The 72,089-nt window shown below is 37.6% G+C and overlaps 1 protein-coding gene across 1 annotated transcript; it reads left to right on the top strand.

Moving 5' to 3' along the window:
- Nucleotides 1–43,590: 43,590 nt before the first annotated feature.
- Nucleotides 43,591–48,389, top strand: LOC134329410 (uncharacterized). Its single transcript, XM_063010667.1, has 2 exons — nt 43,591–44,479; nt 46,973–48,389. Exon 1 carries the CDS (start codon nt 43,596–43,598, stop codon nt 44,412–44,414), a length of 819 nt encoding a protein of 272 aa, XP_062866737.1. The 5' UTR covers nt 43,591–43,595; the 3' UTR covers nt 44,415–44,479; nt 46,973–48,389.
- Nucleotides 48,390–72,089: the final 23,700 nt, after the last annotated feature.

Raw genomic sequence — 72,089 nt, 5'->3', positions numbered from 1 at the left:
CATTCCTTTCAATTTGTTGATTGTGACAATTTACAACGCACTTTCAGCCACAGACAAGCTCAATGAAGCGCTTTGACACATTTCTGAAGTGTATTAGGGTTTTTCTACATTTTTGTAACATCGTTCATATTGAACCTGCGATGTATTCTCGGCGTCAGAGGATCTCAAAAAAGTTCTTTAAGCACAGTTCTGAGGTGTATTAGTTTTTTTTATATCACACAAGCGTCAGACAAGCGCAAATAGGTGCTTCAAGCAAAGTTCTGAAGTTTTTTTTTAGTGTTTTTGGACATTCCTTTCATTTTGTTGATTGTGACGATTTACAATGCATTTTCAGTGTCAGACAAGCTCAACGCATAATATATGTGGTGTGTTATATAGTATAAAATGTGTATTTTAATCATCAGAGTAGTTAAAAATATCACTTCATGTTCAGAGTCAGACAAGCTCAAAGAAGCGTTTTAATCACATTTCTCAAATGTTTAATTGTTTTGAATATTAAAGTTACTTTCTTGACAGTGACATTGCTCAATACATCCTCAGCGTCAGACAAGCTCAATGCAGCGCTCTTTGCACAGTTCGGAAATATTTTTGTACTTTCCAGTACAAAGCTCAAAGAAGCACATTAAGCACATATCTGTGCTTGTTTATTTAGTAAACTAGTTTAGTTTAATTATCAAAGAAGTTTAAAAAATTCACTTCATGAACCGGTCTGAAGAGATTTAGTGTTTTTATACTTTCCTAAAAATTACATTGCACAATGCATTTTCAGCGAGACAAGACTATATAAGCGTTTTTAGAACAATTCTGAAACGTTTTATTGTTTTGGACATTCCTTTTATTTTGTTGATATTGCATAATGCATTCTCAGCGTCAGACAAGCTCAAAGAAGCGTTTTAGGCACGTTTCTACAGTGTTTTATTGTTTTTGAACATTCCTGTTACCTTTTTTGGTAGTTACAATTTACAATGCATTTTCAGTGTCAGAAAATCTCAGCGAAGCTCTTTAAGAACCACTTTGTTTACAGTGTATTTTAGTCATCAGATTAGCTCAAATAAATCACTTCATGCACAGTTCTAAAACGATTAAAATTTTTTCCTGATAATGACATTGCACATTGACATTGTACAATGCAGTTTCAGCGTCAGACAAGCTTAATGAAGTGATATATGTACAGTTTTGAAGTGTTTTGATAATTTTGTACTTTCCTGTTACTTTTTAATAGTGACATAGCACAATGCACTTTTAGCCACAGACAAGCTCAGTGAAACGCTTTTGACACAATTCTGAAGTTTGTTAGTGTTTTTTTACATTTCACAATATTACTTTGTTAACAGTGACATTGCACAATGCAGTTTCAGCGTCAGAAAGGCTCAAATAGGCGCTTTAAGCACAGTTCTGAGGTGTATTAGTGTTTTTTATATCACACAAACGTCAGACAAGCGCAAATAGGTGCTTCAAGCCCAGTTCTGAAGTTTTTTTTTTAGTGTTTTTTGACATTCCTTTCATTTTGTTGATTGTGACGATTTACAATGCATTTTCAGTGTCAGCCAAGCTCAACGCATAATATATATGTGGTGTGTTATTTAGTATAAAAGTGTATTTTAATCATCAGAGTAGTTAAAAATATCACTTCATGTTCAGAGTCAGACAAGCTCAAAGAAGCGTTTTAAGCACATTTCTCAAATGTTTAATTGTTTTGAATATTAAAGTTACTTTCTTGACAGTGACATTGCTCAATACATCCTCAGCGTCAGACAAGCTCAATGCAGCGCTCTTTGCACAGTTCGGAAATGTTTTTGTACTTTCCAGTACAAAGCTCAAAGAAGCACTTTAAGCACATATCTGTGCTTGTTTATTTAGTAAACTAGTGTAGTTTAATTATCAAAGAAGTTTTAAAAAATCCCTTCATCGGTCAGAAGAGATTTAGTGTTTTTATACTTTCCTAAAAATTACATTGCACAATGTATTTTCAGCGAGACAAGACTATATAAGCGTTTTTAGAACAATTCTGAAACGTTTTATTGTTTTGGACATTCCTTTTATTTTGTTGATATTGCATAATGCATTCTCAGCGTCAGACAAGCTCAAAGAAGCGTTTTAAGCACGTTTCTAAAGTGTTTTATTGTTTTTGAACATTCCTGTTACAATTTACAATGCATTTTCAGTGTCAGAAAATCTCAGCGAAGCTCTTTAAGAACAACTTTGTTTAAAGTGTATTTTAGTCATCAGATTAGCTCAAATAAATCACTTCATGCACAGTTCTAAAACGATGTAAATTTTTTCCTGATAATGACATTGCACATTGACATTGTACAATGCAGTTTCAGCGTCAGACAAGCTTAATGAAGTGATATATGTACAGTTTTGAAGTGTTTTGATAATTTTTTACTTTCCTGTTACTTTTTAATGGTGACATAGCACAATGCACTTTCAGCCACAGACAAGCTCAGTGAAAGGCCTTTGACACAATTCTGAAGTTTGTTAGTGTTTTTTTACATTTCACAATCTTACTTTACATTACACAATATTACTTTGTTAACTGTGACATTGCACAATGCAGTTTCAGCGTCAGAAAGGCTCAAATAGGCGCTTTAAGCACAGTTCTGAAAGTTTTTTAGTGTTTTTGGACATTCCTTTCAATTTGTTGATTGTGACAATTTACAATTCACTTTCAGCCTCAGACAAGCTTAATGAAGCGCTTTGACACATTTCTGAAGTGTATTAGGGTTTTTCTACATTTTTGTAACATCGTTCATATTGAACCTGCGATGTATTCTCGGCGTCAGAGGATATCAAAAAAGTTCTTTAAGCACAGTTCTGAGGTGTATTAGTTTTTTTTATATCACACAAGCGTCAGACAAGCGCAAATAGGTGCTTCAAGCACAGTTCTGAAGTTTTTTTTTAGTGTTTTTGGACATTCCTTTCATTTTGTTGATTGTGACCATTTACAATGCATTTTCAGTGTCAGCCAAGCTCAACGCATAATATATATGTGGTGTGTTATTTAGTATAAAAGTGTATTTTAATCATCAGAGTAGTTAAAAATATCACTTCATGTTCAGAGTCAGACAAGCTCAAAGAAGCGTTTTAATCACATTTCTCAAATGTTTAATTGTTTTGAATATTAAAGTTACTTTCTTGACAGTGACATTGCTCAATACATCCTCAGCGTCAGACAAGCTCAATGCAGCGCTCTTTGCACAGTTCGGAAATGTTTTTGTACTTTCCAGTACAAAGCTCAAAGAAGCACTTTAAGCACATATCTGTGCTTGTTTATTTAGTAAACTAGTGTAGTTTAATTATCAAAGAAGTTTAAAAAAATCACTTCATCGGTCAGAAGAGATTTAGTGTTTTTATACTTTCCTAAAAATTACATTGCACAATGCATTTTCAGCGAGACAAGACTATATAAGCGTTTTTAGAACAATTCTGAAACGTTTTATTGTTTTGGACATTCCTTTTATTTTGTTGATATTGCATAATGCATTCTCAGCGTCAGACAAGCTCAAAGAAGCGTTTTAAGCACGTTTCTAAAGTGTTTTATTGTTTTTGAACATTCCTGTTACAATTTACAATGCATTTTCAGTGTCAGAAAATCTCAGCGAAGCTCTTTAAGAACAACTTTGTTTACAGTGTATTTTAGTCATCAGATTAGCTCAAATAAATCACTTCATGCACAGTTCTAAAACGATGTAAATTTTTTCCTGATAATGACATTGCACATTGACATTGTACAATGCAGTTTCAGCGTCAGACAAGCTTAATGAAGTGATATATGTACAGTTTTGAAGTGTTTTGATAATTTTGTACTTTCCTGTTACTTTTTAATGGTGACATAGCACAATGCACTTTCAGCCACAGACAAGCTCAGTGAAAGGCCTTTGACACAATTCTGAAGTTTGTTAGTGTTTTTTTACATTTCACAATCTTACTTTACATTACACAATATTACTTTGTTAACTGTGACATTGCACAATGCAGTTTCAGCGTCAGAAAGGCTCAAATAGGCGCTTTAAGCACAGTTCTGAAAGTTTTTTAGTGTTTTTGGACATTCCTTTCAATTTGTTGATTGTGACAATTTACAATTCACTTTCAGCCACAGACAAGCTCAATGAAGCGCTTTGACACATTTCTGAAGTGTATTAGGGTTTTTCTACATTTTTGTAACATCGTTCATATTGAACCTGCGATGTATTCTCGGCGTCAGAGGATCTCAAAAAAGTTCTTTAAGCACAGTTCTGAGGTGTATTAGTTTTTTTTATATCACACAAGCGTCAGACAAGCGCAAATAGGTGCTTCAAGCAAAGTTCTGAAGTTTTTTTTTAGTGTTTTTGGACATTCCTTTCATTTTGTTGATTGTGACGATTTACAATGCAATTTCAGTGTCAGACAAACTCAACGCATAATATATATGTGGTGTGTTATACAGTATAAAATGTGTATTTTAATCATCAGAGTAGTTAAAAATATCACTTCATGTTCAGAGTCAGACAAGCTCAAAGAAGCGTTTTAAGCACATTTCTCAAATGTTTAATTGTTTTGAATATTAAAGTTACTTTCTTGACAGTGACATTGCTCAATACATCCTCAGCGTCAGACAAGCTCAATGCAGCGCTCTTTGCACAGTTCGGAAATGTTTTTGTACTTTCCAGTACAAAGCTCAAAGAAGCACTTTAAGCATATATCTGTGCTTGTTCATTTAGTAAACTAGTGTAGTTTAATTATTAAAGAAGTTTTAAAAAATCCCTTCATCGGTCAGAAGAGATTTAGTGTTTTTATACTTTCCTAAAAATTACATTGCACAATGCATTTTCAGCGAGACAAGACTATATAAGCGTTTTTAGAACAATTCTGAAACGTTTTATTGTTTTGGACATTCCTTTTATTTTGTTGATATTGCATAATGCATTCTCAGCGTCAGACAAGCTCAAAGAAGCGTTTTAAGCACGTTTCTAAAGTGTTTTATTGTTTTTGAACATTCCTGTTACCTTTTTTGGTAGTTACAATTTACAATGCATTTTCAGTGTCAGAAAATCTCAGCGAAGCTCTTTAAGAACAACTTTGTTTACAGTGTATTTTAGTCATCAGATTAGCTCAAATAAATCACTTCATGCACAGTTCTAAAACGATTTAAATTTTTTCCTGATAATGACATTGCCCATTGACATTGTACAATGCAGTTTCAGCGTCAGACAAGCTTAATGAAGTGATATATGTACAGTTTTGAAGTGTTTTGATAATTTTTTACTTTCCTGTTACTTTTTAATGGTGACATAGCACAATGCACTTTCAGCCACAGACAAGCTCAGCGAAACGCTTTTGACACAATTCTGAAGTTTGTTAGTGTTTTTTACATTTCACAATATTACTTTACATTACACAATATTACTTTGTTAACAGTGACATTGCACAATGCAGTTTCAGCGTCAGAAAGGCTTAAATAGGCGCTTTAAGCACAGTTCTGAAAGTTTTTTAGTGTTTTTGGACATTCCTTTCAATTTGTTGATTGTGACAATTTACAATGCACTTTCAGCCACAGACAAGCTCAATGAAGCGCTTTTTACACATTTCTGAAGTGTATTAGGGTTTTTCTACATTTTTGTAACATCGTTCATATTGAACCTGCGATGTATTCTCGGCATCAGAGGATCTCAAAAAGTTCTTTAAGCACAGTTCTGAGGTGTATTAGTGTTTTTTATATCACACATGCGTCAGACAAGCGCAAATAAGTTCTTCAAGCACAGTTCTGAAGTTTTTTTTTTGTGTTTTTGGACATTCCTGTCATTTTGTTGATTGTGACGATTTACAATGCATTTTCAGTGTCAGCCAAGCTCAACGCATAATATATATGTGGTGTGTTATTTAGTATAAAAGTGTATTTTAATCATCAGAGTAGTTAAAAATATACCTTCATGTTCAGAGTCAGACAAGCTCAAAGAAGCGTTTTAAGCACATTTCTCAAATGTTTAATTGTTTTGAATATTAAAGTTACTTTCTTGACAGTGACATTGCTCAATACATCCTCAGCGTCAGACAAGCTCAATGCAGCGCTCTTTGCAAAGTTCGGAAATGTTTTTGTACTTTCCAGTACAAAGCTCAAAGAAGCACTATAAGCACATATCTGTGCTTGTTTATTTAGTAAACTAGTGTAGTTTAATTATCAAAGAAGTTTAAAAAATTCACTTCATGAACCGGTCTGAAGAGATTTAGTGTTTTTATACTTTCCTAAAAATTACATTGCACAATGTATTTTCAGCGAGACAAGACTATATAAGCGTTTTTAGAACAATTCTGAAACGTTTTATTGCATTGGACATTCCTTTTATTTTGTTGATATTGCATAATGCATTCTCAGCGTCAGACAAGCTCAAAGAAGCGTTTAAAGCACGTTTCTAAAGTGTTTTATTGTTTTTGAACATTCCTGTTACCTTTTTTGGTAGTTACAATTTACAATGCATTTTCAGTGTCAGAAAATCTCAGCGAAGCTCTTTAAGAACAACTTTGTTTTACAGTGTATTTAAGTCATCAGATTAGCTAAAATAAATCACTTCATGCACAGTTCTAAAACGATTTAAAAAATTTTCCTGATAATGACATTGCGCATTGACATTATACAATGCACTTTCAGCCACAGACAAGCTCAATGAAGCGCTTTTGACACAATTCTGAAGCGTATTAGTGTTTTTCTACATTTTTGTAACATCGTTCATATTGAACCTGCGATGTATTCTCGGCGTCAGAGGATCTCAAAAAAGTTCTTTAAGCACAGTTCTGAGGTGTATTAGTGTTTTTTATATCACACAAACGTCAGACAAGCGCAAATAGGTGCTTCAAGCCCAGTTCTGAAGTTTTTTTTTAGTGTTTTTGGACATTCCTTTCATTTTGTTGATTGTGACGATTTACAATGCATTTTCAGTGTCAGACAAGCTCAACGCATAATATATATGTGGTGTGTTATTTAGTATAAAAGAGTATTTTAATCATCAGAGTAGTTAAAAATATCACTTCATGTTCAGAGTCAGACAAGCTCAAAGAAGCGTTTTAAGCACATTTCTCAAATGTTTAATTGTTTTGAATATTAAAGTTACTTTCTTGACAGTGACATTGCTCAATACATCCTCAGCGTCAGACAAGCTCAATGCAGCGCTCTTTGCACAGTTCGGAAATGTTTTTGTACTTTCCAGTACAAAGCTCAAAGAAGCACTTTAAGCACATATCTGTGCTTGTTTATTTAGTAAACTAGTGTAGTTTAATTATCAAAGAAGCTTAAAAAAATCACTTCATGCACCGGTCAGAAGAGATTTAGTGTTTTTATACTTTCCTAAAAATTACATTGCACAATGCATTTTCAGCGAGACAAGACTATATAAACGTTTTTAGAACAATTCTGAAACGTTTCATTGTTTTGGACATTCCTTTTATTTTGTTGATATTGCATAATGCATTCTCAGCGTCAGACAAGCTCAAAGAAGCTCTTTAAGAACAACTTTGTTTACAGTGTATTTTAGTCATCAGATTAGCTCAAATAAATCACTTCATGCACAGTTCTAATAGGATTTAAATTTTTTCCTGATAATGACATTGCACATTGACATTGTACAATGCAGTTTCAGCGTCAGACAAGCTTAATGAAGTGATATATGTACAGTTTTGAAGTGTTTTGATAATTTTGTACTTTCCTGTTACTTTTTAATGGTGACAAAGCACAATGCACTTTCAGCCACAGACAAGCTCAGTGAAACGCTTTTGACACAATTCTGAAGTTTGTTAGTGTTTTTTTTACATTTCACAATATTACTTTACATTACACAATATTACTTTGTTAACAGTGACATTGCACAATGCAGTTTCAGCGTCAGAAAGGCTCAAATAGGCGCTTTAAGCACAGTTCTGAGGGTTTTTTAGTGTTTTTGGACATTCCTGTCAATTTGTTGATTGTGACAATTTACAATGCACTTTCAGCCACAGACAAGCTCAATGAAGCGCTTTTGACACATTTCTGAAGTGTATTAGGGTTTTTCTACATTTTTGTAACATCGTTCATATTGAACCTGCGATGTATTCTCGGCGTCAGAGGATCTCAAAAAGTTCTTTAAACACAGTTCTGAGGTGTATTAGTGTTTTTTATATCACACAAGCGTCAGACAAGCGCAAATAGGTTCTTCAAGCACAGTTCTGAAGTTTTTCTTTAGTGTTTTTGGACATTCCTGTCATTTTGTTGATTGTGACGATTTACAATGCATTTTCAGTGTCAGACAAGCTCAACGCATAATATATATGTGGTGTGTTATTTAGTATAAAAGTGTATTTTAATCATCAGAGTAGTTAAAAATATCACTTCATGTTCAGAGTCAGACAAGCTCAAAGAAACGCTTGAAGCACATTTCTCAAATGTTTAATTGTTTTGAATATTAAAGTTACTTTCTTGACAGTGACATTGCTCAATACATCCTCAGCGTCAGACAAGCTCAATGCAGCGCTCTTTGCAAAGTTCGGAAATGTTTTTGTACTTTCCAGTACAAAGCTCAAAGAAGCACTTTAAGCACATATCTGTGCTTGTTTATTTAGTAAACTAGTGTAGTTTAATTATCAAAGAAGTTTAAAAAATTCACTTCATGAACCGGTCTGAAGAGATTTAGTGTTTTTATACTTTCCTAAAAATTACATTGCACAATGTATTTTCAGCGAGACAAGACTATATAAGCGTTTTTAGAACAATTCTGAAACGTTTTATTGCATTGGACATTCCTTTTATTTTGTTGATATTGCATAATGCATTCTCAGCGTCAGACAAGCTCAAAGAAGCGTTTAAAGCACGTTTCTAAAGTGTTTTATTGTTTTTGAACATTCCTGTTACCTTTTTTGGTAGTTACAATTTACAATGCATTTTCAGTGTCAGAAAATCTCAGCGAAGCTCTTTAAGAACAACTTTGTTTTACAGTGTATTTAAGTCATCAGATTAGCTAAAATAAATCACTTCATGCACAGTTCTAAAACGATTTAAAAATTTTTCCTGATAATGACATTGCGCATTGACATTATACAATGCACTTTCAGCCACAGACAAGCTCAATGAAGCGCTTTTGACACAATTCTGAAGCGTATTAGTGTTTTTCTACATTTTTGTAACATCGTTCATATTGAACCTGCGATGTATTCTCGGCGTCAGAGGATCTCAAAAAAGTTCTTTAAGCACAGTTCTGAGGTGTATTAGTGTTTTTTATATCACACAAACGTCAGACAAGCGCAAATAGGTGCTTCAAGCCCAGTTCTGAAGTTTTTTTTTAGTGTTTTTGGACATTCCTTTCATTTTGTTGATTGTGACGATTTACAATGCATTTTCAGTGTCAGACAAGCTCAACGCATAATATATATGTGGTGTGTTATTTAGTATAAAAGAGTATTTTAATCATCAGAGTAGTTAAAAATATCACTTCATGTTCAGAGTCAGACAAGCTCAAAGAAGCGTTTTAAGCACATTTCTCAAATGTTTAATTGTTTTGAATATTAAAGTTACTTTCTTGACAGTGACATTGCTCAATACATCCTCAGCGTCAGACAAGCTCAATGCAGCGCTCTTTGCACAGTTCGGAAATGTTTTTGTACTTTCCAGTACAAAGCTCAAAGAAGCACTTTAAGCACATATCTGTGCTTGTTTATTTAGTAAACTAGTGTAGTTTAATTATCAAAGAAGCTTAAAAAAATCACTTCATGCACCGGTCAGAAGAGATTTAGTGTTTTTATACTTTCCTAAAAATTACATTGCACAATGCATTTTCAGCGAGACAAGACTATATAAACGTTTTTAGAACAATTCTGAAACGTTTCATTGTTTTGGACATTCCTTTTATTTTGTTGATATTGCATAATGCATTCTCAGCGTCAGACAAGCTCAAAGAAGCTCTTTAAGAACAACTTTGTTTACAGTGTATTTTAGTCATCAGATTAGCTCAAATAAATCACTTCATGCACAGTTCTAATAGGATTTAAATTTTTTCCTGATAATGACATTGCACATTGACATTGTACAATGCAGTTTCAGCGTCAGACAAGCTTAATGAAGTGATATATGTACAGTTTTGAAGTGTTTTGATAATTTTGTACTTTCCTGTTACTTTTTAATGGTGACAAAGCACAATGCACTTTCAGCCACAGACAAGCTCAGTGAAACGCTTTTGACACAATTCTGAAGTTTGTTAGTGTTTTTTTTACATTTCACAATATTACTTTACATTACACAATATTACTTTGTTAACAGTGACATTGCACAATGCAGTTTCAGCGTCAGAAAGGCTCAAATAGGCGCTTTAAGCACAGTTCTGAGGGTTTTTTAGTGTTTTTGGACATTCCTGTCAATTTGTTGATTGTGACAATTTACAATGCACTTTCAGCCACAGACAAGCTCAATGAAGCGCTTTTGACACATTTCTGAAGTGTATTAGGGTTTTTCTACATTTTTGTAACATCGTTCATATTGAACCTGCGATGTATTCTCGGCGTTAGAGGATCTCAAAAAGTTCTTTAAGCACAGTTCTGAGGTGTATTAGTGTTTTTTATATCACACAAGCGTCAGACAAGCGCAAATAGGTTCTTCAAGCACAGTTCTGAAGTTTTTTTTTAGTGTTTTTGGACATTCCTGTCATTTTGTTGATTGTGACGATTTACAATGCATTTTCAGTGTCAGACAAGCTCAACGCATAATATATATGTGGTGTGTTATTTAGTATAAAAGTGTATTTTAATCATCAGAGTAGTTAAAAATATCACTTCATGTTCAGAGTCAGACAAGCTCAAAGAAACGCTTGAAGCACATTTCTCAAATGTTTAATTGTTTTGAATATTAAAGTTACTTTCTTGACAGTGACATTGCTCAATACATCCTCAGCGTCAGACAAGCTCAATGCAGCGCTCTTTGCACAGTTCGGAAATGTTTTTGTACTTTCCAGTACAAAGCTCAAAGAAGCACTTTAAGCACATATCTGTGCTTGTTTATTTAGTAAACTAGTGTAGTTTAATTATCAAAGAAGCTTAAAAAAATCACTTCATGCACCGGTCAGAAGAGTTTTAGTGTTTTTATACTTTCCTAAAAATTACATTGCACAATGCATTTTCAGCGAGACAAGACTATATAAACGTTTTTAGAACAATTCTGAAACGTTTCATTGTTTTGGACATTCCTTTTATTTTGTTGATATTGCATAATGCATTCTCAGCGTCAGACAAGCTCAAAGAAGCTCTTTAAGAACAACTTTGTTTACAGTGTATTTTAGTCATCAGATTAGCTCAAATAAATCACTTCATGCACAGTTCTAATAGGATTTAAATTTTTTCCTGATAATGACATTGCACATTGACATTGTACAATGCAGTTTCAGCGTCAGACAAGCTTAATGAAGTGATATATGTACAGTTTTGAAGTGTTTTGATAATTTTGTACTTTCCTGTTACTTTTTAATGGTGACAAAGCACAATGCACTTTCAGCCACAGACAAGCTCAGTGAAACGCTTTTGACACAATTCTGAAGTTTGTTAGTGTTTTTTTTACATTTCACAATATTACTTTACATTACACAATATTACTTTGTTAACAGTGACATTGCACAATGCAGTTTCAGCGTCAGAAAGGCTCAAATAGGCGCTTTAAGCACAGTTCTGAGGGTTTTTTAGTGTTTTTGGACATTCCTGTCAATTTGTTGATTGTGACAATTTACAATGCACTTTCAGCCACAGACAAGCTCAATGAAGCGCTTTTGACACATTTCTGAAGTGTATTAGGGTTTTTCTACATTTTTGTAACATCGTTCATATTGAACCTGCGATGTATTCTCGGCGTCAGAGGATCTCAAAAAGTTCTTTAAGCACAGTTCTGAGGTGTATTAGTGTTTTTTATATCACACAAGCGTCAGACAAGCGCAAATAGGTTCTTCAAGCACAGTTCTGAAGTTTTTTTTTAGTGTTTTTGGACATTCCTGTCATTTTGTTGATTGTGACGATTTACAATGCATTTTCAGTGTCAGCCAAGCTCAACGCATAATATATATGTGGTGTGTTATTTAGTATAAAAGTGTATTTTAATCATCAGAGTAGTTAAAAATATCACTTCATGTTCAGAGTCAGACAAGCTCAAAGAAGCGTTTTAAGCACATTTCTCAAATGTTTAATTGTTTTGAATATTAAAGTTACTTTCTTGACAGTGACATTGCTCAATACATCCTCAGCGTCAGACAAGCTCAATGCAGCGCTCTTTGCACAGTTCGGAAATGTTTTTGTACTTTCCAGTACAAAGCTCAAAGAAGCACTTTAAGCACATATCTGTGCTTGTTTATTTATTAAACTAGTGTAGTTTAATTATCAAAGAAGTTAAAAAAATGAAGAGATTTAGTGTTTTTATACTTTCCTAAAAATTACATTGCACAATGTATTTTCAGCGAGACAAGACTATATAAGCGTTTTTAGAACAATTCTGAAACGTTTTATTGCTTTGGACATTCCTTTTATTTTGTTGATATTGCATAATGCATTCTCAGCGTCAGACAAGCTCAAAGAAGCGTTTTAAGCACGTTTCTAAAGTGTTTTATTGTTTTTGAACATTCCTGTTACCTTTTTTGGTAGTTACAATTTACAATGCATTTTCAGTGTCAGAAAATCTCAGCGAAGCTCTTTAAGAACAACTTTGTTTACAGTGTATTTAAGTCATCAGATTAGCTCAAATAAATCACTTCATGCACAGTTCTAAAACGATTTAAAAAATTTTCCTGATAATGACATTGCGCATTGACATTATACAATGCACTTTCAGCCACAGACAAGCTCAATGAAGCGCTTTTGACACAATTCTGAAGCGTATTAGTGTTTTTCTACATTTTTGTAACATCGTTCATATTGAACCTGCGATGTATTCTCTGCGTCAGAGGATCTCAAAAAAGTTCTTTAAGCACAGTTCTGAGGTGTATTAGTGTTTTTTATATCACACAAACGTCAGACAAGCGCAAATAGGTGCTTCAAGCCCAGTTCTGAAGTTTTTTTTTAGTGTTTTTGGACATTCCTTTCATTTTGTTGATTGTGACCATTTACAATGCATTTTCAGTGTCAGACAAGCTCAACGCATAATATATATGTGGTGTGTTATTTAGTATAAAAGAGTATTTTAATCATCAGAGTAGTTAAAAATATCACTTCATGTTCAGAGTCAGACAAGCTCAAAGAAGCGTTTTAAGCACATTTCTCAAATGTTTAATTGTTTTGAATATTAAAATTACTTTCTTGACAGTGACATTGCTCAATACATCCTCAGCGTCAGACAAGCTCTTTGCACAGTTTGGAAATGTTTTTGTACTTTGCAGTACAAAGCTCAAAGAAGCACTTTAAGCACATATCTGTGCTTGTTTATTTAGTAAACTAGTGTAGTTTAATTATCAAAGAAGCTTAAAAAAATCACTTCATCACATCAGAAGAGATTTAGTGTTTTTATACTTTCCTAAAAAGTACATTGGACAATGCATTTTCAGCGAGACAAGACTATAAAGCGTTTTTAGAACAATTCTGAAACGTTTTATTGTTTTGGACATTCCTTTTATTTTGTTGATATTGCATAATGCATTCTCAGCGTCAGACAAGCTCAAAGAAGCGTTTTAAGCACGTTTCTAAAGTGTTTTATTGTTGTTGAACATTCCTGTTACCTTTTTTGGTAGTTACAATTTACAATGCATTTTCAGTGTCAGAAAATCTCAGCGAAGCTCTTTAAGAACAACTTTGTTTACAGTGTATTTTAGTCATCAGATTAGCTCAAATAAATCACTTCATGCACAGTTCTAAAACGATTTAAATTTTTTCCTGATAATGACATTGCACATTGACATTGTACAATGCAGTTTTAGCGTCAGACAAGCTTAATGAAGTGATATATGTACAGTTTTGAAGTGTTTTGATAATTTTGTACTTTCCTGTTACTTTTTAATGGTGACATAGCACAATGCACTTTCAGCCACAGACAAGCTCAGTGAAAGGCTTTTGACACAATTCTGAAGTTTGTTAGTGTTTTTTTACATTTCACAATATTACTTTACATTACACAATATTACTTTGTTAACAGTGACATTGCACAATGCAGTTTCAGCGTCAGAAAGGCTCAAATAGGCGCTTTAAGCACAGTTCTGAAAGTTTTTTAGTGTTTTTGGACATTCCTTTCAATTTGTTGATTGTGACAATTTACAATGCACTTTCAGCCACAGACAAGCTCAATGAAGCGCTTTGACACATTTCTGAAGTGTATTAGGGTTTTTCTACATTTTTGTAACATCGTTCATATTGAACCTGCGATGTATTCTCGGCGTCAGAGGATCTCAAAAAAGTTCTTTAAGCACAGTTCTGAGGTGTATTAGTTTTTTTTATATCACACAAGCGTCAGACAAGCGCAAATAGGTGCTTCAAGCACAGTTCTGAAAGTTTTTTAGTGTTTTTGGACATTCCTTTCATTTTGTTGATTGTGACGATTTCAATGCATTTTCAGTGTCAGACAAGCTCAACGCATAATATATATGTGGTGTGTTATATAGTATAAAAGTGTATTTTAATCATCAGAGTAGTTAAAAATATCACTTCATGTTCAGAGTCAGACAAGCTCAAAGAAGCGTTTTAAGCACATTTCTCAAATGTTTAATTGTTTTGAATATTAAAGTTACTTTCTTGACAGTGACATTGCTCAATACATCCTCAGCGTCAGACAAGCTCAATGCAGCGCTCTTTGCACAGTTCGGAAATGTTTTTGTACTTTCCAGTACAAAGCTCAAAGAAGCACATTAAGCACATATCTGTGCTTGTTTATTTAGTAAACTAGTTTAGTTTAATTATCAAAGAAGTTAAAAAAATTCACTTCATGAACCGGTCTGAAGAGATTTAGTGTTTTTATACTTTCCTAAAAATTACATTGCACAATGCATTTTCAGCGAGACAAGACTATATAAGCGTTTTTAGAACAATTCTGAAATGTTTTATTGTTTTGGACATTCCTTTTATTTTGTTGATATTGCATAATGCATTCTCAGCGTCAGACAAGCTCAAAGAAGCGTTTTAAGCACGTTTCTAAAGTGTTTTATTGTTTTTGAACATTCCTGTTACCTTTTTTGGTAGTTACAATTTACAATGCATTTTCAGTGTCAGAAAATCTCAGCGAAGCTCTTTAAGAACAACTTTGTTTACAGTGTATTTTAGTCATCAGATTAGCTCAAATAAATCACTTCATGCACAGTTCTAAAACGATGTAAATTTTTTCCTGATAATGACATTGCACATTGACATTGTACAATGCAGTTTCAGCAACAGACAAGCTTAATGAAGTGATATATGTACAGTTTTGAAGTGTTTTGAAATTTTTTTACTTTTCTGTTACTTTTTAATGGTGACATAGCATAATGCACTTTCAGCCACAGACAAGCTCAGTGAAACGCTTTTGACACAATTCTGAAGTTTGTTAGTGTTTTTTTACATTTCACAATATTACTTTACATTACACAATATTACTTTGTTAACAGTGACATTGCACAATGCAGTTTCAGCGTCAGAAAGGCTCAAATAGGCGCTTTAAGCACAGTTCTGAGGGTTTTTTAGTGTTTTTGGACATTCCTGTCAATTTGTTGATTGTGAAAATTTACAATGCACTTTCAGCCACAGACAAGCTTAATGAAGCGCTTTTGACACATTTCTGAAGTGTATTAGGGTTTTTCTACATTTTTGTAACATCGTTCATATTGAACCTGCGATGTATTCTCGGCGTCAGAGGATCTCAAAAAAGTTCTTTAAGCACAGTTCTGAGGTGTATTAGTCTTTTTTATATCACACAAGCGTCAGACAAGCACAAATAGGTGCTTCAAGCACAGTTCTGAAGATTTTTTTAGTGTTTTTGGACATTCCTTTCACTTTGTTGATTGTGACGATTTACAATGCATTTTCAGTGTCAGACAAGCTCAACGCATAATATATATGTGGTGTGTTATATAGTATAAAAGTGTATTTTAATCATCAGAGTAGTTAAAAATATCACTTCATGTTCAGAGTCAGACAAGCTCAAAGAAGCGTTTTAATCACATTTCTCAAATGTTTAATTGTTTTGAATATTAAAGTTAATTTCTTGACAGTGACATTGCTCAATACATCCTCAGCGTCAGACAAGCTCAATGCAGCGCTCTTTGCACAGTTCGGAAATGTTTTTGTACTTTCCAGTACAAAGCTCAAAGAAGCACTTTAAGCATATATCTGTGCTTGTTTATTTAGTAAACTAGTGTAGTTTAATTATCAAAGAAGTTTAAAAAATTCACTTCATGAACCGGTGTGAAGAGATTTAGTGTTTTTATACTTTCCTAAAAATTACATTGCACAATGCATTTTCAGCGAGACAAGACTATATAAGCGTTCTTAGAACAATTCTGAAACGTTTTATTGTTTTGGACATTCCTTTTATTTTGTTGATTGTGACGATTTACAATGTATTTTCAGTGTCAGACAAGCTCAAAGAAGCGTTTTAAGCACGTTTCTAAAGTGTTTTATTGTTTTTGAACATTCCTGTTACCTTTTTTGGTAGTTACAATTTACAATGCATTTTCAGTGTCAGAAAATCTCAGCGAAGCTCTTTAAGAACAACTTTGTTTACAGTGTATTTTAGTCATCAGATTAGCTAAAATAAATCACTTCATGCACAGTTCTAAAACGATTTTAAAAAATTTCCTGATAATGACATTGCGCATTGACATTATACAATGCACTTTCAGCCACAGACAAGCTCAATGAAGCGCTTTTGACACAATTCTGAAGCGTATTAGTGTTTTTCTTTATTTTTGTAACATCGTTCATATTGAACCTGCGATGTATTCTCGGCGTCAGAGGATCTCAAAAAAGTTCTTTAAGCACAGTTCTGAGGTGTATTAGTGTTTTTTATATCACACAAACGTCAGACAAGCGCAAATAGGTGCTTCAAGCCCAGTTCTGAAGTTTTTTTTTAGTGTTTTTGGACATTCCTTTCATTTTGTTGATTGTGACGATTTACAATGCATTTTCAGTGTCAGACAAGCTCAACGCATAATATATATGTGGTGTGTTATTTAGTATAAAAGTGTATTTTAATAGTTAAAAATATCACTTCATGTTCAGAGTCAGACAAGCTCAAAGAAGCGTTTGAAGCACATTTCTCAAATGTTTAATTGTTTTGAATATTAAAGTTACTTTCTTGACAGTGACATTGCTCAATACATCCTCAGCGTCAGACAAGCTCAATGCAGCGCTCTTTGCACAGTTCGGAAATGTTTTTGTACTTTCCAGTACAAAGCTCAAAGAAGCACTTTAAGCACATATCTGTGCTTGTTTATTTAGTAAACTAGTGTAGTTTAATTATCAAAGAAGTTTAAAAAAATCACTTCATCGGTCAGAAGAGATTTAGTGTTTTTATACTTTCCTAAAAATTACATTGCACAATGCATTTTCGGCGAGACAAGACTATATAAGCGTTTTTAGAACAATTCTGAAACGTTTTATTGTTTTGGACATTCCTTTTATTTTGTTGATATTGCATAATGCATTCTCAGCGTCAGACAAGCTCAAAGAAGCGTTTTAAGCACGTTTCTAAAGTGTTTTATTGTTGTTGAACATTCCTGTTACCTTTTTTGGTAGTTACAATTTACAATGCATTTTCAGTGTCAGAAAATCTCAGCGAAGCTCTTTAAGAACAACTTTGTTTACAGTGTATTTTAGTCATCAGATTAGCTCAAATAAATCACTTCATGCACAGTTCTAAAACGATTTAAATTTTTTCCTGATAATGACATTGCACATTGACATTGCACAATGCAGTTTCAGCGTCAGACAAGCTTAATGAAGTGATATATGTACAGTTTTGAAGTGTTTTGAAAATTTTGTACTTTCCTGTTACTTTTTAATGGTGACATAGCACAATGCACTTTCAGCCACAGACAAGCTCAGTGAAACGCTTTTGACACAATTCTGAAGTTTGTTAGTGTTTTTTTACATTTCACAATATTACTTTACATTACACAATATTACTTTGTTAACAGTGACATTGCACAATGCAGTTTCAGCGTCAGAAAGGCTCAAATAGGCGCTTTAAGCACAGTTCTGAGGGTTTTTTAGTGTTTTTGGACATTCCTGTCAATTTGTTGATTGTGACAATTTACAATGCACTTTCAGCCACAGACAAGCTCAATGAAGCGCTTTTGACACAATTCTGAAGTGTATTAGTGTTTTTCTACATTTTTGTAACATCGTTCATATTGAACCTGAGATGTATTCTCGGCGTCAGAGGATCTTAAAAAAGTTCTTTAAGCACAGTTCTAAGGTGTTTTAGTGTTTTTTATATCACACAAGCGTCAGACAAGCGCAAATAGGTGCTTTAAGCACAGTTCTGAGGTGTTTTAGTATTTTTTATATCACACAAGCGTCAGACAAGCGCAAATAGGTGCTTCAAGCATAGTTCTGAAGTTTCTTTTAATGTTTTTGGACATTCCTTTTATTTTGTTTATTGTGACGATTTACAAAGCATTTTCAATGTCAAACAAGCTCAACGCATATTATATATGTGGTGTGTTATTTAGTATAAAAGTGTATTTTAATCATCAGAGTAGTTAAAAATATCACTTCATGTTCAGAGTCAGACAAGCTCAAAGAAGCGTTTTAAGCACATTTCTCAAGTGTTTAATTGTTTTGAATATTAAAGTTACTTTCTTGACAGTGACATTGCTCAATACATCCTCAGCGTCAGACAAGCTCAATGCAGCGCTCTTTGCACAGTTCGGAAATGTTTTTGTACTTTCCAGTACAAAGCTCAAAGAAGCACTTTAAGCATATATCTGTGCTTGTTTATTTAGTTAACCAGTGTAGTTTAATTATTAAGGAAGTTTAAAAAAATAACTTCATGCACCGGTCTGAAGAGATTTAGTGTTTTTATACTTTCCTAAAAATTACATTTGCTCAATGTATTTTCAGCGAGACAAGACTATATAAGCATTTTTAGAACAATTCTGAAACGTTTTATTGTTTTGGACATTTCTTTTATTTTGTTGATATTGCATAATGCATTCTCAGCGTCAAAGTTACTTTCTTGACAGTGACATTGCTCAATACATTATTGTGGTAGAAAAAGAACCCTTTTAATAAATACCTTGAAGACTGGATTATAAGTAGAAAAAGAGGTTTAATCTTGTCTGCAGAGAAGGAACACACTGACAAGTCTCACATAGTAAACTGGGCAGTGTGCTCCTGAACAAAGGAACAGTCTTTCTTATATACATGATGACAATGCCCTCATGGCTGTGTGGGAAAGTTCACACCTTAACAGATGTTTCTTAGGTGGGGAGTAGTAACTGTTTGAAGTCAGCGGGAACAGGATTCGTAAACCTCTTGATTGCAGGCGACAGTCTTTTGCTATGTATAACTTAACATTTCTTTGTTCTTTCACATTCCCTCCTCTTTGTCATTTTATGGCAACCAAATTAACTCAACAAGTTAGCATAACTAAAAAGTATAAAAGCATATAAAACAAAATTTTAAGGTAACAAAATAAAAGGGAAAAGAGAAAGAGGAAAAAAAAGACATAGAATACATCCACAATAACACTCCATTTCGGGTTTAAGTCATTGCTTCATTAATATGCCATGTAACATCACAAACAGTCCACGTCCATATAAAACATATCATCATATGTTTCTGGTTTGCAGTCCTGATTTCTGTCCAGATGTTGTTGATGCAGTCGTGCATATGCTGGAGCAGCAAGATTTTGCATGGATCTAGAAATTAAGGACTGTAAACAGTGTATTAGGCAAGGTCCAAGTAAAAAAAATATTATAATCACAACTAAAACTGGAATTAGCATTGATAGATGTGGAGCCAGCCATCCAAACATTCCATACCACATGCCCCAAGTGTCTTTCAGTGTTTCTTCCTTGGTTAAACTATTGGTTAACTGCTTAATGTTATTCAAGGCTTTAGCTATGTTTCCATCTGTGGCATCGTTTGGGGGAACATAAGTACAACATTTATCTCCTACAACCTGACATACCCCTCCTTCCTTAGCCAAAAGCATGTCTAAAGCCATTCTATTTTGCATAGCAGTCATCCTCAAAGCTGTAAGCTCTACTTTTACTCCATCTAATGCTTGCAAAGTGAAATTAGTAAACAACACTAGCTTATAATGTATGTCCTCAATAGCGTGCCACTGTTCAACTGTCCCAAACGGAGACAGTACAGATGTCCAAAACCTATGCCATTTGCTAGTTGTTTGATGCTCTATTGGTACTTCGTCATATGATCGTCTGCGTCTAATATTGGTTACGTGTACTTGAGCTGCTCGAATAATTGTCATTTGTGCCCTAAGGGGTGAGAAAGCACAGAGTCCACTCCACTCAGCCGGCAGATATATTTGTACAGTGTTTCCACAAATCCAAAACCAATCTACCAAGCCATTAGTACCCCGGTGGCTAGGAGTGGTATAGGAACCGTTAGCATTGGAGCAGTTACTATCTGTACATTCAACATAGATGACTGAGCAAGTTGACCTTGGCAGTTGCCCTACGTGTACCCTGCCTTTTCTAAGGAAACATACTGGGAACTTTAGTTCGTCAGGTAATATTACAGGTTGTTTAAAATCTACTTGAGGTATAGCCGTCACCTCACCATAGCTCTGGCAGGCATCTATACTTTGTGTGCTGTTTGGTAGGTGATCTACTCTTAGATTGTTATGAAGATATGGTTGTCGAACAAACCCAGTTATAGTTTCATGGCCCTCTAATGGTGATTGATTAGAAATTTTACTAAAAGAGGCGGCACAGATCGTCTGATTTATAGATACCATAGCTGGCTTATAGCTTCCTACTTGCTCAGTACTGTGAGGGAAAGCCGAACAAACATAACATCCGAATGGTGTGTGCAATTTAAGGCCTACCGCAGTGAAATTAGCAAACTGCCAATACGCATTCAAAGAATAGGGAATTGTGTTAGCTATCGATTTTCTAACACGTGTAGCGTTGTGGGTGTCATTGGATACTGGAACAGGAGCAGAGCACTTTACTTTAACCTGTGATCGGGTAAACTGCACAATTGGAAGCACTGTTAGACATACTAACATTAAGACACAAAAATATCTTTTCAGTCCACCCCAGCCTGGGTCGCAGAACAAATGCCATGGTCTTTCCATATAGAACTGGAGTGTATTTAATGTCTCACTATGTGAAGGTCAGTGTCTACTCATTCCCTTCCACTATTTGTCAGCTAAGGGAAACAAAAAAAACAACTAAAAGCTGTCAAACATGGGGTTATCAGGCTATTTTTTGAGTTGTTTAAATTATCATTCAAGTGCGGACAACAATGCAATGCAGTTGATTTGTATCTGGAATCAGCTACGAGTCTACTGGCTGTGACTGTTGTTCTTCTGGCTCCGGAATTCTTCTGCAGTGGCTAGCGTGTACCCAGGTGGCTCTGCCTGTCACTTTCACAGCCGTGTAGGTTGTCAGTTGTACAAAACGGTCCAGTCCACCTCTGTTTATTCCATTTCGTCCTTCTGAAGTCTTTGATCACTACCCAATTCCCTGGTTTTAAGTCATGTAGTGGCCCCGTCGCTGGTGTTGGAAGGGCTTCTTTTACTTGCCTATGGATCACATTCAGAGCAGAGGACAGGTTTACACAATAATCAAGCATTTCGTCATCACATTGGTTTGCGTCTAATGGTGTGGGTTTATTTGGCCCAATTCCTGTATTTGGAGGTCTCCCGAACAGAATCTCAAATGGACTTAATCCATGTTTTGACCTTTCCCTCATTCTCATTTGCATGAGAACCAGAGGTAGCGCTTTAGTCCAGGACAATTTTGTTTCGGCACAGCACTTGGTGAGCTTGTTTTTTAGTGTGCCATTTTCCCTTTCCACAGCTCCACCGCTGGCTGGGTGATAAGCACAGTGCTGTCTTAGATCAACACCCAAGTATCGGCTGATCTGTTTCAATGCTACACTTATGAACGGAGTACCATTATCGCTAGAGATTTTACCTGGAATTCCCCATCGAGGGATGATTTCTTTAATCAGTGCCTTCGCTACAGCCTCTGAATCTTGTTTGGCTGTTGGAAATGCTTCAATCCATTTGGAGAACATGTCCACGATTACCAAACAGTATTTTTTTCCTTCACTGGGAGATAATTCAATAAAATCCATCTGTAGGTGATCAAAAGGTTTGTTTGGAACAGGGTGTGCGGCTTGTGTCATTACTCGGCCTCTGCCAGTGTTGTTGGTAACGCACACTAGACACTTTTGACAAAATTGCTGTGCATAAGATGTAAAGTTTTTTGTAAACCAATGTTTTGTAAGTGATGCAATCATCCCTGTTTTTGACACATGGTCTTTACCATGGGTCAATTTAGCGAAATACGGGAATAGATATTTTGGGAGACACGGTCTACCATCAGGGCTCAACCACGCACCATCAGAGACAATACAACCTGCTTTTTTCCACTCCTTTTTCTCTTCAGGAGTAGCTCGTTGCTGGATTTCAAAAACCTGCAGAAATGGTATGGCCTCAGAATCCTGTAAAAGGGACAAAACAGGTTTATATGGCAGTTTAGCGGCAGCTTTGGCAGCAGCGTCCGCTTTGGCATTCCCTAGTGAAACAGGATCAGATTTGTTGGTATGAGCCTCACACTTGCAAACTGCCACCTGTTTTGGAAGAAGGATAGCATCAAGCAACTGAGAAACCAAAGAGTGGTGAGCAATGTGAGTACCAGAGCTAGTTAGAAATCTCCTGTGCTTCCAAATTGTGCCAAAGTCATGGACCACTCCAAATGCATATCTACTATCTGTGTAAATAGTTACGGTTTTGCCTTCTGCTAATTTACATGCTTCAATTAAGGCCTGAAGTTCAGCTGCTTGTGCAGAGTAGTGTGAAGGTAAAGGACCTGATGTGACAACATCATAAGCGTTTACCACTGCAAAGCCCACTTGACTCTTGCCGGTTTCAGGGTTGCGAGAAGCTGATCCATCAACAAACAATTCCAGGTTAGAATTAGGAATTGGAACTTCCTGCAGGTCTAGCCTGGGAGAACAAAGTTCATTAGTAACCGCTACACAATCATGTGGATCGCCATCTTCCTCTGTGGGCAACAAAGTGGCAGGGTTTAAAACTGTACATCTTTTGACCGTGATATTAGGCATTTCAAGTATAACATTGTTGTACCGCAGCCATCGCTGGGTTGATGTGAAGTTTTGTGTTCTAGCAGGAGCATGGAGACAGCATGTGGGACCAGCAAGGTTAATTGGGAATATCCAACCAGATCTCTGGAAGCAAGGACAGCCTTCTCAGCTGCAGCTACTGCCCGTAGACAGATAGGAAGTCCTGCTGCTACAGGATCCAATTTAGCAGAAAAATAAGCAACTGGTCTCAATCTGTCGCCATGCTCCTGGAGTAGTACAGAAACCATACAACCTTGTTTCTCGTCCACTGTCTGTGTAAAAGGTCTAGATGGGTCAGGTAGTCCTAATGTAGGTGTGGTTTGCAAAGTCAATTTCAAGTCAACAAAGGCTTTTTCAGCGTTTTTAGTCCATGCCACTTTGCTGTGTGCATTGAGGCCTTGTCCATGAGCAATTTCTCTCAATGGTGCCTCCATTACTGAGTAGTTAAGGATAAAAGTCCGGCAGTAAGAACACATACCTAAAAAGGAAAGTATTTGTTTTTTGGTAATGGGCTTGGGAATTTTCTGAATAGCAGCAATTTTGGTCATGTCCATTCTTAATGGAAAACTCTCCTTTAGTCTAGTCAACAGCTGGATAATGTATCCACGATATGTATTATTCACGTCTCTGTCCCATTCTGAGTGCTCCATTCTAACATCCGTTTCTGGAAATCCTGCTGCTGCACGTGACCAATCATTGCCCATTTTGGCCATTAGGAGGCGTCTGAGCTCAGTAGTAGTTGGTCTGAATTCTTTGCAGAAGATCAACAGTTCATCAGCAAACTTGTTACCTCCCACCTCTCTGACGTTTGGTAGGTGTGTCATGGCTTCTTTGATGTCAGCTATGGTCCATGGGCGGTGTACCAGCAATATGCCTTCGGCTCCGGCGACCTCCACCATTGGCATTTGTGTCACAGCATGTGCTTGCCTTTCTTTGTCTGGTCGAACTGGTGACGATTGTTCTTGATTTGCATCATGTCTGTAGAGTCTGCCTGTTCTGGTGTGATGTGGAGACACCTCGTCCACATGGGCAAGGGTTGTTGGTTCGTGGTATGGGGGAGGAGCTGTTGGTTGAGGAGTCAAGTTTGGATAGAGATGTGATGTACTGGAGGTGATTGCTCTTCTTCCTCCTTCTGATCCTCCTCTCTCTGTCTGGCTGTCTTGCACGTCCTGTTGCTGCTGAAGCTGTTCAGAAGGGTTCCTTTGCTGGCTGCGTATGGGGGCGGAGTCCAGGTCAGGGGTAGCCTGCATTTTAACACACTGAGAGACAGATGAATTTTTTCCTGCCTGCTCTACATTTTTTCTTGCCCTTATGTAGGCTTCTCTTTCCCACTCTGCAAATGCTTTCCAATTTACTACAAGTTTTTTCTTTTCCTTCTTGCTACTCTTGTATTCTCTTTCTTTTTGTTCAAGCTTTTCTTTCAATATTTCTAATTGTCTTTCACTAAAACTTCCCTTCTCTGGAAATCCACATTCTGTTATCCAATAACTTATTTGACTTACACTATCTAGTCCATAATTGACACGCATAAATTGTATATTAGGACTATCATAAGTGTTATCACATGCAGAATGTTTTTTGCTCTTGGTCTGGCCCATTTTTATTTATTTATTTTTTATTTTTTATTTTATTTTTTTATTTTTTTATTTTTTTATTTTTTTATTTTATGTAAAGAGTTAAAATTTTGAATTACTCAGTTATTACGTTACACGATATATGACCATTTAACAGGTTTTAGTGGTCTCCAACCAAAAGATAATATTTTCCAAAAATAATACCTTAGAATGGCAAATGGCAAGTCACCAAAAGTTACAAAAACACACACGGCAATTGCTACATACACACAACACACACATACAACGATTAATACGAACATATAACACACATTCTCAAATCTACTAAGAATCCAGTCTTTTAGTTTGTGCAAGTGCTGTCTATACGCCCCGAGCTAAAGCGCGCGCCTCACAGCCACAACACGTCACGAATACTACTTGCCAACCCGTTCACAAGTTGCAGGTCCCAGACCATGCATTCAATTAAACACCCAGTGTTTAACTTATTCGTCGTTGCCCTGCTAAGTTACATTCGTCAACGTAAATCCAAGTTTTATCGAGAAACTTTGGTCAAAAATCCCATTTAGTCGAGAGACGGGAAGTCTCGACCCCGAAAACCCAGTTTTCGGTAAGCTTCTAGGGGACAACGTATACACACAGTTCCACAAAACTACTTAAATCACTATTCCATTACAGAATTACTACTAAAACAAAGAAGGGTTCTCTCTCACCTGTATGAGTATGGACAGTAGCGCAGGGCAGACCATTGACGATCAGAAAATACTTCCTTTTGTCTCTAAAAAACGAGGTAAAAAGGATGAAGTGTAAGGTCTCCACGAGCGTCCTCAAGTATGTCTGTCCGTCAGGTCAAACCCAAACGAACCGGCCATCTGGGGTGCCAAATTGTGGTAGAAAAAGAACCCTTTTAATAAATACCTTGAAGACTGGATTAGAAGTAGAAAAAGAGGTTTAATCTTGTCTGCAGAGAAGGAACACACTGACAAGTCTCACATAGTAAACTGGGCAGTGTGCTCCTGAACAAAGGAACAGTCTTTCTTATATACATGGGAAAGTTCACACCTTAACAGATGTTTCTTAGGTGGGGAGTAGTAACTGTTTGAAGTCAGCGGGAACAGGATTCGTAAACCTCTTGATTGCAGGCGAGTCTTTTGCTATGTATAACTTAACATTTCTTTGTTCTTTCACAATATGTGGTGTGTTATTTAGTATAAAAGTGTATTTTAATCATCAGAGTAGTTAAAAATATCACTTCATGTTCAGAGTCAGACAAGCTCAAAGAAGCGTTTGAAGCACATTTCTCAAATGTTTAATTGTTTTGAATATTAAAGTTACTTTCTTGACAGTGACATTGCTCAATACATCCTCAGCGTCAGACAAGCTCAATGCAGCGCTCTTTGCACAGTTCGGAAATGTTTTTGTACTTTCCAGTACAAAGCTCAAAGAAGCACTTTAAGCATATATCTGTGCTTGTTTATTTAGTAAACTAGTGTAGTTTAATTATCAAAGAAGTTTAAAAAAATCCCTTCATGCACCGGTCTGAAGAGATTTAGTGTTTTTATACTTTCCTAAAAATTACATTGCACAATGCATTTTCAGCGAGACAAGACTATATAAGCGTTTTTAGAACAATTCTGAAACGTTTTATTGTTTTGGACATTCCTTTTATTTTGTTGATATTGCATAATGCATTCTCAGCGTCAGACAAGCTCAAAGAAGCGTTTTAAGCACGTTTCTAAAGTGTTTTATTGTTTTTGAACATTCCTGTTACCTTTTTTGGTAGTTACAATTTACAATGCATTTTCAGTGTCAGAAAATCTCAGCGAAGCTCTTTAAGAACAACTTTGTTTACAGTGTATTTTAGTCATCAGATTAGCTCAAATAAATCACTTCATGCACAGTTCTAAAACGATTAAAATATTTTCCTGATAATGACATTGCACATTGACATTGTACAATGCAGTTTTAGCCTCAGACAAGCTTAATGAAGTGATATATGTACAGTTTTGAAGTGTTTTGATAATTTTGTACTTTCCTGTTACTTTTTAATGGTGACATAGCACAATGCACTTTCAGCCACAGACAAGCTCAGTGAAACGCTCTTGACACAATTCTGAAGTTTGTTAGTGTTTTTTTACATTTCACAATATTACTTTACATTACACAATATTACTTTGTTAACAGTGACATTGCACAATGCAGTTTCAGCGTCAGAAAGGCTCAAATAGGCGCTTCAAGCACAGTTCTGAGGGGTTTTTAGTGTTTTTGGACATTCCTGTCAATTTGTTGATTGTGACAATTTACAATGCACTTTCAGCCACAGACAAGCTCAATGAAGCGCTTTTGACACATTTCTGAAGTGTATTAGGGTTTTTCTACATTGTTTTGACACAATTTGTTGATTGTGACGATTTACAATGCATTTTCAGTGTCAGCCAAGCTCAACGCATAATATATATGTGGTGTGTTATTTAGTATAAAAGTGTATTTTAATCATCAGAGTAGTTAAAAATATCACTTCATGTTCAGAGTCAGACAAGCTCAAAGAAGCGTTTGAAGCACATTTCTCAAATGTTTAATTGTTTTGAATATTAAAGTTACTTTCTTGACAGTGACATTGCTCAATACATCCTCAGCGTCAGACAAGCTCAATGCAGCGCTCTTTGAACAGTTCGGAAATGTTTTTGTACTTTCCAGTACAAAGCTCAAAGAAGCACTTTAAGCATATATCTGTGCTTGTTTATTTAGTAAACCAGTGTAGTTTAATTATCAAGGAAGTTTAAAAAAATCACTTCATGCACAGGTCTGAAGAGATTTAGTGTTTTTATACTTTCCTAAAAATTACATTGCACAATGTATTTTCAGCGAGACAAGACTATATAAGCGTTTTTAGAACAATTCTGAAACGTTTTATTGTTTTGGACATTCCTTTTATTTTGTTGATATTGCATAATGCATTCTCAGCGTCAGACAAGCTCAAAGAAGCGTTTTAAGCACGTTTCTAAAGTGTTTTATTGTTTTTGAACATTCCTGTTACCTTTTTTGGTAGTTACAATTTACAATGCATTTTCAGTGTCAGAAAATCTCAGCGAAGCTCTTTAAGAACAACTTTGTTTACAGTGTATTTAAGTCATCAGATTAGCTCAAATAAATCACTTCATGCACAGTTCTAAAACGATTTAAAAAAAATTCCTGATAATGACATTGCGCATTGAAATTATACAATGCACTTTCAGCCACAGACAAGCTCAATGAAGCGCTTTTGACACAATTCTGAAGCGTATTAGTGTTTTTTTACATTTCACAATATTACTTTACATTACACAATATTACTTTGTTAACAGTGACATTGCACAATGCAGTTTCAGCGTCAGACAAGCTTAATGAAGTGATATATGTACAGTTTTGAAGTGTTTTGATAATTTTTTACTTTCCTGTTACTTTTTAATGGTGACATAGCACAATGCACTTTCAGCGTCAGAAAGGCTCAAATAGGCGCTTTAAGCACAGTTCTGAAAGTTTTTTAGTGTTTTTGGACATTCCTTTCAATTTGTTGATTGTGACAATTTACAATGCACTTTCAGCCACAGACAAGCTCAATGAAGCGCTTTGACACATTTCTGAAGTGTATTAGGGTTTTTCTACATTTTTGTAACATCGTTCATATTGAACCTGCGATGTATTCTCGGCGTCAGAGGATCTCAAAAAAGTTCTTTAAGCACAGTTCTGAGGTGTATTAGTTTTTTTTATATCACACAAGCGTCAGACAAGCGCAAATAGGTGCTTCAAGCACAGTTCTGAAGTTTTTTTTTAGTGTTTTTGGACATTCCTTTCATTTTGTTGATTGTGACCATTTACAATGCATTTTCAGTGTCAGACAAGCTCAACGCATAATATATATGTGGTGTGTTATATACTACCCCTGGCAAAAATTATGGAATCACCACTCTTGGAAGATGTTCTTTCAATTGTTTAATTTTGTAGAAAAAAAATAAATCACAGACATGCCACAAAACTATCATTTCTCAAACTGTCAACCCTCTGGCATTAAGAAACAATAAAAAAAGAAACAAATATAATAGTTGTGGTCAGTCACAATTGCTTTTTTTTTAGATCAAGTAGAGGAAAAAAATATGGAATCACTCAAATCTGAGGAAAAAATTATGGAATCATTAGAAAACACTGCACCATTATTACTTTGTTGCACCACCTCTGGCTTTTATAATGGTTTAAACTCTCTGAGGCATGAAGTTAACTAATGACAAACAGTATTCTTCATCAATCTGCCTTCAACTGTCTCTTGCTGTTGCCAGATCAGCTTCGCAGGTTGGAACCTTGTCATTGACCATTTTCTTCAATTTCCACCAGAGATTTTCAAATGGATTGAGATCCGGACTATTTGCAGGCCATGCCATTGACATTATATGTTTTCTTGAAGGAAAGTTTTCACGTCCTTTGCCCTATGGCAAGATGCATTATCATCTTGAAAAATGAAGTCATCACCACCAAACATCCTTTCAACTGATGGAATAAGAAAAGCGTCCAAAATTTCAATGTGGACTTTGGCATTTATTGAAGACCATCTCCCCTGTGCCTTTACCCGACATGCAGGCCCATATCATCAACAACTGTGGAAATTAACATGTTTTCTTTAGGCAGTTATCTTCATAAATTTCATTGGACAGACACCAAACAAAAGTTCCAGCATCATCACCTTGCCCAATGCAGATTCGCGATTCATCACTGAAGATCACTTTTATCCAGTCACCCACAGTCCACGATTGCTTTTCTTTAGCCTACTTTAACCTTGTTCTTTTCTTTTTAGGTGTTAATGGTGGCTTTTGTTTGGCTTTTCTGTATGTAAATCCCATTTCTTTTAGGTGATTTCTTACAGTTCAGTCACAGACATTGACTCCACTTTCCGGCCACTTGTTTCTCATTTGTTTTGTTGTGCATTTTCTGTTTTCAAGACATATTGCTTTAAGTTTTCTATCTTGATGCTTTGATGTCTTACTTGGTCTACCAGTATGCTTCCCTTTTACAACCTTCCCATTTTTTTTTTCCAGATTTTAAACACAGCTTACTGGGAACAACCAACATCTTTTGCAACATTCCACAATGATTTATCTTCTTGAAGGAGTTTTATAATCCTCTCATTTGTTTCAACTGACATATCTTGTGTTGGAACCATGATTCATGACAATCTGCTTTGTGCAACAGCTCTCCGAGGTGTAAGCACTGTTTTTAAACTGAAGAATAATTAGCAAATCTAATCTGCTGCAGATGTTTTGTTTTTAAACTGCAAATTACAGAGTGATTCCATAATTTTTTCCTCAGATTTGAGTGATTCCATAATTTTTTCCTCTACTTGATCTAAAAAAAGCAATTGTGACTGACCACAACTATTATATTTGTTTCTTTTTTTTATTGTTTCTTAATGCCAGAAGGTTGACATTTTGAAAAATGATAGTTTTGTGGCATGTCTGTGATTTATTTTTTTTCTACAAAATTAAACAATTGACAGAACATCTTCCAAGAGTGGTGATTCCATAATTTTTGCCAGGGGTTGTAGTATAAAAGTGTATTTTAATCATCAGAGTAGTTAAAAATATCACTTCATGTTCAGAGTCAGACAAGCTCAAAGAAGCGTTTTAAGCACATTTTTCAAGTGTTTAATTGTTTTGAATATTAAAGTTACTTTCTTGACAGTGACATTGCTCAATACATCCTCAGCGTCAGACAAGCTCAATGCAGCGCTCTTTGCACAGTTCGGAAATGTTTTTGTACTTTCCAGTACAAAGCTCAAAGAAGCACTTTAAGCACATATCTGTGCTTGTTTATTTAGTAAACTAGTGTAGTTTAATTATCAAAGAAGTTAAAAAAATTCACTTCATGAACCGGTCTGAAGAGATTTAGTGTTTTAATACTTTCCTAAAAATTACATTGCACAATGCATTTTCAGCGAGACAAGACTATATAAGCGTTTTTAGAACAATTCTGAAACGTTTTATTGTTTTGGACATTCCTTTTATTTTGTTGATATTGCATAATGCATTCTCAGCGTCAGACAAGCTCAAAGAAGCGTTTTAAGCACGTTTCTAAAGTGTTTTATTGTTTTTGAACATTCCTGTTACCTTTTTTGGTAGTTACAATTTACAATGCATTTTCAGTGTCAGAAAATCTCAGCGAAGCTCTTTAAGAACAACTTTGTTTACAGTGTATTTTAGTCATCAGATTAGCTCAAATAAATCACTTCATGCACAGTTCTAAAACGATTTAAAACAATTTCCTGATAATGACATTGCGCATTGACATTATACAATGCACTTTCAGCCACAGGCAAGCTCAATGAAGCGCTTTTGACACAATTCTGAAGCGTATTAGTGTTTTTCTACATTTTTGTAAAATCGTTCATATTGAACCTGCGATGTATTGTCGGCGTCAGAGGATCTCAAAAAAGTTCTTTAAGCACAGTTCTGAGGTGTATTAGTGTTTTTTATATCACACAAACGTCAGACAAGCGCAAATAGGTGCTTCAAGCCCAGTTCTGAGATTTTTTTTTAGTGTTTTTGGACATTCCTTTCATTTAGTTGATTGTGACGATTTACAATGCATTTTCAGTGTCAGCCAAGCTCAACGCATAATATATATGTGGTGTGTTATTTAGTATAAAAGTGTATTTTAATCATCAGAGTAGTTAAAAATATCACTTCATGTTCAGAGTCAGACAAGCTCAAAGAAGCGTTTTAATCACATTTCTCAAATGTTTAATTGTTTTGAATATTAAAGTTACTTTCTTGACAGTGACATTGCTCAATACATCCTCAGCGTCAGACAAGCTCAATGCAGCGCTCTTTGCACAGTTCGGAAATGTTTTTGTACTTTCCAGTACAAAGCTCAAAGAAGCACTTTAAGCACATATCTGTGCTTGTTAATTTAGTAAACTAGTGTAGTTTAATTATCAAAGAAGTTAAAAAAATTCACTTCATGAACCGGTCTGAAGAGATTTAGTGTTTTTATACTTTCCTAAAAATTACATTGCACAATGCATTTTCAGCGAGACAAGACTATATAAGCGTTTTTAGAACAATTCTGAAACGTTTTATTGTTTTGGACATTCCTTTTATTTTGTTGATATTGCATAATGCATTCTCAGCGTCAGACAAGCTCAAAGAAGCGTTTTAAGCACGTTTCTAAAGTGTTTTATTGTTTTTGAACATTCCTGTTACCTTATTTGGTAGTTACAATTTACAATGCATTTTCAGTGTCAGAAAATCTCAGCGAAGCTCTTTAAGAACAACTTTGTTTACAGTGTATTTTAGTCATCAGATTAGCTCAAATATATCACTTCATGCACAATTCTTATACGATTTAAATTTTTTCCTGATAATGACATTGCACATTGACATTGTACAATGCAGTTTCAGCGTCAGACAAGCTTAATGAAGTGATATATGTACAGTTTTGAAGTGTTTTGATAATTTTGTACTTTCCTGTTACTTTTTAATGGTGACATAGCACAATGCACTTTCAGCCACAGACAAGCTCAGTGAAACGCTTTTGACACAATTCTGAAGTTTGTTAGTGTTTTTTTACATTTCACAATATTACTTTACATTACACAATATTACTTTGTTAACAGTGACATTGCACAATGCAGTTTCAGCGTCAGAAAGGCTCAAATAGGCGCTTTAAGCACAGTTCTGATGGTTTTTTTAGTGTTTTTGGACATTCCTGTCAATTTGTTGATTGTGACAATTTACAATGCACTTTCAGCCACAGACAAGCTCAATGAAGCGCTTTTGACACAATTCTGAAGCGTATTAGAGTTTTTCTACATTTTTGTAACATCGTTCATATTGAACCTGCGATGTATTCTCGGCGTCAGAGGATCTCAAAAAAGTTCTTTAAGCACAGTTCTGAGGTGTTTTAGTCTTTTTTATATCACACAAGCGTCAGACAAGCGCAAATAGGTGCTTCAAGCACAGTTCTGAAGTTTTTTTTTTGTGTTTTTGGACATTCCTTTCATTTATTTGATTGTGACGATTTACAATGCATTTTCAGTGTCAGCCAAGCTCAACGCATAATACATATGTGGTGTGTTATTTAGTATAAAAGTGTATTTTAATCATCAGAGTAGTTAAAAATATCACTTCATGTTCAGAGTCAGACAAGCTCAAAGAAGCGTTTTAATCACATTTCTCAAATGTTTAATTGTTTTGAATATTAAAGTTACTTTCTTGACAGTGACATTGCTCAATACATCCTCAGCGTCAGACAAGCTCAATGCAGCGCTCTTTGCACAGTTCGGAAATGTTTTTGTACTTTCCAGTACAAATCTCAAAGAAGCACTTTAAGCACATATCTGTGCTTGTTTATTTAGTAAACTAGTGTAGTTTAATTATCAAAGAAGTTTAAAAAATTCACTTCATGAAACGGTCTGAAGAGATTTAGTGTTTTTATACTTTCCTAAAAATTACATTGCACAATGCATTTTCAGCGAGACAAGACTATATAAGCGTTTTTAGAACAATTCTGAAACGTTTTATTGTTTTGGACATTCCTTTTATTTTGTTGATATTGCATAATGCATTCTCAGCGTCAGACAAGCTCAAAGAAGCGTTTTAAGCACGTTTCTAAAGTGTTTTATTGTTTTTGAACATTCCTGTTACCTTTTTTGGTAGTTACAATTTACAATGCATTTTCAGTGTCAGAAAATCTCAGCGAAGCTTTTTAAGAACAACTTTGTTTACAGTGTATTTTAGTCATCAGATTAGCTCAAATAAATCACTTCATGCACAGTTCTAAAACGATTTAAATTTTTTCCTGATAATGACATTGCGCATTGACATTTTACAATGCACTTTCAGCCACAGACAAGCTCAATGAAGCGCTTTTGACACAATTCTGAAGCGTATTAGTGTTTATCTACATTTTTGTAACATCGTTCATATTGAACCTGCGATGTATTCTCGGCATCAGAGGATCTCAAAAAAGTTCTTTAAGCACAGTTCTAAGGTGTTTTAGTGTTTTTTATATCACACAAGCGTCAGACAAGCACAAATAGGTGCTTTAAGCACAGTTCTGAAGTTTTTTTTAGTGTTTTTGGACATTCCTGTCATTTAGTTGATTGTGACGATTTACAATGCATTTTCAGTGTCAGACAAGCTCAACGCATAATATATATGTGGTGTGTTATTTAGTATAAAAGTGTATTTTAATCATCAGAGTAGTTAAAAATATCACTTCATGTTCAGAGTCAGACAAGCTCAAAGAAGCGTTTTAAGCACATTTTTCAAGTGTTTAATTGTTTTGAATATTAAAATTAATTTCTTGACAGTGACATTGCTCAATACATCCTCAGCATCAGACAAGCTCAATGCAGCGCACTTTGCACAGTTCGGAAATGTTTTTGTACTTTCCAGTACAAAGCTCAAAGAAGCACTTTAAGCACATATCTGTGCTTGTTTATTTAGTAAACTAGTGTAGTTCATTTATCAAAGAAGTTTAAAAAAATCACTTCATGCACCGGTCTGAAGAGATTTAGTGTTTTTATACTTTCCTAAAAATTACATTGCACAATGCATTTTCAGCGAGACAAGACTATATAAGCGTTTTTAGAACAATTCTGAAACGTTTTATTGTTTTGGACATTCCTTTTATTTTGTTGATATTGCATAATGCTTTCTCAGCATCAGACAAGCTCAAAGAAGCGTTTTAAGCACGTTTCTAAAGTGTTTTATTGTTTTTGAACATTCCTGTTACCTTTTTTGGTAGTTACAATTTACAATGCATTTTCAGTGTCAGAAAATCTCAGCGAAGCTCTTTAAGAACAACTTTGTTTACAGTGTATTTAAGTCATCAGATTAGATCAAATAAATAACTTCATGCACAGTTCTAAAACGATTTAAATGTTTTCCTGATAATGACATTGCACATTGACATTGCACAATGCAGTTTCAGCGTCGGACAAGCTTAATGAAGTGATATATGTACAGTTTTTAAGTGTTTTGATAATTTTGTACTTTCCTGTTACTTTTTTGATAGTGACATAGCACAATGCACTTTCAGCCACAGACAAGCTCAGAGAAACGCCTTTGACACAATTCTGAAGTTTGTTAGTGTTTTTTTACATTTCACAACATTACTTTACATTACACAATATTACTTTGTTAACAGTGACATTGCACAATGCAGTTTCAGCGTCAGAAAGGCTCAAATAGGCGCTTTAAGCACAGTTCTGTTCAACTTTGTTTTACATTGTATTTTAGTCATCAGATTAGCTCAAATAAATCACTTCATGCACAGTTCTAAAACGATTTAAATGTTTTCCTGATAATGACATTGCACATTGACATTGCTTAATGCAGTTTCAGCGTCAGACAAGCTTAATGAAGCGCTTTTAATCACATTTTTCAAGTGTTTAATTGTTTTGAATATTAAAGTTATTTTCTTGACAGTGACATTGCTCAATACATCCTCAGCGTCAGACAAGCTTAATGCAGCGCTCTTTGCACAGTTCGGAAATGTTTTGATGTTTTTGTACTTTCCAAAACAAAGCTCAAAGAAGCACATACAGTGTATCACAAAAGTGAGTACACCCCTCACATTTATGCAAATATTTTATTATATCTTTTCATGGGACAACACTATAGAAATAAAACTTGGATATAAGTTAGAGTAGTCAGTGTACAACTTGTATAGCAGTGTAGATTTACTGTCTTCTGAAAATAACTCAACACACAGCCATTAATGTCTAACTGGCTGGCAACATAAGTGAGTACACCCCACAGTGAACATGTCCAAATTGTGCCCAAAGTGTCAATATTTTGTGTGACCACCATTATTATCCAGCTGCCTTAACCCTCCTGGGCATGGAATTCACCAGAGCTGCACAGGTTGCTACTGGAATCCTCTTCCACTCCTCCATGATGACATCACGGAGCTGGTGGATGTTAGACACCCTGAACTCCTCCACCTTCCACTTGAGGATGCGCCACAGGTGCTCAATTGGGTTTAGTCCATCACCTTTACCTTCAGCTTCCTCAGCAAGGCAGTTGTCATCTTGGAGGTTTTCGAAGGGAGGGGATCATGCTCTGTTTCAGAATGTCACAGTACATGTTGGAATTCATGTTTCCCTCAATGAACTGCAGCTCCCCAGTGCCAGCAACACTCATGCAGCCCAAGACCATGATGCTACCACCACCATGCTTGACTGTAGGCAAGATACAGTTGTCTTGGTACTTCTCACCAGGGCGCCGCCACACATGCTGGACACCATCTGAGCCAAACAAGTTTATCTTGGTCTCGTCAGACCACAGGGCATTCCAGTAATCCATGTTCTTGGACTGCTTGTCTTCAGCAAACTGTTTGCGGGCTTTCTTGTGCGTCAGCTTCCTTCTGGGATGACGACCATGCAGACCGAGTTGATGCAGTGTGCGGCGTATGGTCTGAGCACTGACAGGCTGACCTCCCACGTCTTCAACCTCTGCAGCAATGCTGGCAGCACTCATGTGTCTATTTTTTAAAGGCAACCTCTGGATATGACGCCGAACACGTGGACTCAACTTCTTTGGTCGACCCTGGCAAAGCCTGTTCCGAGTGGAACCTGTCCTGGAAAACCGCTGTATGACCTTGGCCACCATGCTGTAGCTCAGTTTCAGGGTGTTAGCAATCTTCTTATAGCCCAGGCCATCTTTGTGGAGAGCAACAATTCTATTTCTCACATCCTCAGAGAGTTCTTTGCCATGAGGTGCCATGTTGAATATCCAGTGGCCAGTATGAGAGAATTGTACCCAAAACACCAAATTTAACAGCCCTGCTCCCCATTTACACCTGGGACCTTGACACATGACACCAGGGAGGGACAACGACACATTTGGGCACAATTTGGACATGTTCACTGTGGGGTGTACTCACTTATGTTGCCAGCCATTTAGACATTAATGGCTGTGTGTTGAGTTATTTTCAGAAGACAGTAAATCTACACTGCTATACAAGCTGTACACTGACTACTCTAAGTTATATCCAAGTTTCATGTCTATAGTGTTGTCCCATGAAAAGATATAATGAAATATTTGCAGAAATGTGAGGGGTGTACTCACTTTTGTGATACACTGTATCTGTGCTTGTTTATTTAGTAAACTATTGTAGTTTAATTATCAATAGAACATCTTTGTTTTACATTGTATTTTAGTCATCAGATTAGCTCAAATAAATCACTTCATGCACAGTTCTAAAACGATTTAAATTTTTTCCTGATAATGACATTGCACATTGACATTGCACAATGCAGTTTCAGCGTCAGACAAGCTTAAAAAAGTATATATATATGTACAGTATGTACAAAATGTATAGTTTTGAAGTGTTTTGATAATTTTGTACTTTCCTGTTACTTATTTGATAGTGACATAGCACAATGCACTTTCAGCCACAGACAAGCTCAGTGAAGCACTTTTGACACATTTCTGAAAGTTTTTAGTGTTTTTTTACATTACACAATATTACTTTGTTAACAGTGACATTGCACAATGCAATTTCAGCGTCAGAAAGGCTCAAATAGGCGCTTTAAGCACAGTTCTGAAAGTTTTTTAGTGTTCTTGGACATTCCTATCAATTTGTTGATTGTGACAATTTACAATGCACTTTCAGCCACAGACAAGCTCAATGAAGCGCTTTTGACACAATTCTGAAGCGTATTAGTGTTTTTCTACATTTTTGTAACATCGTTCATATTGAACCTGCGATGTATTCTCGGCGTCGGAGGATTTCAAAAAAGTTCTTTAAGCACAGTTCTGAGGTGTATTAGTGTTTTTTATATCACACGAGCGTCAGACAAGCGCAAATAGGTGCTTCAAGCACAGTTCTGAAGTTTTTTTTAGTGTTTTTGGACAATCCTTTCATTTTGTTGATTGTGACGATTTACAATGCATTTTCAGTGTCAGACAAGCTCAACGCATAATATATATGTTTTGTGTTATTTAGTATAAAAGTGTATTTTAATCATCAGAGTAGTTAAAAATATCACTTCATGTTCAGAGTCAGAAAAGCTCAAAGAAGTGTTTTAAGCACATTTCTCAAGTGTTTAATTGTTTTGAATATTAAAGTTACTTTCTTGACAGTGACATTGCTCAATACATCCTCAGCGTCAGACAAGCTCAATGCAGCGCTCTTTGCACAGTTCGGAAATGTTTTTGTACTTTCCAGTACAAAGCTAAAAGAAGCATTTAAAATGTGCTTGTTTCAAATCTGTGCTTGTTTATTTAGTAAACTAGTGTAGTTTAATTATCAAAGAAGTTTAAAAAAATCACTTCTGAAGAGATTTAGTGTTTTTTTATACTTTCCTAAAAATTACATTGCACAATGCATTTTCAGCGAGACAAGACTATATAAGCGTTTTTAGAGCAATTCTAAAGCGTTTAATTGTTTTGGACATTCCTTTTATTTTGTTGATATTGCATAATGCATTCTCAGCATCAGACAAGCTAAAAGAAGCATTTTAAGCACGTTTCTAAAGTGTTTTTTTGTTTTTGAATTGCACATTGACATTGCACAATGCAGTTTCAGCGTCAGACAAGCTTAATGAAGCGCTTTTGACACAATTCTGAAGTGTATTAGTGTTTTTCTACATTTTTGTAACATCGTTCATATTGAACTTGCAATGTATTCTCGGCATTAGAGGATCTCAAAAAAGTTCTTTAAGCACAGTTCTGAGGTGTATTAGTGTTTTTTATATCACACAAGCGTCAGACAAGCGCAAATAGGTGCTTCAAGCACAGTTCTGAAGTTTTTTTTAGTGTTTTTGGACATTCCTTTCATTTTGTTGATTGTGACGATTTACAATGCATTTTCAGTGTCAGACAAGCTCAACGCATAATATATATGTGGTGTGTTATTTAGTATAAAAGTGTATTTTAATCATCAGAGTAGTTAAAAATATCACTTCATGTTCAGAGTCAGACAAGCTCAAAAAAGCGTTTTAATCACATTTCTCAAATGTTTAATTGTTTTGAATATTAAAGTTACTTTCTTGACAGTGACATTGCTCAATACATCCTCAGCGTCAGACAAGCTCAATGCAGCGCTCTTTGCACAGTTCGGAAATGTTTTTGTACTTTCCAGTACAAAGCTCAAAGAAGCATTTAAAATGTGCTTGTTTCAAATCTGTGCTTGTTTAATTAGTAAACTAGTGTAGTTTAATTATCAAAGAAGTTTAAAAAAATCACTTCTGAAGAGATTTAGTGTTTTTTTATACTTTCCTAAAAATTACATTGCACAATGCATTTTCAGCGAGACAAGACTGTATAAGCGTTTTTAGAGCAATTCTAAAGCGTTTAATTGTTTTGGACATTCCTTTTATTTTGTTGATATTGCATAATGCATTCTCAGCATCAGACAAGCTAAAAGAAGCATTTTAAGCACGTTTCTAAAGTGTTTTATTGTTTTTGAATTGCACATTGACATTGCACAATGCAGTTTCAGCATCAGACAAGCTTAATGAAGCGCTTTTGACACAATTCTGAAGTGTATTAGTGTTTTTCTACATTTTTGTAACATCGTTCATATTGAACTTGCGATGTATTCTCGGCGTCAGAGGATCTCAAAAAAGTTCTTTAAGCACAGTTCTGAGGTGTATTAGTGTTTTTTATATCACACAAGCGTCAGACAAGCGCAAATAGGTGCTTCAAGCACAGTTCTGAAGTTTTTTTTAGTGTTTTTGGACATTCCTTTAATTTTGTTGATTGTGACGATTTACAATGCATTTTCAGTGTCAGACAAGCTCAACGCATAATATATATGTGGTGTGTTATTTAGTATAAAAGTGTATTTTAATCATCAGAGTAGTTAAAAATATCACTTCATGTTCAGAGTCAGACAAGCTCAAAGAAGCGTTTTAATCACATTTCTCAAATGTTTAATTGTTTTGAATATTAAAGTTACTTTCTTGACAGTGACATTGCTCAATACATCCTCAGCGTCAGACAAGCTCAATGCAGCGCTCTTTGCACAGTTCGGAAATGTTTTTGTACTTTCCAGTACAAAGCTCAAAGAAGCACTTTAAGCACATATCTGTGCTTGTTTATTTAGTAAACTAGTGTAGTTTAATTATCAGTCTGAAGAGATTTAGTGTTTTTATACTTTCCTAAAAATTACATTGCACAATGCATTTTCAGCGAGACAAGACTATGTAAGCGTTTTTAGAACAATTCTGAAGCGTTTTATTGTTTTGGACATTCCTTTTATTTTGTTGATATTGCATAATGCATTCTCAGCGTCAGACAAGCTCAAAGAAGCGTTTTAAGCACGTTTCTAAAGTGTTTTATTGTTTTTGAACATTTCTTTTTTGGTAGTTACAATTTGCAATGCATTTTCAGTGTCAGAAAATCTCAGCGAAGCTCTTTAAGAACAACTTTGTTTACAGTGTATTTTAGTCATCAGATTAGCTCAAAAAAATCACTTCATGCACAGTTCTAAAACTATTAAAATGTTTTCCTGATAATGACATTGCACTTTGACATTGCACAATGCAGTTTCAGCATCAGACAAGCTCAGTGAAACGCTTTTGACACAATTCTGAAGTTTGTTAGTGTTTTTTTACATTTCACAATATTACTTTACATTACACAATATTACTTTGTTAACAGTGACATTGCATAATGCAGTTTCAGCATCAGACAAGCTCAAATAGGCGCTTTAAGCACAGTTCTGAGGGTTTTTTAGTGTTTTTGGACATTCCTGTCAATTTGTTGATTGTGACAATTTACAATGCACTTTCAGCCACAGACAAGCTCAATCACGCGCTTTTGACACAATTCTGAAGTGTATTAGTGTTTTTCTACATTTTTGTAACATCGTTCATAGTGAACCTGCGATGTATTCTCGGCGACAGAGGATCTCAAAAAAGTTCTTTAAGCACAGTTCTGAGGTGTATTAGTGTTTTTTACATCACACAAGCATCAGACAAGCGCAAATAGGTGCTTCAAGCACAGTTCTGAAGTTGTTTTTAGTGTTTTTGGACATTCTTTTCATTTTGTTGATTGTGACGATTTACAATGCATTTTCAGTGTCAGACAAGCTCAACGCATAATATATATGTGGTGTGTTATTTAGTATAAAAGTGTAATTAAATCATCAGAGTACTTAAAAATATAACTTCATGTTCAGAGACAGACAAGCTCAAAGAATCCTTTAAGCACATTTCTCAAGTGTTTAATTGTTTTGAATACAGTATTAAAGTTACTTTCTTAACAGTCACATTGCTCAATACATCCTCTGCGTCAGACAAGCTCAATGCCGCGCTCTTTGCACAGTTCGGAAATGTTTTGATGTTTTTGTACTTTCCAGTACAAAGCTCAAAGAAGCACATATCTGTGCTTGTTTATTTAGTAAACTAGTGTAGTTTAATTATCAACGAAGTTTAAAAAAAATCACTGAAGAGATTTAGTGTTTTTATACATTCCTAAAAATTACATTGCACAATGCATTTTCAGCGAGACAAGACTATATAAGCGTTTTTAGAACTATTCTGAAGTGTTTAATTGTTTTGGACATTCCTTTTATTTTGTTGATATTGCATAATGCATTTTCAGCATCAGACAAGCTCAAAGAAGCGTGTTAAGCACGTTTCTAAAGTGTTTTATTGTTTTTGAACATCCCTGTTATCTTTTTTGGTAGTTACAATTTACAATGAATTTTCAGTGTCAGAAAATCTCAGCGAAGCTCTTTAAGAACAACTTTGTTTACAGTGTATTTTAGTCATCAGATTAGATCAAATAAATCACTTCCTGCACAGTTCTAAAACGATTTAAATTTTTTCCTGATAATGACATTGCACATTGACATTGCACAATGCAGTTTCAGCGTCAGACAAGCTTAATGAAGTGATATATGTACAGTTTTGAAGTGTTTTGATAAATTTGTACTTTCCTGTTACTTTTTTGATAGTGACATAGCACAATGCACTTTCAGCCACAGACAAGCTCAGTGAAACGCTTTTGACACAATTCTGAAGTTTGTTAGTGTTTTTTTTACATGAATCATAAACATAACATCACTTCATAACTGTGCTTAAACCACTTCTCCGAGCTTGTCTGACATTGCAAATGCATTGTGCAATGCAATGCACTGTCAATAAAGTAAGAGGACTGTACAAAAACACCAAAACACTTGAGCTTGTCTGACGATGAAAACGCTTTGTGCAGGTTCACTATGAACAGAATGTTCAAAAACACTAACAGACTTCAGAAGTCAGTCAAAAGCGCTCTATTAAAAAAGAATTTTACTATCATCAAAATAACAGGAATGTTTAAAAAAAAATTAATAGAATTCAGAACTGTGCAAAAAGCGCTTTTTTGATTTTGTCTTACAATGAAAAAGCATTTTGCATTGTCACTAAAATGTAACAGGTAGATACCAAAACTCCAAAACACTTCAGAACTGTGCAAAAAGCGCTTCATTGAGCTTATCTGACGCTGAGAAAACATTGTTTAATGTCAATGCCAAGACAGTAATAGAAGTATGCAAAAACAATACAGATCTGTGATTAAATCACTTTTTTTGAGATTGTCTGACACTGATAATGAAATGTCATTATGTCATTATTTCATTTTCATTTTCATTTCATTATTTCATTATTTCATTATCAAGAATGTCATTATCAGGAAAGAACAAAAAAATTAAAACGTTTTAGAACTGTGCATGAAGTGATTTATTTAAGCTAATCTGATGATTAAAATACACTGTAAACAAAGTTGTGCTTAAAGAGCTTCGCTGAGATTTTCTGACACTGAAAATGCATTGTAAATTGTAACTACCAAAAATGCGAACTGTGATGAAAGTGCTTTTTCAAGGTTGACAGACGCTAAGAATGCATTGTGCAATGTCACTGTCAAGAAAATAACTTTAAAATTCAAAACAATTAAACACTTGAGAAATGTGCTTAATGTGCTTCTTTGAGCTTGTCTGACTCTGAACATGAAGTGATATTTTTAACTACTCTGATGATTAAAATACACTTTTAAACTAAATAACACACCACATATATATTATGCGTTGAGCTTGTCTGACACTGAAAATGCATTGTAAGTCGTCACAATCAACAAAATGACAGGAATGTCCAAAAACACAAAAAAAACTTCAAAACTGTGCTTGAAGCACCTATTTGCGCTTGTCTGACGGTTGTGTGATGTAAAAAAACACTAATACACCTCAGAACTGTGCTTAAAGAACTTTGTTGAGATCCTCTGACGCCGAGAAGACATTGCAGGTTCACTATGAACGATGTTACAAAAATGTAGAAAAACACTAATACACTTCAGAATTGTGTCAAAAGCGCTTCATTGAACTTGTCTTTGGCTGAAAGTGCATTGTAAATTGTCACAATCAACAAATTGACAGGAATGTCCAAAAACACTAAAAAAAAACCTCAGAACTGTGCTTAAAGCGCCTATTTGAGCTTGTCTAACGCTGAAAATGCATTGTGCAATGTCACTGTTAACAAAGTAATATTGTGTAATGTAAAGTAATATTGTGAAATGTAAAAAAACACTAACAAACATCAGAATTGTGTCAAAAGCGCTTCACTGAGCTTTGTCTGTGGCTGAAAGTGCATTGTGCTATCACTATCAAAAAAGTAACAGGAAAGTACAAAATTATCAAAACACTTCAAAACTGTACATATATGACTTCATTAAGCTTGTCTGACGCTTAAACTGCATTGTGCAATGTTAATGTGCAATTTCATTATCAGGAAAAAGTTTAAATCGTTTTCAGATCTGTGCATGAAGTGATTTATTTATTTTCAGACCATGGACTATGGATGATATCAGAACTGTGTGTGAAGATCTTCCACCCATTTCTGAGGGAGGACCAAAGTTTGTGGGAAAACTGAGACTGTTTGTTGAGGGTTGGAAGCCATCCATCAATGAACTGGCAAGAGCATGTGCATGCAAACTCAAGCTGGACTGGACAAAAGTCCAAGGGCCACTACCTCTTACTACTGATATCTTTTATGATGCCACAGTGGGAGGCAGATTTCAGACTGAGTATACAAACCTGTGCAACAGAATCGAAAAAGGATTTCCAGTTAGACTGGATCTCACAAAACTGTCTCAAACCAGACAGATGGAAGGGGAGCATGTCAACGATTTTCTCCACAGACTTGAGGCTGTGCATGAAGCTCATTGCGGGATTGACAAACCAGAGGATTATCCTGGTCTAGTCCTCTCAGCCTGGGAAAGCCACTTGAAGGAACGATTCCTGAGCGGTCTGAGAATTGAGATTCAGAAGAAAGTGAGAGACGACTGTGTAGAAGCAGAAACTGGAAGACTCCAAACAATCTTGGCATTTGCGGTACATGTTGAAAAGAGACTGAATGAAAAGAAACAGAGAAGTAAGGAAGACAGAGAAAGAAAAGAGCATCAGCTTCAATGCGCAGTTTTAGAAGCTGCAAAAGGTGGTTTCGGACGTGGACGAGGTCGAGGTCGAGGAAAGGGAAAACAAAAAGGAAAAGGAAAGTCAGGTCCAGATGGCGAAAAGGATTTCTCAAAGTACAAGTGTTATAACTGCAACCAACTTGGGCACATTGCTAGAAACTGCCCTAAAAAAGGACAATGTCCGAGACGAACAATTTGAGGAGGAGGAGGTGGAATGAAGGGTACAGGGAATGAACATCACATCCACCAGACACCAAGAATCCGGTAAGACTGTTCTAAATTATCAAATGATACTGACAAAACCCTCTGCTTTGCCCACACTTGAATTAAGAATTGCAGATCAGATTGTCCCATTTCTAGTAGACAGTGGTGCTACTATTTCTGTGTTAAAAACGGGAGCTCTACAGTCTGAGCCGCGATTATCAGGAAGAAAAACATTTGTAGTAGGAGCGGGTGGGGTTCCTTTGAGTGAATCTTTCACTGACGAGCTGCTGTGTTACTATGCTGATAGTAACACGACTCTACAACATGCCTTCCTGCTATCGCCAACCTGTCCTGTAAATCTCTTGGCTAGGGACCTAATGTGTAAGTTAGGATTAAAATGATCTTGTACGACAGAGGGAATTGATATAACCACGCTAAATTTACCCCAAATCCCTTCCAGTTCTACACGCGTCTGGATGGGATGGCGTTTAGAATACTCAAATTTCTGGTTATCCATTCTGTGTGAATTAAAGTCAAATTATGACATTGTTAAGGATGTGAATGATCTGCACTGTACTGCGGGTGTTGAACCTTTTCCTGTTGATATGGAACAAATGTGTTTGTTTCAAAACAGAGATAGTGAGTCAATCTCTGTAAAAACATTGTTCGTGGGTGAACAGTGGGCCGGCTGTACAGTATATCTAGCACCTGATCAGAATAATTGGTTCAAAGGGGATGTGCCTTACATTTCTCTAGCAAAGGAAAAACATACACAGTGGAAAGACATGTCTAAATTTATTTTATGCTGCCTAAAAATTTCTGATTGGCAGCCTTGTGAATTTGATAACTGGGAATATTCAGAAAGCTCTAAAGTACACAAAGTGCTTGTAGATCAAAATTTCTCAGCACAGGCTGAGGTTTCTCTTTTTTCACAGCATGTAAATTTAGTAAATCAAGCTGATTTCTTGGATTCAATCGAACCATGGCTGTGGTCAAAAGATAAATATGACGTAGGTCTCATGAAGGGTGCACCCGAGTTAGTCATATCACCCAAAGGTGATTACAGACCATGCACTGTCCAATATCCTCTAAAGAAAGAGGCCCTTGAAGGTATAACCCCTGTCTTCAACAGTTTGTTGGAGAGAGGGATTATAGTAGAATGTCCAGACTCACCTTGTCGCTCTCCTATCTGGCCAGTAAAAAAAGCCACTATCCCGGGTAAACCTGCTCAGTGGAGATTCGTGCAAGACTTGCAAGCAGTAAACAAGGCCATTCATGCTCGAGCACCAGAAGTTCCAAATCCACACACCATTTTGAGTCAAGTCCCTGAAACCTCAAAATGGTTTTCTGTGATCGATCTTGCAAATGCGTTTTTCAGTCTGAAATTGCACAAACACTCTCAATTTTGGTTTGCTTTTTCTTTTCATGGAAAACTATATACGTTTACTCGTGCTCCACAGGGGTATGCTGAGTCCCCATCATTCTTCAACGCTGCACTGAAAGATAACCTGTCTAAGTTTTCTTTTTCAGGCTGCAGCGTTCTTCTACAATATGTTGATGATCTATTGATCTGTTCGCCTGATTATGATACCTGTGTGACTGATACTATCTCTTTGCTTCATTTTTTAGCCCAGAATGGACACAGAGTGGACAAAGACAAGATGCAGCTTGTGCAATCAACAGTCACATACTTGGGTCACACTCTGTCAGAAAAAGGGAAGTCTTTAAGTGCTAAGAGAATTTCTGCTATTGTACACATTCCGAGACCAACCACAAAGAAGCAATTGCTTTCATTTCTCGGTATGACAGGATACTGTAGAATGTGGATACCACATTATGCCCAGGTGTCTTCACCGCTGCATGATATGGCACACAAAAAGAATTTAGTGGCTTCTTCTAAAGTCCAGTGGACTCCCGAAGGGGAGGAGTCGTTTGTAAATCTAAAAATAGCTCTACAAAACTCTCCTGTCCTGGCTTTGCCAAACCCTGAGAAACGGTTTGAACAATTTGTGGACGAAAAACAAGGATATATGACTTCTGTTCTGTTACAGGAACATGGAAACAAACTGAGGCCTGTGGCTTATTTTAGTGGTAAACTCGACACAGTGGCTCAAGGCTACCCATATTGTTTACGCGCTGTAGCAGCAGCTGAAAAGGCTATCATATCTTCTAGAGAGATAGTGGGTTATGCTGACATTACCCTTCATGTTCCGCACGCAGTATCTATGATTCTGTTAGAAAAACAGACATCTCATCTTAGTGCAGCGAGATGGCTGCGTTATCACACACTTCTGACAGAAATGCCAAATGTGACAGTAAAACGATGCACTGTTCTGAACCCAGCTACTCTCCTTCCCACAGAACAGGAAGGAGAACCCCATGACTGTCTGCACACATTGGATCTTGTCTGTTCACCTAGGCCTGATTTAAAAGATGTGCCTCTCGATAATGCTGATTTAATCCTGTATGTTGATGGATCTAGCTACAAGGATCCCATGGGCGTGACTAAAACTGGTTTTGCTGTTGTGACTTTGACTGACTCTTTGATTACAGGTAGCCTGCCTTCTTCTTACTCTGCACAAGCAGCTGAGCTTGTAGCTCTCACGGAGGCGTGTAAATTTGCAGCAGGCCATACCGTAACCATTTACACAGACTAGTTTTGGGGTTGTTCACAGCTTTGGGACATTGTGGAAGCAAAGAAACTTCCTAACGTCATCAGGTAAGGCGATTGCACACCACACTCTTGTGTCAGCTCTTCTGGATGCCGTTTTACTACCTAAACAAGTTGCAGTGGTACATGTTCGTGCACACACAAACGGCTCGTCCCCTGAAGCACAGGGCAATGCACGAGCTGATGCAGCTGCAAAAAAAGCTGCTAGAGACCCGACTTACTTTTCAATACAAGCAACAGTCATTGAACCTCAGGACGTGACTGTTGATGAGATTCAACAGGCTAGAACAGCCAAGGATGTAAAAGCCTGGCGTAGTTCGGGGTGTACGTTTAATGGGAAGATTTGGAAAGGCCCTGATAACAAACCATGTCTACCTTCCTATTACTTTCCTTATTTTGCGAAAATGGCCCATGGTGTGGACCATTGTTCGAGGGGAGGAGTGGTGGATGCAGTTGGACAACAGTGGTTTGTTAAAGGCTTCTCAAATTACTCACAAACTTTTTCAAAAAAGTGTTTAACCTGCCTGAAGGTAAATTCAGCAGGTGCAGTTCAAAAAAACCCACACACACGGACATCCAGAACCTGATATGCCATTTGATCACTTACAAATGGATTTCATTGAATTGACACCATGTCAGAAAAAGAAGTATGTGCTTGTGATCGTTGACATGTTCTCCAAATGGGTGGAAGCCTACCCAACAACTCATCAGGACACACTAACGGTAGCCAAAATCCTGATGAGAGAGATTATTCCTAGATTTGGTATTCCTAGGAAAATATCCTTGGACAATGGACCCTCCTTTGTGGGAAAAATCCTGACACACATTAGTGATGTGATTGGCATGCCATTGCACAAACACTGCGCTTATCATCCACAGAGTGCAGGTTTGGTAGAGAGAACAAATGGCACAATTAAACAAAAATGGATTAAGGTCTGTCAGGAGACAGGGTTAAATTGGGTGGAAGCCCTTCCATTAGTCTGTATGAGTTTGAGACAGAGAGTGTCATCAAGAACAAAACTCTCGCCGTTTGAAATAATGTTCGGACGGCCACCAAACACGGGATGTGCTCCCAAAAGGGACACATTAGCCCTAGAAGACGATCACATGCACAGATATTGTGCAACGCTGTGTTCTGTGTTGTCTGATGTGCACAGGAGGGTGAAGGAGTCTTTACCTAGTCCGGCAGTGACGGGACACACTGTACAACCAGGAGACTGGATCCTGACTAAGGTCTACAAGAGGGCTAACTGGAAAGCTGATCGCTGGCAAGGACCATTCCAGGTGTTGTTGGTTACTCACACTGCAGTAAAGATTGCTGAGAGGGACACTTGGATCCACAACTCACATTGCAAAAAGGCTCCTACTCCAGAGTAACCTCACATTTCACCATGGCGAAGGTCGCTTGCAGTCGCTTTCATCATGATGGCTGCATCTATCTGGACAGCGGTATGGATCTGCACACAAGAAAAGCCAGAGATAAACACTGGACTTAGAGATCCAAAGACTAACATATTTTGGCAATATGCTAACAGTGAGGGAGAATTGGACTTGGAGAAAGAGGTAGATTTTACTTCTCCTCCTCCACCTGGATGGGAAAAGATCGCGTTAAAGGAATTTGGTGATATTGAAGTGCAACAGACAAATAATTCAATACAGTGAAACCTAAGGTGAAAATAGTATACAGAGTAAATGAAGTCATTGCAGAAAGTGATAAACATGTAATGATGGATGTACTTCTCTGTGTTCTGTATTCATGTGAATTTTTTCTATTTTCCGTTTGTTTCTAATGTGTTTGTTTATCCTATGTAGTATTCGGTGGAGTACCTTAAGTGGTCGCATAGGCAGATGGACCGTGAGAGAGTTTTCCCTTCTAGTTGGTAAAAGAACGTATCTTTTGAAAGTTTTGACTGCCAGTTGGGTTTTTCGCTCTCACACTCCACCATTATGCTGATCTCATTTATTTACCTGATTATATTTTTTATTTTTTATTTTTTATTTTTTTATTTTATTTTATTTATTTTTTTTATTCTTTTTCCTCAGAATGTAGAAGGTTTCGAGTGTCCAAGTGACATGGGGAGGAGTTGTCGTGGAAGAAAAAATTAAGTTTTTTGTCACTGAAACTCGAACCTTGAATAAGTTTGTTTATACTGTTTAAGCTACTGAATATGTGAAATGAACACGATGTACTAGAACAGAATATTCCACTTCTGTTTGATAGCAAGTTAACAGTTTAACAACATCATTGCTCTTATCTATATGGGTTGAACCTCTATCTATAAAAAACATTACAAAGAATGTTTTTTGGTCCTTCAGCCTGCATACACTTTGCTGACTGTTTGGATCCTCTGCAGAGAATAAACTATCATCTTCTTACTAACTTCAGCTCTGACTCTAAGTGTCTCATTATAGTGTAATTGTGTAATTTTGGAATTCTGTCACCACAGACACCATCCCGCTTCAAAAGACCAGGCCTTCCCTCAAAGGTGGACCAGTTATCTACAAAATCAATGCAGTTTTCTGAGCACCATTTAGACATCCAGCGGTTCAGCGACAACAACCTGCTGTAGGTTTCGCCACTGGGTCGAATCGGTAAGGGGCCAGAGCACACTACTGCCTCGGACATCGACCTAGCTAACTTACACACCTCTTTAACATTATTCCTAGTAACCTCAGACTGCCGTAAATGAACATCATTAGTGCCGACGTGGATAACAATCTTCGAAAATCTACGATTAGCATTAGCCAGCACTTTTAGATTTGCTCTGATGTCAGGCGCCCTGGCCCCTGGAATACAAGTGACTATGGTTGCTGGTGTCTCTATGGGGGTTGCAATACGCACGTGTCGGAGCTGAGAATCTCCTATAACCAGAGCACTTACATTAACAGGCTTCTCAGCGGGTGGGTCACTGAGTGGGGAAAACCTGTTGGACACGTGCAACTGAGATGGTCGGTGCTTTGCCCTACGACTATGTCGCCGAGACGTCACCCAGTCGCCCCGCTGTGAGGGCTCTAATGCCGGAGTCTGGGGTTCTGTACCTGGACTGCTGGCATTTGGGACTACTACAGCTGTATCTAAGCACTCACTAGTAGTAGTCTGTTCTAATGCCCGAATGCGCCTTTCTAACACTGAGATCTTCTCCGTCAGACTAACAACTAATCTACACTTATCACATATAAAGTTATCACTAAACACGGAGAAGGAATAACTGAACATGTTGCACACGGAACAGGGATATAAAGCTCCTGCTGGGGCCATTATAATAATAGAGAAAAGTACTTAGCTTTAGAGGATGAGTTGAAGTTGATGTTTATGTTGGTTTCACCGGTGCTTCTGCTGGTAGTCACAGAAAAACGGCTTTAATTCCGGACGAAACAGGCGATGATGAGCTGGAATATAAAAACCAACAACCAAACAACACAAACGCGCTTCGTTCGGACAAAACGGCTGTAATTCTAAAGGAAAACGGTGTTTATGTGCTGGTGTACAAAATAAATAAACAGAATGCGCTTCCTACGAACAGAAAACGGTTTTAACTCTCCACAAAACAAAGGTGTTTAAGCGCTGAACTACAAAAATAAACAAACACAAACGTGCTTCGTGCGGACAGAAAGCGGTTTTAATTCTGGGTGAATAAGATGTTTATGCGCTGAATTACAAAACAAACTAACTAAAACCGGCTTTGTTCGGATGCCGGTAGCAGAAGTTTTCACAAGCACGGATTTACGTTAGTAAACACAAGTGTAAACACAAGCGCTTTCTTACGATAGACAAAATAACACTCTATCAACTTCGCGCGGAATAGTAATGTGATATGTAAATGTCCTGTTGAATAAACTACGCTTAAAACACCAATAAGTCGTCATCCTGAATCTCTTTAAAAACAAGAATAAAACATTTACCGTTTAATATTTCATTCACTGCTGCCTGTCCCATATGAGAACATGACAGCGCGGGCTCTGTTTGGAACTATTCGGGGGCACATGAACCACGTGACAGTGTGGCGGCGAGATCAAGAAGTGACTCTCTCTCTCTACGGCTCTGGGTAGGATAAATCGACAGAACACTCAAACTCAAAAGAAGCTTTATTGGCATGACAAATAAGGACATTCGTAATGCCAAAGCTTAGAGAAAAAGAAAAATAACAAGAAAGAACAAATATATACAAAAGAGTTACAGGTCCAAAAAATAAAATAGAATAAAATAATAATAAAAACAGTGCAAATAATAACAATAAAAATGGTAACATTTACAGTTATGAGGTAGTCATAAAAATTAGTTGTGTGCGTTTGTGCGTGCGTGTGTGTGTGTGTGTGTGAGAGAGAGAGAGAGAGAGAGACATGGTCACCCACTGTCCCTTCCCTGGTGGCAGATGTGTGTGTAGAGTGCTGCTAGTGTGCAGCTCTTGACGCGGTTCCGGTTCCGTTCCAGTTCCCGAACTTGATTTTGAACTGGTTCCGCGTGTTTCCACCGAAAAAAAGAGGTTCCAGACAGCGAACTTGCTTTCTAATCTGGCACCACAGAATACTTGGTTTTTCAGCGCGAACCGTGACATCATCTGTGGTCGTGTCACATTGTCGAGGTTTGAGAAACTGCAAAACCGCATTTGCGCTGCACTTTCATCTTTTAAAGTTCACATGATTGCATTTTAAACCAGTTTGCCACTGATATTCGCAAAGCTGTGTGATATGACGTGCTAAAAGTGACCCGGACAATACGAACACCGCTTAACGTGAAAAATAAAGCATAACATAGCTTGTTGTACTAAAACAACGACTGTTCGTGTTTATGTTGGTTTCACCGGCGCTTCTGCTGGTAGTCACAGAAAAACGGCTTTAATTCCGGACGAAACAGGCGATGATGAGCTGGAATATAAAAACCAACAACCAAACAACACAAACGCGCTTCGTTCGGACAAAACGGCTGTAATTCTAAAGGAAAACGGTGTTTATGTGCTGGTGTACAAAATAAATAAACAGAATGCGCTTCCTACGAACAGAAAACGGTTTTAACTCTCCACAAAACAAAGGTGTTTAAGCGCTGAACTACAAAAATAAACAAACACAAACGTGCTTCGTGCGGACAGAAAGCGGTTTTAATTCTGGGTGAATAAGATGTTTATGCGCTGAATTACAAAACAAACTAACTAAAACCGGCTTTGTTCGGATGCCGGTAGCAGAAGTTTTCACAAGCACGGATTTACGTTAGTAAACACAAGTGTAAACACAAGCGCTTTCTTACGATAGACAAAATAACACTCTATCAACTTCGCGCGGAATAGTAATGTGATATGTAAATGTCCTGTTGAATAAACTACGCTTAAAACACCAATAAGTCGTCATCCTGAATCTCTTTAAAAACAAGAATAAAACATTTACCGTTTAATATTTCATTCACTGCTGCCTGTCCCATATGAGAACATGACAGCGCGGGCTCTGTTTGGAACTATTCGGGGGCACATGAACCACGTGACAGCGTGGCGGCGAGATCAAGAAGTGACTCTCTCTCTCTACGGCTCTGGGTAGGATAAATCGACAGAACACTCAAACTCAAAAGAAGCTTTATTGGCATGACAAATAAGGACATTCGTAATGCCAAAGCTTAGAGAAAAAGAAAAATAACAAGAAAGAACAAATATATACAAAAGAGTTACAGGTCCAAAAAATAAAATAGAATAAAATAATAATAAAAACAGTGCAAATAATAACAATAAAAATGGTAACATTTACAGTTATGAGGTAGTCATAAAAATTAGTTGTGTGCGTTTGTGCGTGCGTGTGTGTGTGTGTGTGTGTGTGAGAGAGAGAGAGAGAGAGAGACATGGTCACCCACTGTCCCTTCCCTGGTGGCAGATGTGTGTGTAGAGTGCTGCTAGTGTGCAGCTCTTGACGCGGTTCCGGTTCCGTTCCAGTTCCCGAACTTGATTTTGAACTGGTTCCGCGTGTTTCCACCGAAAAAAAGAGGTTCCAGACAGCGAACTTGCTTTCTAATCTGGCACCACAGAATACTTGGTTTTTCAGCGCGAACCGTGACATCATCTGTGGTCGTGTCACATTGTCGAGGTTTGAGAAACTGCAAAACCGCATTTGCGCTGCACTTTCATCTTTTAAAGTTCACATGATTGCATTTTAAACCAGTTTGCCACTGATATTCGCAAAGCTGTGTGATATGACGTGCTAAAAGTGACCCGGACAATACGAACACCGCTTAACGTGAAAAATAAAGCATAACATAGCTTGTTGTACTAAAACAACGACTGATGAATTTGGGCAGTACAGAGCGCTTATAACCAGTACTAATGGAGAGGAATTGAGTGTTCCTGTGTGGTACGTTTAGTACATTCAGCCACGTTACACTTTATTTAGGTGAAGCTTTTTGCAGATTCAGAACCCCGAGCTGCATAAACACCACACGTGAAGTTAATACGGCTAAACACAGATACATGTTGAGCTTTTAGACTGGATTTGATGGTTATTTCACACAGATGGACGTTCGTGTCGTGGAACTTTAATGATGTTTTATCGCTCAAGCCGAGCGCTGAGCAAATCAGCTATTTATGCCGAGAGTCGCGGTGAAAGCAAAGCGCAAAATGCTGCTCACATCAATGAACTAAAGAAAACAACAACTGAAACAAACATGTCTACGTCTTCTTATCACCAATAGCTGATCAATGCTTTTTGTATAAAAATGAACATCTGTAACAGCAGCATAAATGCTCACAGATAATCTACACACTCCACCATCATGTTACTACTCTTTACTTTTGTTGTGTAACGCCCACCGTTGATGACGTAGGCTTGGTTCCCAAAAACTGTTCTCTACAAAACACCAAGGTTCGAAGAAACCTGAACAGAACCGGTTCAAGAACCAGAGTTCTTTTGGTGGAAAAGCGCTATAAACACACACACACACACATACACACACACATAAACTTAAACTGACGTAAATGTAAAGAAATAACAGCCACTTCAAAATAAAAACAATTGTATTGTATTGCATGTGTAATGTACATTTATTTACGTATGGTTTTTAATTACCACTGACCTCATGCGGGCTGGTTGTGGACAGCATGGGCCGGATGTGACCTGTGGGCTGTACAATGCCCAGGTCTGCATAAGGACATTAAAGATTCTGAGGAAACATCATCTTTGACCTTTGCATTCACCTGCATTCTTCAATTTATCTTTTGAAGCATTTGTCCAGTCTGCCAAGTCAAACAGCGAGAAATAACCAGCAGCTCAGAAAACACTGAACACAGACTATGTGCTCCCCCATTAGGTGGGGCAGTTTGTCGGGGTCTGGGAGGGAGTTGAAGTTAGGGATGATGGTGTTATATTTGGGGAAGAATTGGGCCTGGATGTGGTGGTATTTGGTGCATTGGGTGAGGAAGTGCAGCTCCATCTCTACTGTATTGAGAGTGCAGTGCTAGCACAGCCTCTCCTCCCAGGGCAGCCAGGACCGGGTGTGTCGCCCCGTCTCCACGGCCAGGTCGTGTGCGCTCAGTCTGTACCTCGTCAAGGTGTTTCTAAGATAATGTGCTCAGATAATCTGCTGCACTGTAGTGTCTGTTTAGGGCCAAATAACACTGCATTTCACTTTTTAACACTGTATTGTAACAATTACAGCATGGACCCAATTATGACTCGTTTTACCTAGCTGCATTATTATCATAATCAAGGTCTAAACCAGGGTATCTCTCCATCTGGCTTATTTAGCATACGAAACAGGAAGAGCAAAGACAGCTCTCACAAGTTCTAACCAACTTAAAGGGATTATTATAATGAGTGATCAACAACCATCACAGACAGAGTGGTTTTGGTTTTGTAGTAAGTTTCTAAAGGAATTGAAACTTATTGTGTAGTGCGTTTCTAAAGCAACTGAAACTTTGTTGGGGAGTTTTGGAACTCCAGAAGAGGCTAGGTTAAGTTTTACAATAAACCAGAAGCAGTGTGGTTTAGGCCCGACGTAGTGTGGCAGTAATTTTAAGCTTAACTGTTGAGAGTCCAATGTACTGTGACTAGTAAGCCTAAATTTAAACTGTAAATCCCAAACAGTGTGGTTTCTGCCTGAAGTACTGTGGCAGTGTAGTAACGGCAGTTGTCTGAGCCCAACGCAGTGTGGTTGTGTCCTCAGACAGTTTGCCTTACGGTGTTTTAACTGAACTAGATAGCGTTTGGTCATTAAAGCGGGGTGCTTCTAGACTATTACATCAAGTAACGTTTTACAATGGAGAAACTAGTCATTGCATACATTGCTAAGCATGGTTCAAGTGAACTATTTGATGGGATTGAGAATACTGTGGATGAGCCCTATGAGTGGGCTATGTCCCAGTTTGAAAATGATCCTAAAATGCCCAAGAATAATAATAAGAAGAAAGTTGCTAATGCAAGAGGAAGAGGTTAAGGGAAGTCGAGTCAGAGAGAGATGTGCTTGACACAAAGAACACAGTAGTTCATTCTCAAATTAGTGAAAATGTAATGTCTATGAAAAACTACCAAGAAGGCGAAACTATTTTGAAGAAAGGAATAGTGCAGCTGAGAGGATAAATCTCAGCCTGGAAGGCGGACAATCACAGGCCAGCATCATCTGTGGAAAAGTTATCAAATGATCTGCAGCAATCTAGAGCTGCATGCCAGCTAATGCTAAAACATACATCGGCCCCACCAACAATAAACTCTACAACACCTTTCAACCAGATCTCAAACCAGACACATTTTCCGAGTATAGTGGAAAGGAACCCCTGTTGGGATGAAGCTTCTCTGTCACAGGACAGCTATGATCACCACTCCCAGCATACAGTGAGGTTTCCTATGGCGCCACTGCATTCTTCCACAATGGTTTGCTCAGGTGAGGAAGAAAACAGTCCAGTCACAACTACTATTGTCTGGGCTCTAAATCCCACTGAGTTAGAGTAATCTTGTATTACATAGTTTACATTAAAGTAGATCACTAAATACCGTGTTAATAGTGTCATTAAGTGACATAAATATAGAAAATAATCGGTTAATCGATTACTTTTATGTACACAGTGCGTCAACTTCTGCGCATGCGCATTTAAGCTTAATGCATCAATAGTCCTTTATTTTCATAACACTGATTTAAAACAAAGTTCAGATAACGAAAGAAACGCCATATCTTACTATACACATGGTTCATGTTATTGGCTCCAGAATAAATAAAAAAAATAATTGCAGCTGATCAATTTGCTATTATCGAATTTAGCATGTTCAGGTGGTGCCCAAACCATTGATGAACCATACACCCACATTATGTAAAGGAAGTAATGGACTGAAGATTCATACTTCTACCTCATTTAGGTTTATAAATGCTTGCTTGAAGACAAAATTCTTTTTAGCTTATTCAATCAAATAAAAGCAAATTTAACACCACAGTTCCAATCCAACTGTTAAAGCACATATGCTTACTTTTAAGCTTTTAATTATCATGTACATTTTAAAACTTAGTCATTAAAAGAAAAACATCTTCACTGCAACAGCCAGGGCCTTCAGAGTAAATATGTCATCCAAAAACAGAAACATCTCACTCTAAAAGACAAAGAGTTAGAGGGGCTGTTAGTAAATAAATAATAAGTTAATAAATGAATAATAATTATTTGAATAAATTCATATAATTTTTGTAACAGATTACTGGTAGACAGTTTTAATCAAAATCATTTTGGTGTAAAGGAGACATATCTGGAGATGGAATAAATTACGGTCTGCCTCGTGCTGTGCCTGCAAGCTGGGCGTCGTGCAATAATAAACCATGGCCAACTGCTGATCAAAAAGATAGGCTTTGTTGTCATTTCAGCTATATATAAGTACAATATTGCTCCAGGACCATGCAACATAGAACAAAAAGTGCAAGACAACACAATATACACTATGCAGCTAAAACAGTACAATAAATACAAAAAGGCCTACAATAAATACAACAAACATTTCTAATCTAAAAACTAATTAAGGGAGGCAAGACTGGAGACAAGTGTTGTGATGGCCAGTACCTGGTAGTGAGTACATAATAGGTGAGGTAAAAAAACAAACATATTCTGATATACAGTTATATCACAATATGTTTGCATGTGAGTGTTTGTGTATGTGTGAGCGTGTGTATGTGTGTGTGTGTGTGTGTGTGTAAGAGTAATATGAGTCAGGATCTAAGTGTGTGTGTGTGTATGCATGGGAGTTTGTGCATTTGTGAGTGTGAAAGTGAAAGTGAGAGTAAAAAGTTCATGTGATGGATCCTCCACAATGCTGAGAGCTTTGCGGATGCAGCGTTTGTTGAAAATGTCCCTGAAAGATGAAAGAGAGACCCTGATGATCTTTACAGCTGTCCTCACTACTCGCTGGAGAGTCTTATTAAAAGTAATTCAGCATGTCTGGAATGGAGATATCACTGTCGGAGACGGGTGGTGTAGTTCTGTGGTTGGTGATGGCCTGGATGCCCTGTCACATGCGCCGTGTGTCACTGCTGTTCTGGAAGTGGCTGTGGATGCTCTGGCCGTGAGCGCAAAGAACCCCCCTTTGTCTTGGGTAACTGAAAATTTAAGAAAAGCAATGTAGTTTAATTTGACTATATCTGTAGTACACCACAGATTGATTATAGACTCTATAGAGCTCATACAGTCTCTTACTGAATTTATCTGAGACACCCTTGCTCTTCCCAAAATTCCCAGCAACACCAGCTCAAAGCAGATATCCATAAAGTTTAAGTGTTGGATTTGTAAGTATAGAGAAAATATATTTTCTAATAGAGTGGTAGGATTGTGGTTTTGACCAAAGCCTAGCTAGTCAAACCATGTCCTTAGCATAGTTGCTATAGGTAACCATGTGAATGGAATCCAGCAGGAAAAGCAATTCTATGAATATGATGTGAATAAATATATTAGTTTCTTATGTGCTGGTTTCTTTAGTTTCTTTGGAAGTCTGGTCCTGACTAAGTGAAGTTAAGTGGGACAGGCCAAACAGTGTAATGGGGTAAATCTTGTCTCAGGTGCCACTTGTACTAGTCTAACGCACCCCAAACTGTGCCAGCTCCACTTCAGCCCACATACGATTAGTTGGATTCTTAACCACATGTATAAGACTGACATACACTTGGTGGAAGGCAAGCAGATTCTAGAAGAGAAATGTTACAAATGTTATTGAATGACATATCACTTGAATTATTTGATACATGTTTGAATTGTGTTGTGTTACCCTGCAATTTGCAGCTGCCAATACAAGTAAAACTTATTTTCCAACCACACAGATGTAATCATAGCCTATAGAGTCACTGAAAACAGTCAAAAGGAATTTAAACAGAAATAGTAAAGCAAAAAATGCTGCCAGTGAATAGACATACCTACGTGAGAAAAAATGACTTTAAGACTTGAACATCCTGCTTACATCAAAAGCTTGACGCAGTGCAGTTAGTTTGGTGGGTAAAGTTGACGATTCCCTTCATTCTGCAGTAGTAACTACGTAAACAGTAATGTATCATTTTCCAAATAACTTCTTAAGATCATTTTAGCTTTAAAGGTAAAAACTTGTGCAGTACATATAATAAAGCAGGCACATGCCTCATTTCTATATGGCCACTCTGGTGGGGAGCACTGGACTGAACTGGATTGTATGGCACAACTTCTAAACCGCAGAGCAAAGTTACCACACACCGACCATCACTAATAAAAATGCCTTTGTATGACCAGATTGTGTCTCTGACCTGTAAAACACAATTTCATAATACTGCATAACAAAATCAGATTAGTTAAGCCACATGTTTTAGTATACAGCCAAACAAGCTTACCTGAACACCACAGGATGCTAAACATGTAAGAGGCTACTACATGTGCTAAAATCACATTAAAACGCATACAGTAAACTTACACCAGCATTCCCAGCATACACAGCATTTCAGAACTATGCAGAGATGTTCACAAGTCACAAAATACGAGTCCGAGTCGAGTCACGAGTCTTTAGGCTAGAGTCCGAGTCAAGTCACGAGTCTTTAGGCTAGAGTCCGAGTCAAGTCACGAGTCTTTAAGCTAGAGTCAGAGTCAAGTCACGAGTCAATATACAGTGTATCACAAAAGTGAGTACTCTCACATTTCTGCAGATATTTAAGTATATCTTTTCATGGGACAACACTGATAAAATGACACTTTGACACAATGAAAAGTAGTCTGTGTGCAGCTTATATAACAGTGTAAATTTATTCTTCCCTCAAAATTACTCAATATACAGCCATTAATGTCTAAACCACCGGCAACAAAAGTGAGTACACCCCTAAGAGACTACACCCCTAAATGTCCAAATTGAGCACTGCTTGTCATTTTCCCTCCAAAATGTCATGTGATTTGTTAGTGTTACTAGGTCTCAGGTGTGCATAGGGAGCAGGTGTGTTCAATTTAGTAGTACAGCTCTCACACTCTCTCATACTGGTCACTGAAAGTTCCAACATGGCACCTCATGGCAAAGAACTCTCTGAGGATCTTAAAAGACGAATTGTTGCGCTACATGAAGATGGCCAAGGCTACAAGAAGATTGCCAACACCCTGAAACTGAGCTGCAGCACAGTGGCCAAGATCATCCAGCGTTTTAAAAGAGCAGGGTCCACTCAGAACAGACCTCGCGTTGGTCGTCCAAAGAAGCTGAGTGCACGTGCTCAGCGTCACATCCAACTGCTGTCTTTGAAAGATAGGCGCAGGAGTGCTGTCAGCATTGCTGCAGAGATTGAAAAGGTGGGGGGCCAGCCTGTCAGTGCTCAGACCATACGCCGCACACTACATCAAATTGGTCTGCATGGCTGTCACCCCAGAAGGAAGCCTCTTCTGAAGTCTCTACACAAGAAAGCCCACAAACAGTTTGCTGAAGACATGTCAACAAAGGACATGGATTACTGGAACCATGTCCTATGGTCTGATGAGACCAAGATTACTGTCAATTTTACCATATAGAAGCACATATTTACCATTACCATATAGAAGCACTTTGTAGTTCTGCAATTACTGACTGTATTCCATCTGTTTCTCTGCATGCTTTTTTATCCTGCTTTCACCCTGTTCTGCAATGGTCAGGACCACCACAGGACCACCACAGAGCAGGTATTATTTAGGTAGTGGATCATTCTCAGCACTACAGTGACACTGACATGGTGGTGGTGTGTTAGTGTGTGTTGTGCTGGTATGAGTGGATCAGACACAGCAATGCTGCTGGAGTTTTTAAATACTGTGTCCACTCACTCTCCACTCTATTAGACACTCCTATCTTGTTGGTCCACCTTGTAGATGTAAAGTCACACATCTATTGCTGCTGTTTGAGTTGGTCATCTTCTAGACCTTCATCAGTGGTCACATGACGCTGCCCACAGGGCACTGTTGGCTGGATTTTTTTGGTTGGTGGACTGTTCTCAGTCTAATCTGTTGTTGTTTTTTATCTGAACTTACATATTATTTGTTTATTTCCACGCTACATTTCCAATATATGTTTTGTGTATATTACAGTGTATCACAAAAGTGAGTACACCCCTCACATTTCTGCAAATATTTCATTATATCTTTTCATGGGAAAACACTATAGACATGAAACTTGGATATAACTTAGAATAGTCAGTGTACAGCTTGTATAGCAGTGTAGATTTACTGTCTTCTGAAAATAACTCAACACACAGCCATTAATGTCTAAATAGCTGGCAACATAAGTGAGTACACCCCACAGTGAACATGTCCAAATTGTGCCCAAATGTGTCGTTGTCCCTCCCTGGTGTCATGTGTCAAGGTCCCAGGTGTAAGTGGGGAGCAGGGCTGTTAAATTTGGTGTTTTGGGTACAATTCTCTCATACTGGCCACTGGATATTCAACATGGCACCTCATGGCAAAGAACTCTCTGAGGATGTGAGAAATAGAATTGTTGCTCTCCACAAAGATGGCCTGGGCTATAAGAAGATTGCTAACACCCTGAAACTGAGCTACAGCATGGTGGCCAAGGTCATACAGCGGTTTTCCAGGACAGGTTCCACTCGGAACAGGCTTTGCCAGGGTCGACCAAAGAAGTTGAGTCCACGTGTTCGGCGTCATATCCAGAGGTTGGCTTTAAAAAATAGACACATGAGTGCTGCCAGCATTGCTGCAGAGGTTGAAGACGTGGGAGGTCAGCCTGTCAGTGCTCAGACCATACGCCGCACACTGCATCAACTCGGTCTGCATGGTCGTCATCCCAGAAGGAAGCTGAGTGTTGCTGGCACTGGGGAGCTGCAGTTCAATGAGGGAAACATGAATTCCAACATGTACTGTGACATTCTGAAACAGAGCATGCTCCCCTCCCTTCGAAAACTGGGCCTCATGGCAGTTTTCCAACAGGATAACGACCCCAAACACAACCTCCAAGATGACAACTGCCTTGCTGAGGAAGCTGAAGGTAAAGGTGATGGACTAAACACAATTGAGCACCTGTGGCGCATACTCAAGTGGAAGGTGGAGGAGTTCAAGGTGTCTAACATCCACCAGCTCCGTGATGTCATCATGGAGGAGTGGAAGAGGATTCCAGTAGCAACCTGTGCAGCTCTGGTGAATTCCATGCCCAGGAGGGTTAAGGCAGTGCTGGATAATAATGGTGGTCACACAAAATATTGACACTTTGGGCACAATTTGGACATGTTCACTGTGGGGTGTACTCACTTATGTTGCCAGCCATTTAGACATTAATGGCTGTGTGTTGAGTTATTTTCAGAAGACAGTAAATCTACACTGCTATACAAGCTGTACACTGACTACTCTAAGTTATATCCAAGTTTTATTTCTATAGTGTTGTCCCATGAAAAGATATAATAAAATATTTGCAGAAATGTGAGGGGTGTACTCACTTTTGTGATACACTGTATATATATACAGTCATGTGAAAAAGTTAGGACACCCCATGAAAACCTTTGTCTTTTTGAACATATTTAAACACATGGACATTTGAGTATAATTTGAACAGTACTGAGAGATGGAGCTTATATAATGAAACAAACAAAACAAAAAAAAATACTTTTAAACTCAAGTTGTAAAATGTAATGAACAAAAATGGAAATTTATTGTGAGAAAAAAGTCAGGACACCCCCACATTTATTACTACTTAAAATGTCTAAAATTAGAATCAGGTGCACCACCTCAGCTGCAATGATTAGACCGTTAGAGGACATTGGAGCATTTAAACCTCAGACATTAGTTTGGTTTGATCTTGATTGTTGCAGTAAGTGTTATCACCATGGTGAGATCTATAGAGCTCTCTGGGGTCTTCAGAAAGAAGGCTGTAGATGCATATGAGTCTGGGAAGGGATTTAAAAAGATATCAAAACAATTAGAAATCAGCCATTCCACTGTCCGGAAAATAATTTACAAGTGGAGAACAACTGCCAACATGGCCAGGTCAGGCCGTCCTAGCAAGTTCAGCCCAAGAGCTCGGGAGACTATGGAGTTGTGCACTGTTCAATTTTTGCAACATCGGTTGTGGCTTGTCAGGCCTATACGGGAATGACAGTCTCTTCCACATCTTGGCAGATGAAGCTTGATGCTGGTCTCTCAGCTGCACTTAGGGCTTTCCTCTTCTGGCATTTTACCTCTGTCTGTTGAGCTATTTTCTCTTCAAGCTTGGAGAGACCCTTCTGCACTGTATGGTTCCAGGATGATCGCTCGGTGGCCAGGGCTTCCCACGTGTTGAGGTTGATGTCCAAGGCTTTCAGGTCTCTTTTACAGACATCCTTATAGTGTAGCCGAGGCCTGCCTGTGGGACGCTTTCCTTCGGCTAGCTCTCCATACAAGAGGTCTCTAGGAATGTGCCCCTCGTCCATCCGGACAACGTGTCCAAGCCAGCGCAGCCGTCGTTGCTTCAGTAGGGTGAACATGCTGGGGGTGCCAGCCCTCTCGAGGACTGTGGTATTGGTGACCCTGTCCTGCCTGGTGATGTTGAAGATGCGGCGAAGGCAGCGCATGTGGAAGGCGTTGAGCTGCTGTTCTTGTCTGGCTTGTAGAGTCCAAGTTTCGCTGCCATAAAGGAGTGTGCTCACTACACATGCTCTGTAGACTTGGATCTTAGTGTGTTCCATCAGCTTTCTGTTGTTCCACACTCTCTTTGCCAATCTGGACATGGTTGTAGAGGCCTTGCCAATGCGCTTGTTCAGCTCACTGTCAGGAGAAAGAGAATCTGAGATTATCGACCCCAGGTACACAAAGTCACGGACCACTTCCAGTTCATGTTCTGATATGCAGATGTTAGGAGGAAGGTCCACACCTTGTCCCATGACCTGAGTTTTCTTTAAGCTGATTGTAAGCCCAAAGTTGCAGCAAGCCTCACTGAAGCGGTTCCCGGAACCCAAACTGCAATTCTGGGTAAATTCTCTCCACGAGGACTTGTAGTCTTTTAAGTGCAACTCTGGCAAAAAGCTTCCCAACAGTGCTGAGGAGTGAGATACCGCGGTAGTTATTGCAGTCACTTCTGTCTTCTTTGTTCTTGTACAAGGTGACTATGTTTGCATCTCTCATGTCTTGTGGGACTTTGCCCTCTCTCCAGCAGAGGCACAGGATCTTGTGTAGCTCTTGCAGGATGGGATGCTTGTAGCATTTCAAAACTTTGACTGGGATGCCGTCTTTTCCTGGGGCCTTTCCGGAAGAGAGGGCGCAGAGGGCCTCATTGGGTTCCGAGAGGGTAGGTTCTCTGTCGAGCTCCTCCAAAGTGGGCAGACACTTAATTGCATTCAGGGCATCTTCAGTGACCATGTTTTCCCATGAGTACAGCTCAGAGTAGTGCTCCACCCAAACCTCCATCTGCTGTACTAGATCCACAATGACCTCTCCTGTGGAAGACTTCAGAGGAGCAGTTTTTCTATGGGTACCTGCACCTGCTTGATCCCATCATACATGCCCTTGATATTACCTGTATCGGATGCAGCCTGGATCTGAGAGCAGAGCTGAAGCCAGTATTCATTGTCTAGCACATCTCTGAACCTTGGCGCAAGCATTTCTCAAGCCCTGCAGGTTTCTATTGCTGGGGCAGGCATTGTATGCCATCAGTGCATGCCTCTTTTCTTTGAGGGCAGGCATAATTTTGTCAGAGTGCGCTTCGAACCAGTCCACTGATTTGTTCGTTTTATTGCCAAAGGTGGACATTGCGGCATTGTAGACTGTGTCCCTGAAGCGTTCCCATCTTTCTTGGGCATCAGCACCAGAAGAACCCTAAAGTGAGGTCTCTAACAGACATGCAAACTCTCTTACTTTTGCCTGGTCCCTTGTCTTGCTGGCGTCAACACGAGGACTGTCTTCCTTTTTGAAGCGGTGTAGCTTCCTTGCACACAATTTCACCTTGCTGCATACCAGGGAGTGGTCAGTGTCGCAATCAGTGCTTTAAAAGCTGCGTGTGATCTTGACGCTGGGAAGCCTGGAGCGCTTTGTAAGGATTAGGTCAAGCTGATGCCAGTGCTTGGATCGTGGGTGTCTCCAGGACACACTGTGTTGGGGCTTCGTGTTGAAGAATGTGTTGCTGATGCAGAGTCCTTGATGGCAGCAGAATTCCAGCAAGCGTTGCCCGTTTTCATTCATCTTGCCTATGCCAAACCGGCCCAGACATGTAGGCCAAGAGTTGTAGTCAGCACCCACTCTGGCATTGAAATCACCAAGAGGTTCATCTTCAGGAATGTTCTTGACGGTGGTGTTCAGATCGTCGTAGAACTTGTCTTTGATTTCTACGGGGGATGTCAGAGTTGGCGCATAGGCGCTAATTAGGCTGACTGGCCCTGTTGCGGTATGGAGCTGGAGAGACAGGATGCGCTCAGTACCCTTGGTAGCAGTGGCGATTTCTCTAAGACTGCAAGGGAAGCTCAGCTTCCCCTAAAATGTCAAAAATTAAATGGTCAAATATGTACAGTTGTGTTAACATTTCATTGACAACAAATGCTTAAGAACACGTTCATCTCGAAGACAAGTTCGTTCAGAATCAGCTACTTATCACAAATCGACTGACTCGATTTTGTTAACTTCTCATACATTCCCGTAGCGTCAGTGCATTTGCCCGTAGAAGCTGAGCGTCTATTCACTTCAATGGGACTGCATGGAAAGTTTTTTTTTCATTGCTTCAAAACTCGACGGTCATTGGATAAATATCATGATTTTGTCCCGCCCCCGGACGCTGAGTGTCTCTGGGGGTGAATGGAGCTGTGGGCGGGTCTGGACGCAGAGCTTCTGCAAGATGATTGGAGGATCAGTCGAAAGGCTGAATCCCGTTTTGATTGACAGCTATTTTGAGATCTACACCGTCACTTAATCACTGGGAGCTTCAGTCCCATCGCAGATTTTGCAAGTGAAGTCGAAAGACAAACTGCAACCCATTTCTTGGGATTTGCTTGGTCAAATTACTTGACCATTTCCATTGTTCATTGTGTAAATAAAACACACTCATAGTATTTCTTTCAGTTTAACATAATTTCAACATTTCCTTGTTTGAGTTTAATATCGTTTCATTAGTTCGTTCAATCAATCATTCATACTGTTGGCTAGGTCGGAGTGAACTAGCCAGCTAGCAAGGTGCACACGATGGCAGACAATGCTAATATTGTCGACCTGATTTTGGCAAAGCCATTTGATAGTCTTCCTTACGAAGAGAAAGTTAGAATTAAACAGCAGGGCAGATCAACACCTAAGATTGATTTGGTGCAAAAAGTACGGAAAGGTAACAGGTCTTTTCAGCTCTCCTGGTATGACAAAGTTAGCTGGCTGACTGGAAGTGCTGTGACAAAGAAAATGTACTGTTGTACATTTACTTGAAAAGGAACGAAGGGCAGAATTTATGTATAAATAAATTGACAAATTTTATGATGTAAGCCGACAATGAGCTTCCCCTCTTTGAAAGACCAGTAGCCGTCACTGCTTGGTAGATAGGGTGATGGACCCCAGCAGGCTGTTTCTGACAGCAAACCCTACTCCATGTTCTCTGGACATTTCCAGTGATTTTCCTTTCCAGAAAAAGGAGAAATCTCTTTCCCTCACAGATCCTGATCCTGGAAGTCTGGTCTCTTGAAGAGCAACTATGTCCATCTGCAGTCTGTTCAGATCCTTGTCTATGACTGCTGTCTTACGAGCATCATTCACTGCTTCCAAGTCATCAGAGTAGCCTGGTGTCATTGTTCTAATGTTCCATGTGCCCAGCTTTAAAGCTGAGGATTTGTGCTGTTTCTTCTTCCTGTCGAATATATATACAGTGCCATCAGAAAGTATTCACACCCCTTCACTTTTTCCACATTTTGTTATGTTACAGAATATTCGAAATTCGATTTGAGTATAGTTTTCTTTTTAAAAATCTACACGAAATAGCCCATAATGACAAAGTGAAAACATGTTTTCAGACATTTTTGTAAATCTTTTAAAAATGTAAACATTTAAACATAATAGGTACATAAGTAGGTACATACCCTTTGCTGTGACGCTCAAAATTGAGCTCAGTTGCATCCAGTTTACATTGATCATCCTTGAGATGCTTCAACAACTTGATTGGAGACCACCTGTGGTAAATTCAGTTGATTGAACATAATTTGGAATGGCACACACTTGTCTATAAAAGGTCTCACAGTTGACAGTGCATATCAGAGCAGAAACCAAGCAATGAAGTCAAAGGAATTGTCTTTAGACCTCCGAGACTGGATTGTGTCAAGGCACAAATCTAGGGAAGGATACAAAAAAATTCGGTAGCATTAAAGTTTCCGAAAAGCACTGTGGCCTCCATTATTCGGAAATGGAAGAAGTTTGGAACCACCAGAACCCTCCCTAGATCTGGCCGCCCAACCAAACTGAGTAATCGGGGAAGAAGGGCCTTGGTCAGAGAGGTGACCAAGAACCCAGTGGTCACTAAGGCAGAGCTCCAGTGTCGTGGAAAAGATGTTAATCTGTTTCAGAAGGGTCAAATTATTGGCATGCATCAAGCAGAGAAAACATCTGAAACTACTAAAATCGGGTTAAGAACTGTCCAACGCATTAGTAAAAAGTGGAAGGACAGTGGGGAAACATCATCTTCGAGGAAGGAACGTGGTTGGAAAAAAATCTTGAATGATCGTGATCGGCGATCACTTAAACGTTTGGTGAAATCAAATCGTAGGAAAACAACAGTAGAACTCAGGGATATGTTTAATAGTGAAAGTAAGAGCATTTCCACACGCACAATGTGAAGGGAACTCAAGGGATTGGGACTAAACAGCTGTGTAGCCTTAAGAAAACCACTTGTCAGTGAGGCTAACCGGCAAAAATGGCTTCAATTTGCTAGGGAGCATAAAGATTGGACTCTGGAGCAATGGAAGAAGGTCATGTGGTCTGATGAGTCCAGATTTACCCTGTCCCAGAGTGATGGGCACATCATGGTTAGAAGAGAGGCGGCTGAAGTGATGCACCCATCATGCCTAGTGCCTACCGTACCAGCCTGTGGGGGCAGTGCTATGATCTGGGGGTTGCTGCAGTTGGTCAGGTCTAGGTTCAGCAATGTTATGTGCCCAAAGAATGAGGTCAGCTGACTACCTGAATATACTGAACGACCAGGTTATTCCATCAATGGATTTTTTCTTCCCTGATGGCACAGGCATATTCCAAGATGACAATGCCAGGATTCATCGGGCTCAAATTGTGAAAGAGTGGTGTAGGGAGCATGAGACATCATTTTCACACATGGATTGGCCACCACAGAGTCCAGACCTGAACCCCATTGAGAATCTTTGGGATGTGCTGGAGAAGACTTTGCGCAGTGGTCCAAATCTCCCATCATCAATACAAGATCTTGGGGAAAAATTAATGCAGAAATAAATGTTGTGCCATTGCAGAAGCTTGTGGAAATGATGCCACAGCGAATGCATGCCGTAATCAAAGCTAAAGGCGGTCCAACAAAATATTAGTGTGTGATCTTTTTTTTGGCCAGGCAGTGTATATATATAGTACAGTACCAGTCAAAAGTTTGGACACACATTCTCATTTAATGGTTTTTCTTGATTTTTTTTTTCTACATTGTACTGTATATATATATATATACATTACATATATATACACATATATATATATATATATATATATATTAGGGCTGTCACACGATTACAATTTTTAATCGAGATTAAAGAACAAAATTAATTGCGATTAATCTCGATTAAAATTTTTAATCGTGTGACAGCCGTAATATATATGTATTCATCTCAATTAATCGCAAACTAATAATTAAGCAAAATTTGAACAGTTATGCACATTGTTATTGCAAGAACGTGTTTACCAATAAAACATTCATTAAATATGATAAAATTGTTAAATCTAAATTCATTGTAGAAAGCACATTATCTGACAAAAGTGAGGATCTTTTCCTGTTCATGACCCTGACACTGAAAACAGGTGCACCAACCATTATGTTTTGATCTAATATAAGGCATCAATAAAGCATCAAAACACAGATATGATTATTTCATAGATCTATTAAGAAAACCCTTTAATACTGTGTTTGTGCAGAAAGAATACTGGGAAATACTGTTCTAAATTACCATTTAAACACCTATAAATACCTGAAACAGTCAAGTTAGCAAACATTATAAGTAATTGACTGTAGCTATAAAAAAAGTGTTAATTAAAACAGTCCATGTAAACGCTTAGTCCATATAAATATCAGATACGAATGTGTTTTTAGAAAACTACAAACATCACAAATATAAATCATGTTCATAACCATGTGATAGAATAAGCTGAATAAACTGTAGAGATGAAACATCACACAGAGTTTAACTTTTTACCGGAGGGGGAGGAGGCGGAGCTACGTGGTTTTGATAGACAGCTCTAGCAGCCAATGGAAATACTCGTTACAAAGCTTGCGTGATTTCATTCATCTTTTCATCAACACGTAAAAAAAGTGAAAACCGCTAAAAGTAGTTTATCATCGGACAGTTCATGCGCTTTAAATCCTAATTCATCTGAAATACAGTTAATTACCACAGAGACACACATGTATGTGGCACAAACAGCCAAATAAAAATAGTTAGATTAAAAATTTTAATCTTGATTAACGACAGCCCTAATATATATATATACTGTATATATATATATATATATATATATATATATATATATATAAACATGTAATGGCATGCTTAAATATACATATATATGTAGCTTCGCGGCGTGAGAACATTGTAAATTGTTGGCTTGTATTCAGCCACCTTTCCCTGGATCCATGCTGCTGTTTTGGCTCTATTTAATAGTGGGATATGTCAGTATCAATGGTGACTTCAGCTGATTTGTAATAACCTTTGTTTGTATAGCCGTTGTGGCTGCCAATGAATGTGTCCGCCCTGAGTAAAAGCAATTAATAATCCACAGCGCATTGCCACGTCGTCAAAATGGCCGATTGGTTTTTAAAGGACATTCCACTGTTTTTAACTTGTCTTATGTGTTACATTTAACTGATTAGTTTATATTATTATGTAGTTTCTTTGTCTATTTTATTTAATTGTTTTTTTCCACACCAGTCCTGCATAGCCCTTTTTGGCATAACTTTAATTGTTTTTCTGTATGTTTGGTTAGGTGCTGTGGCCCAGGCAGCAGTCCAGTCCTTGGTGGTGGTTCCTTTTCACATTTTCTTTCTTTGCAGGGTGAGTGTAGTGTCACGGGTGTTTTATTAATAGAACTTTTGATTTTTTTTGGTTTGTCCCGGCCGCCTGGTAAGCCCCAGCAGTCTTTTCCCTTAATTTTTGGCTCCTGTCTGGGGCTAATTTATTGATATTTATGGTGGGTAACTGGTGTGTGTGAATTAGATTTTTTTTCTTGCCAATTGTTTATGATGTTTAATAAAGTCTCTTGCCCTGTGGTATTATTGAACCTGTGTGATCTTGTATGTTAAAAGTTAAAGAATTTCCTGTGGGTGAAATTACCCCAGGTGGTGTTGTCGCAACACTATATTTCCTTGCTACTGTCACATATATAAATATATACATACATACATATACATACATTTGAGTAGATAGTTTTCACACACTTGAACAGTTAGGGCAAAATGTTTAATTTTCATGTCTTATATGTAATTTATATAGTTTTCACACAAAGGCAAGTTTCAAACACTGGAGCTCATCTGAAAAAGCATGAAGCTGTTGAAGTGTCTTTTGTCGTGGTGAAGCACTGATGAGGAAATGACAACTCCGTTGACACTAACTCATGTTTAATTAAGAGGTTTATTCAAAGAAATGAGTAGTGTCAGTACAGACATTTCGCGATTATGCCCGGAGAAAAAGTAGCTGATTCTTCTTCTAACCTTCTCAGCCTCCCCCTTGGGTTTATATACTCCAGTAATGTACATACAGCACATCTGGTTTCAATATGATCTGGTCTTACCAGGGCCTCAAAGCTCCCTGGTCCAGAGGCCCCCTCGTTTATAAAGACAATGGCTCCTAACTCCCATCACAACCTGCGGACTCAATGCCAGTACAGCCCAGGGAACCTTATGGTTCCAAATCCATACATTGGAGCTTTCCTGAAACAGAGCCTCCCAGAGATGCGTTCCATATGTGGGAATGTACCTATATGGGTCTCTCTTGTGTAATGCCTTCTACAGAATCGTGTCCTTTAAGATATTCAGAGAAACGAATATCACACATATGAATAAAATACACATATGAATTTATATCTTGTATATAAAATACACCTCACTGTTTATTGTGTTTATCAAAAATTGTGACTACAGAATATAATCAACTGTTACTTTACACAAAAGTAAAAAGCACAATCTTCTTTGGCTAGAAGATTTTAACATACTGTATTTCAGACATATTCAAGTCAAAAAAATAGTGAAGATTTAATTATTGTTCATTAGATTGGTTCCTTATTACTTAAACTACTGCATCTTTAATGTAATACATAGATACAATTGTAGAGAAGCTTTAATATATTAGGTGTTCAGCAACAAATTTGGATTCTAATGGCATGTTTTACACTTTGGTAACATTAATGACAGGACACGTTGTTACAGGTTACACATGATTCATCAGTTTAAATTCAATGTAAAACACCATGACAGACAATTTTGTATCTCCAGTTCACCTAACTTACATGTCTTCGGACTGTGGGAGGAAACTGGAGCTCTTGGAGGAAACCTACACAGACACGAACATGAACATTCCACACAAAAAGCACATATATATATATATATATATATATATATATATATATATATATATATATATATATACAGTGTATCACAAAAGTGAGTACACCCCTCACATTTCTGCAAATATTTTATTATATCTTTTCATGGGACGACACTATAGACATGAAACTTGGATATAATTTAGAGTAGTCAGTGTACAGCTTGTATAGCAGTGTAGATTTACTGTCTTCTGAAAATAACTCAACACACAGCCATTAATGTCTAAATGGCTGGCAACATAAGTGAGTACACCCCACAGTGAACATGTCCAAATTGTGCCCAAAGTGTCAATATTTTGTGTGACCACCATTATTATCACTGCCTTAACCCTCCTGGGCATGGAATTCACCAGAGCTGCACAGGTTGCTACTGGAATCCTCTTCCACTCCTCCATGATGACATCACGGAGCTGGTGGATGTTAAACACCTTGAACTCCTCCACCTTCCACTTGAGGATGCGCCACAGGTGCTCAATTGGGTTTAGTCCATCACCTTTACCTTCAGCTTCCTCAGCAAGGCAGTTGTCATCTTGGAGGTTGTGTTTGGGGTCGTTATCCTGTTGGAAAACTGCCATGAGGCCCAGTTTTCGAAGGGAGGGGATCATGCTCTGTTTCAGAATGTCACAGTACATGTTGGAATTCATGTTTCCCTCAATGAACCGCAGCTCCCCAGGGCCAGCAACACTCATGCAGCCCAAGACCATGATGCTACCACCACCATGCTTGACTGTAGGCAAGATACAGTTGTCTTGGTACTTCTCACCAGGGCGCCGCCACACATGCTGGACACCATCTGAGCCAAACAAGTTTATCTTGGTCTCGTCAGACCACAGGGCATTCC

Source organism: Trichomycterus rosablanca, chromosome 15, assembly GCF_030014385.1.
Source record: "Trichomycterus rosablanca isolate fTriRos1 chromosome 15, fTriRos1.hap1, whole genome shotgun sequence".
NCBI classification, from domain to species: domain Eukaryota; kingdom Metazoa; phylum Chordata; class Actinopteri; order Siluriformes; family Trichomycteridae; genus Trichomycterus; species Trichomycterus rosablanca.
This window is presented reverse-complemented; position numbering and strand designations above follow the sequence as displayed.

What these genes read in the sequence shown, in the direction of transcription:
- LOC134329410 (XM_063010667.1), top strand. Translation starts at nt 43,596, where the DNA reads ATGGATGATATCAGAACTGTGTGTGAAGATCTTCCACCCATTTCTGAG.